We start from the raw sequence: 72089 nt of genomic DNA on the forward strand, positions 1-72089 counted from the left end.
TGTCCCTTCCTTAATTAAGACTTTATCAGACTGATTTGTCATTGGTAAGTATTTTGTTTTCCAGGCAGGAGTGCTGATATAAAGATCAGGACAGCATTTGGTGGGATACCCAGGGATAATTTTTCATTTCCCCTAGTAATGGATTAAGACGCTCTAGTCCCCCTGGGGGGAGTAGGAGAGGTGAATGGAGGGGTGAGGAAAGGTTGAATGAATGAATCAAAAAAGAGTTTAGAGTTGAAAAGTGATGCGCTTACTAAAACAACGGTATCTCTTGATTGTTAATAGATATTTCTATTCTGATATCAGATTTAAATAGAGAAGTAGACAAAGATTTCATAATACAATTTTTTACTGAAATTGCAGTTGATGCGGTTACTTAAACAACTAATGTTTGATTGGAAGTATATAATTTTGTTTCAATTTCCGATTTAAAAAGCAGAGAGGTAGAGGAAGATTTCATACACTAACTTTTTGTCAAACTTTTTGGGAAAGTGGTCAAAGTAGCTGATTTGGGTCTGTCAAAAGTTTACAGTGCATAAAATGTTTGAAGTCATGATTTCACTGGAGTTTTTAAACAAAAACAACAGTTTTTAAACAATGGGAGGTGTAAAATAAGGAAAACGTCCTGTTAAAGTGGCTGAAGTTTAATGAAAGTTTAATAGTTTAAAAATAATAAACGCTATAAAAAAATATTTATGCAAGCAACTTAAAAAACTCGTTAGGGATAGGCGGGACGCAACTGTCTCAACTGGCAATTGCCAGGGAAAATGCAGAGCGCCAGATTCAAATAAAATACTATAAAATTAAAACTTTCATTAAATCACAAGTAAAATACTCAATTAAAGCTACACTCGTTGTGAATCCAGCCAACATGTCAGATTTTTAAAATGCTTTTCGGCGAAAGCATAAAAGCTATTATCTGATAGCCTGCACCATCTGCACCAGCAGTAAACAAAGGAGTTAGCAAATTTCAACCCTGCAGGCGCTACACAAAACACTGAAATAAAATATAAAACATGCATTACCTTTGACGAGCTTCTTTTGTTGGCACTCCAATATGTCCCATAAACATCACAATTGGTCCTTTTGTTCGATTAATTCCGTCCATATATACAGTGGGGCAAAAAGGTATTTGATCAGCCACCAAAAAAATCCAGAAAATCACATTGTAGGATTTTTTAATGAATTTATTTGCAAATGATGGTGGAAAATAAATATTTGGTCACCTACAAACAAGCAAGATTTCTGGCTCTCACAGACCTGTAACTTTTTCTTTAAGAGGCTCCTCTGTCCTCCACTCGTTACCTGTATTAATGGCACCTGTTTGAACTTGTTATCAGTATAAAAGACACCTGTCCACAACCTCAAACAGTCACACTCCAAACTCCACTATGGCCAAGACCTAAGAGCTGTCAAAGGACACCAGAAACGAAATTGTAGACCTGCACCAGGCTGGGAAGACTGAATCTGCAATAGGTAAGCAGCTTGGTTTGAAGAAATCAACTGTGGGAGCAATTATTAGGAAATGGAAGACATACAAGACCACTGATAATCTCCCTCAATCTGGGGCTCCACACAAGATCCGTGGGGTCAAAATGATCACAAGAACGGTGAGCAAAAATCCCAGAACCACACGGGGGGACCTAGTGAATGACCTGCAGAGAGCAGGGACCAAAGTAACAAAGCCTACCATCAGTAACACACTATGCCGCCAGGGACTCAAATCCTGCAGTGCCAGACTTGTCCCCCTGCTTAAGCCAGTACATGTCCAGGCCCGTCTGAAGTTTGCTAGAGAGCATTTTGATGATCCAGAAGAAGATTGGAAGAATGTCATATGGTCAAATGAAACCAAAATAGAACTTTTTGGTAAAAACTAAATTTGTCGTGTTTGGAGGACAAAGAATGCTGAGTTGCATCCAAAGAACACCATACCTACTGTGAAGCATGGGGGTGGAAACGTCATGCTTTGGGGCTGTTTTTCTGCAAAGGGACCAGGACGACTGATCTGTATAAAGGAAAGAATGAATGGGGCCATGTATCGTGAGATTTTGAGTGAAAACCTCCTTCCATCAGCAAGGGCATTGAAGATGAAATGTGGCTGGGTCTTTCAGCATGACAATGATCCCAAACACACCGCCCGAGCAACGAAGGAGTGGCTTTGTAAGAAGCATTTCAAGGTCCTGGAGTGGCCTATCCAGTCTCCAGATCTCAACCCCATAGAAAATCTTTGGAGGGAGTTGAAAGTCCGTGTTGCCCAGCAACAGCCCCAAAACATCACTGCTCTAGAGGAGATCTGCATGGAGGAATGGGCCAAAATACCAGCAACAGTGTGTGAAAACCATGTGAAGACTTACAGAAAACGTTTGACCTCTGTCATTGCCAACAAAGGGTATATAAGAAAGTATTGAGAAACTTTAGTTATTGACCAAATACTTATTTCCACCATAATTTGCAAATAAATTAATTAAAAATCCTACAATGTGATTTTCAGGATTTGTTTTCTCATTTTGTCTGTCATGGTTGAAGTGTACCTATGATGAAAATTACAGGCCTTTCTCATCTTTTTAAGTGGGAGAACTTGCACAATTGGTGGCTGACTAAAAACTTTTTTGCTCCACTGTATACAAAATGTTCATTTATAAAGCGCGTTTGATCCAGAAAAAAAACAGCTTACAAAAAACTCAAAGTCACTACAAAATATTTCAAAAGTTGCCTATAAACTTTGCCAAAATATTTCAAACTACTTTTGTAATACAACTTTAGGTATTTTTAAACGTTAATAATCGATCAAATTATAGACGGTGCAATCTGTGTTCAATACAGGAATGAAAACAAACCAGCTCCACTTTTCACGTCTTGCGCAACTCACAAAAGTGTACCCAGTTCCTAGTTGGCCTACTTCTTCATTGCACAAAGGAATAACCTCAACCAAATTCCAATGACTGGTGGAAACGGTAGGAACTGAAAACAGGTTCCTAAGAAATATCCCTTGGCAATAACAAGTCAGGGAACAGAGAGAGGCAAAAGAAAAAAAAATCGTAACAGTTAGTCCTCTGGGTTTTGCCTGCTACATAAATTCTGTTATACTCACAGACATGATTCAAACAGTTTTAGAAACTTCAGAGTGTTTTCTATCAAAATCTATGAATAATATGCATATCTTATATTCTTGGCATGAGTAGCAGGAAGTTGAAATTGGGCACGCTATTTATCCAAAAGTTAAAATTCTGCACCCTATCCCCAAGAGGGTTTAATCCAAATCAGTCTACACATTTTCGGATGCAATGCTGTTCTCTGTTAGCAGCTCTCTATTTAGCATATGATAGCACCCCCCAATCCTGGACCCAGGGACCCAGAGTTGGTCAATCAAGGGCTTGATAATGAGTTGGTAAGTTGAGTCGAGTGCGCCAGCATCAGGGCAAGAATAAAGATACGTACCCGCCCAGGACCAGACCGGGAGAAGCTGGTCCACACAGTGCCTGGAGAAAACACCAAGGCAACAGTGACAGCATTGCATTGATTAACAAAATAGAAAAATACTTTATAATTTTTTTTATTGTTGATAGGTATTATATAGGTATATTGGTATAATGGTAGATACACAAAAGAGAAAAATAATAACAAAAATAAAACAGGTATGACAATAACAATGGGTGCATCATTGTCTCAATTGCGATCCAGGTAATTTGGTCCTGCTATTAGATGAAGCACAGTAATAACGCAGTAATTTGTTGTATAAATAAACATAATTCGACATTGTATTCACAAACTTTGCTGTGCTTTTCAGTGGTTGAATGCACAGTGATAGATATTTGTCTCAGGGCACAGGGCGAGACCCAGATGCAGACGGTTTGAGTCTCTGATATTTATTATAATCCAAGATGCAGGTAAGAGAATGCTCGTGGACAGGCAAAAGACCATAACAAGGTCAGAGTCCAGGAGGTATAGAATGGCAGGCAGGCTCGAGGTCAGGGTAGGCAGTAAGGTCAGGCAGGCGGGTTCAGAGTCAAGGCAGGCAAAAACAGAGAAAAGGAAAAAACATGAGCACGGTGGTTGACTTGGCAAAACAAGACGAACTGGCAACAGACAAGCAGGGAACACAGGAATAATTACCCAGGGACCAATGAGAAAAACAGTTGACACCTGGGGGTGGGTGAAGACAATCACAAAGACAGGTAAAACAGATCAGAGTGTGACAATTTGGGTGAAAACTAAACCAAAAATCTTGTTTTACCATTGGAATTTGGTGCTTTTAGATGGTTGAAAGCATAGTGAAAACACACTGGAAATGCAACTAACTTTTGGCTGTCTTTTGAGTGGGTGAAAATAGGTTGTAATTTCTTTGATCGGCGCCTCAACCAAATATTACCCAATTACCCACTTTGATGACATGGGGGAAGAGTGAGCGCTCATGTCTGGCATACACACACATTCTCCAGTTTACCCATGATTTGACACCTGCCATCTTCACATGTGTGTTCACGTCGCAGTTTCTCTTCATGCTTGAGTGTGCATGTGTGGGTGTCACCACTCACGGCCGCCTATAGCCTTTTGGGGGCCTTAAGAGAGATTTTGATGGGGGGCCCCCCACCTTGCGGCAAAACATTTTAGTTGTCCCCCTGTTAATGTTGGAGACATTTTTTGTTTGTTTTAAAGTACATTTCATGCAATTCTACACATTTTTCCATTGGGTGTAGCGAAATGTTGCAGGTTTTAAAAGCACGTTTTCTACAATTCTATACATTTTTATTGATTTATGCCATGTTATTATGATATCTGAGTAAGAATGACTAACAAAATCAATGGGAGCCTCCTGGATGTCAGGGCCCCTGGGCATGTGCCCGGTCAGTATTCAGCCATGATTCCTACAAGTTTAGAAAGCTGGCTAGACTAACTACCAAAAAAAATCCCCACAAAAATTGTATTCATGAATATAGACAATTTTGACTTTGCAGTTGGCCCATCTAGCGGAAAACTCTCAGTTCTGCCTTACGGGAATACATTACCTTACCTTCTTGGGTGATGACGAGTCCTGTAAGAGAATATATTAGAGTCAGCCAGCCAGTTAAAAATGTAAACCAAACTACTGTACTTTAAAAAAAATTAGTGATGGTAAGAGCAATTTAAAAGAAAATGTGGTTACATCTGTATCATTGTTTTAAGTCCAGTGCTCTCAGGCTGTTGGTTGTTGTATTTAAGCAATAAGGCCCAAGGGGGTGTGGTATATTTATTTGACCTTTATTTAACTAGGCAAGTCAGTTAAGAACAAATTCTTATTTTCAATGACAGCCTAGGAACAGTGGGTTAACTGCCTGTTCAGGGGCAGAATGACAGATTTGTACCTTGTCAGCTCAGGGATTTGAACTTACAACCTTCTGGTTAATAGACCAACGCTCTAACCACTAGGCTACCCTGCCACCCCAATATGGCCAATATACCATGGCTAAAGGCTGTCCTTAAGCACAACACATCACGGAGTGGCTGGATACAGCCCTTAGCCGTGGTACATTGACCATCAACCACAAACCCCCGAGGTGCATTTTTGCTAATATAAACTGGTCACCAACGCAATTAGAACAGTAAAAATAAATGTTTTGTCATACTCATGGTATATGGTCTGATGTACCACGGCTGTAAGCCAATCAGCATTCGGGGCTCGAACCACCAATTTTATAATATCATAATATAATATCATTATTGAGGGGCAAGCATTACGAGCAAAGTAATGTATACGTCTGAAAGGCTTTGTATCCTTGGTTGAAGCATGCCTTTGTTTTGTTGGTTGTACCTTTACGTACCTTACGTAATAAGCTAATGTCCTGATAACCTCGACCTGAGTGTCCACAGTCATACAAAGGAATATTCGGAGAATTTCAACCATCCGTAAAAAAAATTATCTGGATGTGTGTACTCAATACAATTATTTCAATCCCTTTTATTCAATCCCTTTGTTACGGCAAGACTAAATATCTCCAGGAGTAAAAATGTGCTTAATAAGTTGCATGGACTCACTCTGTGTGAAATAATTCTGTTTAACATGATTTTGTAATGACTACTTCATCACTGTACCCCACACATACAATTATCTTTAAGGTCCCTAAGTCGAGCAGTGAATTTCAAACACAGATTCAATCACAAAGACTAGGGAGGTTTTCCAATGCCTACATGGGTAAACATTTTTAAAAAGCAGACAGTGAATATCCATTTGAGCACAGTGAAGTTCTTAATTACACTTTGGATGGTGTATCGATGCACCCAGTCACTACAATTATACAGGCGTCCTTCCTAACTCAGTTGCCGGAGAGGAAGAAAACAACTCAGGGATTTCGCCATGAGGCCAATGATGACTTTAAAGGTCTAAGCCGTTGGAGGAGTAAGGGGTTCTACTAAGCCAACATACTGAATTGTTTTAAGATGGTCATACCATGGATAATTTAGCTATTTGACTTTGAATTTTAGGAGCCTTTATGTATTTATTTGATATATTTACAAATTATTTGATAAAATATTGAATTTGGCCTTTGCTAATATAGCCCATTGAAATGTGCTGAATAATACATTCATAAATGGCATAACAGACAGGCAAAAAATAAGGAATAAGGTTTTGAAGTTTCTGTCCTGCATCTTGGAGATATAAGAAAGCTCAGGCAAGATATATTTTTTTATCCCTTATTTCTGTTGGAACAAAAAAATACCTCCATACTTCTATTATTTTGTATGTGTTACCGTCAGACAAGTCCCGTGAGAAGAACGATTTTTGGGATGTCTCATGGTCTAACAAACACAGCTGTAGCTCGGCCACCTTGGAGATGCGGAAGGGCAACATAGGCAGATGCAGTGGTTCTCGCTCAGACTGGTCTGACTCCTCTCACGGAGGCTGGGGTGGGGCAAGTGCCTCAAGAGACACGTGCTCACCACCGCTGCAGACAAGGGCTACTACAAGTTCTGTGAGCTCCTCATCAACAGGTTATTACTGCTACAGTCTACTTACAGTATGAGAGTGAGAATGTCATTGCAGTCAGAATATCATTCCTCTCCAGTCTCATTGCCCAGACCTGCGACTACTCACTGAGTGAGTTATTGAAATGTTAAAACTAGCAGTGTGTAGTTAAGACAGTTGCTTCTAGCTAAAGTCCAAAATATTCACTTCGCTCTCTTTTAGTCCCGTCGATCTCAGAGCTGTGGCCAACACTCATCTCCCAGGCCTAGTACTGCGACTCCTCTCTGAGTGAATATGTGTGCTGTTGTGGATGGGACTCTGCTCCCTACTCCTTACCCTGTGATTTGTTATATGAATTGCTTTGATCTGAGACCGTAGTTGATATTTGTTTTATTGTGTGTGTATTTTTTACAAGGGGACACTGCTGTTTGTGTGGCACAGGCCTCTGCTCCCTACTCTCTACCTTGTATTTTGTTGTATGAATTGTAATAATATCTTTTCTGTTTTCTCAAAAAATAAAATATGATTCTGAGCAATTAGTAAATGTCTACTTATTAATTGTTTAAAGTTGTTATTTACAGCTGTTTGTAGTTTGATATAGTATAATGCAACTGAATTGAAAACTATCAGGGGGATGGCTAGGTAATATTAATTTGCATCGGGCCACATCTGGGGGGATTCTGGGAAGACACCGGCAGTGTCGGCTTACTTCTGGCAGAAGTGATGGGCCGATTCTGGGCAGTCATTCAATATGACATTGAATCGAGCCTGGCACCTGGATTCTGGTCGATTAAATCAGTTCCGGGCTGAGATTGGGCTGAGTCCTCATTGCTAGCTGGGGTGTAATTTACTGTAGATGAAACAGTCACATTAGCCTCTAGGGAACAAATAAATATTGGATGCAGATATGGTGGTACAAGTTAACTCATGTCTGACTACAACATTGTACGAACTAGCAGCAACAAACCCAAGCCAACCCAAGGCTATAGCAAAACATGTCACAGTTGGTTAGATTGTGTAACGACTTCACCGGCCTGAACTCAATCTGGAACAAGTCAATCTACATCTGTAAAGCATAGAATTACCTTGCAAATTAGATTACGTTATTTCTCAAGCTATGTACACTACCAGAAAGAGGAGGAAGGGAAGCACTACTAAGGTACACAACAGTAAATGTTGGTAGACAGAAGGTGCTCAATGGTATAAAAGGGGTGAATTGGTCATCAAAAATAAAGGAGGACCAAGGCACTCTTCATATAATTAATTATAATGCCTTTATTTGTATGGCATGTTCAATAGAAAAAAGGTTTTAAAAATCCGACGAGTTTCGGCTGCATGGCCTTCGTCAGGCAGTACAAAGAAATAATACAATGTCCTCTTTCAAACAGCTTTTCCAATTAGCCCTAATTTGAAGAGCGAGTGGTTACAAAATTGATTGGACACACCTAGTAAGCAATAATATACACATTAAAAAGTGAAATACTGTAGCTATGTTATCATAAAAATACAACTCCAAGCTAGAAGTATCAGAAGTAGTAGTTCTAGAAGTAGTTCTAACCTTAAATATGAAAGGGAGAAGTGTCAAGGATAAGAAAGCAATATATTCCATAGTACACTAGAACACAGCAAAACATGAACAACAACAGTCTAAACATAGCTGAGGGCAATTGAGCAAAATGTCCACTAGATGACAGCAAATGGACCTATCACAACCCTACAGGAAGTGTGAGAAATCCATATCTTCATTTCAACCAGGGTATTTAGTGGCCTGTAGTTTGTAAATCCCAAAACTTTCCCTTTGGTTTAACTGTTTAAGACGGTCCCCTTTTCTAATAGAGGCCGGAATATGATCAAAACCCATAGCTTGTAGGGAGGCAGGGTTGCCATGGTGTAAGGACTTGTATAGTGCCTTGCCATGGGGTAGTCTTCATTGCCTACCCATATGGCGTACTTGTGTTCCGCTAAGCGGTCTTGAAGGCGTCTCTTTGTCCGTCCAATGTAGAACACCTTGCACTGTGGACATTCCAATCTATAGATGACATGAGTGGTTTTGCAGTTAATGAAATGCTTGACATAATACTCCATTTTGGAAGCTGTGTCAACAAAATACTTTTTCTGTGCAATATTTCTGCATTGGTTACATTTAAAAGAGCCCTTGGGTTTGTGGTCAAGCCAAGTTTCTTGAGAGTCACCCGGAAGATAACTGTGGACTAATTTGTCATTTAGGGTAGGACATCTCTTTAAGCTTATGACTGATGGCTCAGGAAATACTTGGCGTAGTAGTGTATCACTTTGGATGATTATTTTAATGTTCTCTGCTTCAGTGCTATATTTTGTAACAAAATACACGCTCTCTGATCTATCACGAGGCACTCCCCTACGCAACAAGTTATCTCTGTCAAGTAATCCAGCCCTTATACCTGCATCTTTCAGGACCTGAATGCTGTAGCCTCGATTCAAGAAGCGATTCTCCAATTCAGCAGATTTGACACTGTAGTCTGTTTCCTGATTGCAAATTCTGCGGACTCTTTGGAATTGGCCATGTGGAATATTCTCTTTTAGCCTTTTGGGGTGAAAGCTCTCTGCCCTCATAATGGTATTCCCATCTGTAGGCTTCCTAAAGATTGATGTGTGCAAACAACCATTGTCATTTTTACTAATGTCGAGGTCCAAAAAAAGCTATGTTATCCTTACTCCATAGTGTTAGTTTGATGTTAGGGTTAATGCTGTTAAGGTATTGGTAGAAGGAAATAAGTTAATCTTCTGAGCCGGACCAAAACAGGCAAACATCATCAATATAGCGTCCCCACCATATAATCCGATCAAAGAAATGGTTATTAGAAGGATCCAAAATGAAGTCATTTTCCCATTTACCCAAGTACAAAACAGCATAGGAAGGGCTGTAGCTCCCATGGCACACCCTTTGACCTGATTAAAAATACAGTCCTGAAAGATAAAGATGTTATGATTAAGAGTCCATTCAGTCAGTGAGACAGTGAATTCTGTAGGAGGCATCTCAGTTTCAGGTCGGGTACTCAAGAAATGGTGCATAGCTGCCAAACCTTGTTCATGTTCAATGGTGGTGTATAGAGACTCCACATCCATGGTGACTAAAAAGGAAGCTGTACCTGTATTATTCAATTCCTTAATGTTGTTCAACACATCTGTGGTATCTTGAAGATAAGCTGGGAGTGACGTCAGAAAAGGCTTAATAAAGTAATCAATCTACTTTCATTGCCACTAATGACTGGCCTGCCTGGGGGATTTTCAAGATTTTTGTGGACTTTTGGAAGAAGCCATATGCGGACTGCCATTGAAAATAAATTTGAACTCTGTGAGGACTGTGAGGATTCCTTTCAATTCAGTTTTTAGGTCCTCTGTAGGGTTGAAGGTAAGAGATTGGTAGAATTCATCATTGTCTAATTGACGGTAGGCTTCTGTCACATATTTGTCTTTACTCCACATTACTGTAGCGCCACCTTTGTCTAAACCGTTAATTTTAGGACAATGATTCAACTGCATCCCGCTCTGTCTTAGAAAGGTTACGTCGTGTTTGGTTGGAGTCAATTTTACCCTTAAACAGATTCTCCACATCAAAATTCACCTTCTTGGCAAATGTATTTAGTGTGGCATTCTGGACGATGAAACAAAAGGTGGACTTGGGCTTAAAAGGTGTTTGAGGGAACAGAAACTGTCTGACCTGAGACACTGGCATCTGTAGTTGGAGAGATGTTTTGCTTGTACCAGGCCTTCAGATGTAGATTCCTGGAGAAACGAAATAGGTCAATCTTTTTATTAAATTCATTAGTTGAGTATATGGGGGCAAAGGACAGTCCTTTAGACAATACCCTTACGCAATCATCTAAAAAGGGTTCTCAAGAAATGTTGATCACAGCCTTGTTCTGGTCCTGCTCCGTGTGGATGGATAGTCTTGATTTCTTCCTCCCCGTCCGTGTTGGCCTCTTCCGCGTCCTCTCCCCCTCTTGTTGTGGTACCTGCGTGACTCCTCTTCCTGATCTAAAAAATCTTGGGAGGAGCTGGCCTCTGAGTGTCTAGGGTGATCCCGTTCAAACGTTTGGGGTCAATTAGAAATGTCCTTGTTTTTGAAAGAAAAGCAAAAATAATGTGTCCATTAAAATAACATCAAATTGATCAGAAATACAGTGTAGACATTGTTAATGTTGTAAGTTACTATTGTAACTGGAAACAGCAGACGTTTTATGGAATATCTGCTTAGGCGTACAAAGGGCCATTATCAGCAACCATCACTCCTGTGTTCCAATGGCATTTTAGCTAATCCAAGATTTTAATTTATAAAGGCTAACTGATCATTAGAAAACCATTTTGCAATTCTGTTAGCACAGCTGAAAACTGTTGTGGTGATTAAAGAAGAAATAATACTGGCTTTCTTTAGACTAGTTGAGTATCACATTTGTGGGTTCGATTACAGGCTCAAAATGGCCAGAAACAAATAACTTTCTTCTGAAACTCGTTCTTGTTCTGAGAAATGAAGGCTATTCCATGCGAGAAATTGCTAAGAAACTGAAAATCTCGTACAACGCTGTGAACTATTCCCCTCACAGAACAGTGCAAACTGGCTCTAAACAGAATAAAAAGAGGAGTGAGAGGCCCCGGTGCAACTGAGCAGGAGGACAAGTACATTAGAGTGTCTAGTTTGAGAAACAGATGCCTCAAGTTCTCAATCGGCAGCTTCATTAAATAGTACCCGCAAAACACCAGTCTCAATTTCAACAGTGAAAGAGAAGACTCCTGCGACTTCATGATGACAGAAGTGAGTGCTACAGGGTGATAGTCATTTAGTTCAGTTACCTTTGCCATCTTGGGTACAGGAACAATGGTGGCCATCTTGAAGCATGTGGGGACAGCAGACTGGGATAGGGAGGGATTGAATAGGTCCGTAAACACACCAGCCAGCTGGTCTGCGCATGCTCTGAGGACGCGGCTAGGGATGCCGCCTGGGCCGGCAATCTTGCAAGGGTTAACATGTTTAAATGTCTTACTCACGTCGGCCACGGAGAAGGAGAGGGAGGGCCTACAGTCTTTGGTAGCGGGCCGCGTCGGGGGCACTGTACTATCTTCAAAGTGGGCAAAGAAGGTGTTTAGTTTGTCTGGAATCAAGAAGTCGGTGTCCATGACGTGGCTGGTTTTCTTTTTGTAGTCCGTGATTGCTTGTAGACCCTGACACACATGTCTCATATCTGAGCCGTTGAATTGCGACTCCACATTGTCCCTATACCGACATTTTGCTTGTTTGATTGTCTTGAGGAGGGAATAACTGCACTGTTTGTATTCGGCCATATTTCCAGTCATCTTTCCATGGTTTAATGTGGTGGTTCACGCTTTCAGTTTAGAGAGAATGCCGCCACCTAATGCCGCCACCTTCTGGTTAGGGTAGGTTTTAGTAGTCACAGTGGGTACAACATCTCCAATGCACTTCCTTGTAAACTCACTCAACGAATCAGCGTATAAATTAATATTATTCTCTGAGGCTTTCCGGAACATTTCCCAGTCTGCGTGATCAAAACAATCTTGAAGTGTGGATTCCGATTGGTCAGACCAGCGTTAATTTATGTATGCTTCATCAACAAAGACAGGTAATGTGTGTTACTGTATGTGAAACGTTGTATAAAAAAATACCCAGCTTGATATACTAGTAGGCTAATTCCCCATCCAAGCAGATACAACTAGTAAAGTACTTTTGGTTGTGAAGTGCATTAGCAAAAAGATTTGTAATTTCTTTAGATTAAAATGCAAAATTTAAAAAAGTAATACCACATTTACATAAGTATTCAGACCCTTTACTCAGTAATTTGTTGAAGCACCTTTTGCAGTGATTACAGCCTCGAGTATTCTTGGGTATAATGCTACAAGATTGACACACCTGTATTTGGGGAGTTTCTTCCATTCTTCTCTGCAGATCCTCTCAAGCTCTGTCAGGTTGGATGGGGACCGTTGCTGCACAGCTATTTTCAGTTCTCTCCAGAGATGTTTGATCGGGTTCAAGTCCGGGCTCTGGCTGGGCCACTCAAGGACATTCAGAGACTTGTCCCGAAGCTATTCCTGCTTTGTCTTCGCTGTGTGCTTAGGGTCATTGTCCTGTCCTGTTGGAAGATGAACCTTTGCCCCAGTCTGAGGTCCTGAATGCTCTGGAGCAGGTTTTCATCAAGGATCAATCTGTACTTTGCTCTGTTCATCTTTCCCTCGATGTTGACGAGTCACCCAATCCATGCTGCTGAAAAACATCCCCACAGCATGTGCCTTTTACTGAGGAGTGGATTCCGTCTGGCATCTCTACCATAAGGGCCTGATCAGTGGAGTGCTGCAGAGATGGTTGTCCTTCTGAAGGTTCTCCCATCTCCACAGAGGATCTCTGGCGCTCTGTCAGAATGACCATTGGGTTCTTGGTCACCTCCCTGACCAAGGCCCTTCTCCCCCAATTGCTCAGTTTGGGCTGGCGACCAGCTCTAGGAAGAGCCTTGGTGGTTCCATACTTCTTCCATTTAAGAATGATGGAGGCCACTGTGTTCTTGGGGACTTTCAATGCTGCACACATTTTTTTGGTACCCTTCCCCAGATTTGTACAATCCTGTACAATCTTGTCTCGGAGCTCTACGGACAATTCCTTCGATCTCATGGCTTGGTTTTTGCTCTGATATGTACTTTCAACTGTGGGACCTTATAAGACAGGTGTGTGCCTTTTCAAATCATGTCCAATCAGTTGCATTTACCACAGGTGGACTCCAATCAAGTTGTAGAAACAGCTCAAGCATGATCAATGGAATGAGGATGCACCTGAGATACCATAGCAAAGGGTCTGAATACTTCCATAAATAAGTTATTTCTGTTTTTTACTTTTAATACATTTGCTAACATTTCTAGATCTGTTTTCACTTTGTCATTATGGGGTATTGTGTGTAGATTGAGGATTTGTTTTTATTTAATTAATTTTAGAATTAGGCTGTAACTTAACAAAATGTGGAAAAATGCACTGTACATTTACATTTTAGTCATTTAGCAGACGTTATCTAGAGCGAATTACAGGAGCAATTAGGGGCAAGTGTCATGATCATGGGCACATCGACAGATTTTTCACCTTGTCGGCTTGGGTTACTGGCCCAACGCGACCAGTAAGGGTGCCCTTATCTACATCATGCAGACATGCCCTCGCTGTGAGCAGTCCTATGAATGGAACAGTCAGCCACATGTTGGCAAGTATCTGGCCAGCAACCTTCACCTGTCAGCGGCAACGGCTTTCGCAGGCACATCATTTCTACAAATACAGAAGGAAACCCACTTCATTACTTTGATACATAGATAACTGAAGTGAAATAGAACAGTGAACATAGTGATCAAGTTGGTTCCACCAGTCTAATCATAACCACCATTGATAATGTAATCAGTGGTGTGTGTGAGTGAGTGAGTGAGTGAGTGAGTGAGTGAGTGAGTGAGTGAGTGAGTGAGTGAGTGAGTGAGTGAGTGAGTGAGTGAGCGAGTGAGTGAGAGAGAGAGAGACATCGACCAGTATCTTTGATGAGGACCCAAGAGCTGATCAATTTTTTATTTTTTATTTTACCTTTATTTAACTAAGCAAGTCAGTTAAGAACAAATTCTTATTTTCAATGACGTCCTAGGAACAGTGGGTTAACTGCCTGTTCAGGGGCAGAATGACAGATATGTACCTTGTCAGCTTGGGGATTCGATCTATACTGCTATGGGGCTCTGGCAAAGACCTCACCTCCAGCCTCACCTCTTGCCAGCTCACCAATGGTTTGTCGATGGGGAGAACAGAATTAGGTTGGTGACTTCTTCAAACTTCAACATAGTATCTATCACCTATTCAGACTGCCATTGGTAATAGAACAGTGGCTATGTGTACACAGTGCCTTCAGAAAGTATTCATACTCCTCGATTTACTCCACATTTTGTTATGTTACAAGCTGCATTTTTGTTATGAAATAGATTTGTATTAAAAATTAAATACAGACAAATAAATCTCATTTACATAAGTATTCACACCCCAGAGTCAATACTTTATGGAAGCAACTTTGGCAGTGATTACAGCTGTGAGTCTTTCTGGGTAAGCCTCTAAGAGCTTTCCACACCTGGATTATGCAACCTTTGCCCATGATTCTTTTCAAAATTCTTTCAACTCTGTCAAATTGGTTGTTGATCATTGCTAAACAACCATTTTCAGGTCTTGCCGTAGATTTAAGTCAAAATCGTGCATTCAGGAACATTCACTGACTTCTTGGTAAGCAACTCCAGTGTAGATTTGGCCATGTGTTTTAGGTTATTGTCCTTGTACAAAACCACTCCCACTTCTAACCTACCTGGAGGGGAGCCATCCCCTCATTGGTCGCCACACACCTCCATCAAAGCTAGTTAGGAACAATCATGTCCATCTGAAATAATCATCCCCATCAGTCTTGGTCCGGCCATGCCAGCCTCTGGCCCAGCCATACCAGGTTCCAGCTCAGGCCCTAGCTCAGCAACCAGCTCATCCCCATCAGCCTCGTCCCGGCCATGCCATGCCATGCCCTGGCCCAGTCCTACCAGGCCCCAGCTCAGCAACCACCTCATCCCCATTAGACTTGGCCATGTCATGCCAGGCTCCAGCTCAGCTCTACCAGCCCCTGGCCCAGCCATAACAGGCCTCAGCTCAGCCCTACCAGCCCCTGTTACAGCCATAACAGGCCCCAGGTCAGCCCTGCCAGTCGCCGACCCTACAACACCCCAGCTCAGCTTCTACTCCAGCCCTACCAGGTCCCACCTCTGCTACCAGCTCAGCCCTACCATGCCCCGGCTCAGCTACCAGCCCAACTTTACCTAGAGAAAAGCCCAGTGGCTCCAGCTCAGCAATGAGTTCAGCCTTACCAGGCCCAAGTCCAGCAACCAGCTCAGCCTTACCAGGCTCCCTATGCCTACCCTGAGCAGCCAGGCAGCTACCCCCATCTCCAGTCAAGTTGGGATGGATACCAGACACCTAGTCACAAATCCAAAGTGCCACCCTTCCAGAGTGTTTCCCCTCCAGTGGCCAGTGCCAAGACCCCTCCCTCCCTCCAATGGACCAAACCCCCAGAACGCTTCCCCTTCAGTGGTCAGTGCGCCACCACCCCAGAGCACTCCCCCTAAAATAGGGGTGTCAAACTCATTCCAATATGTTTTACCTTCCATTTAATACCTAGACAACCAAGTGAGGGCAGTTCCTTACTAATTAATGACCTTAATTCACCAATCAAGTACAAGGGTGGGGAAAACAGGCAGACACTCGGCGCTCCGTGGAATGAGTTCGACACATCTGCCCTACAATGACCAGTATGTCATGCTCCCCGAACGGGTGGCATTCCATGGGGTGGCCAAATTGAGCCATGCCACCACCTACACCCCACTATCAGGCGGCCATTGCCTCCTCTATCCGCTAAGACACACCACCATCTGCAGCCCACATTCACCACAGAATATTAAAATGTGCATGCACATTTTTGAAAGGCGGCTGTACAAAACCCCTCCTTACTCCCTTCCTACCTGGAAGGGAGCCCTCCCCTCATTGGTTGCCACACACCTCCATCAACGCTCATTAAGAACAATCATGTCCACCTGAAAGAGGCGGGGCTACCCCTTTAAACCAAACCAGCACGGACAACTGACGTGTTATTGACTGTGTATTGGATGAGGATAGGGTGTGGCGACCAAGGTATTTTTCCTTTGTTCAGCTTTATTAATTTATTTAATTCTTCAAAGCGCCACACTGGTGAATGTCACAAGACACTGTGGGTCATTTTGAATTCCAACAATTTTTAATGTGACCCTTTTCCACTGCTCCTCCTCAGGGGTGAGCTCCCTCACTCGTTGAATAAAGGCCTGTGAAAAGTGCAAACACAAGAGATAGAGTGAGCGGGAGAAAGATACAGACTAAGAACTGGGCATAACAGTGGGTTAAAGAATCTGGGATACTACAGTGGTTGAGGTGGATGGTGCTCAGTGGTGACCTGTCATTCAGGGCAGAGTCCCACAATTTTTTGCCACAAAATATATAAAAAAATGTATTAAATGTTTTAAATTAAAAATACATATGTGGCACCTATCAGTTTGCAAATTATGTAAAAAAAATATATATTTTAATTAATAAAGCCGTATACAAACATGGTCTCTTTTTTGTTTTCTTGAGTAAGGCATCTCCAAAATGTAGGTTGTGGGGCAAGCCAGCAGAAAATAGGAGCATTGTGCCTGATTTGCTCAGTGTTCTGTCACTCATGAGGACAGGTCAAGTCTAAGTCCTTAGTAAGAGTAGACATCAAAAATGTCAGCCCTTTGGGTCCTGCCATAGAGTTATATAATACGTGCCCTTCCAAGAAGGCTCAAGACCATTGGCCACAGATAAAATGATGTCAAATCACGTTATATGTACAGTAGCTTTGATTGATTGGACTGATCATGTCAACATCTTACTTTTAAAATCTTAGCTAGCAGTCATCATCATGAATCAAGTCGACAATCTACTGGTAAATCCTTTTTAATCCTTGTCATATGAAGATAAATAATGAAGAGAATGTATAGATGAACATCGCGGTGCTCATTGGCAATTGGACATACCCATTACAAAACAAGTTGGAAATTGCTAATTCAACAATGAGTGGTTTGGAAGTAATCAGTGGCTAACTGCAAGCATTGCAAAGCAACCACTAGCCACTAGCCTCCAATTCAGTGGAGTGGCTGTGTGTTTTTTTCCTGAGTTTCCACCATAAATCCAGAGAATGCCAGACTTTGATGACAAAATTTGCCCACAAAGGACCGCCACACCACCTTCCTGTTTAAGTGAGCAAGTGAGTCCAAAAATGTATTGCATGCTGCTGCATAAATGATGTATTATGCCAGGGAGATATGTATACTGTAGCTAAGAAAGTAATACTAAGTGTATGTTGTGTAGTAAGCCGGTAGTTGCCCATGAGCCTCACCCTAATCATTTGGTATATTTTCACCTCTTAATTTCGCCTACTGTTCTAACTTGGTGGTGTGAATGTAGCCTATAACTTGTTTAAGAGAAATGTAATCATCAAATATTGTAAGAGCTTTCATTGTCTGCTTATATGCCCTCTTTATTTATCCTACGGTTCTGACTTGGTGTGCAGGGAGTACGCTGTAAGAATGGCCCATGTTCTAAATTCTGTTGCTGTCCATTTCAAAAATGCTGAACAAATAGTTATATTGACTATGTCCGTTGTCGCTCGCTCATTAATTTCTTAATCTAAATTATGGATTGCCTCTTATCGGCTTGTCGTCCTCTTATGCCATAGTTTGTATATCTCAATTGTCAGTAGAAAACATATTTGTGTAAGCAAGTCAGCCATATCAGCTATGTTTTTTAAAGGCAGTAAATGATGCTGAATGAACTGTTTAGCTGCCATACAAGGCTCCGCTGATAGCAAGGTGTAGCAGTGGTAGTAAGGTGTTGGGACTCTAACAGTTTGTGGTCACCGTTTGTCACCGTTATAGTGCAATTCATGTAATGTATTGTTTAGTGTTGTGTTATGTAGTGACTTAGCTGGCAAGCATCCCACATTAGTATTTTTTACCCCACCAAGATTTATATGCTAAAATCGCCACTGATAGTGCTCATTTGGCAAGTGTCCATTGCAAAATACCAGTATTGGGTGTAGTTTCCCCAAAGATCCATAGGAGGGCAGAAGAGAAAAGGATAATAATTACATAACAGCACACCTCATGGTATTTGGTTTGAGGAGGGAATGCTGTCCTTACTGCAAATCTAATCTCTGGACATAATGTTATTTCTCTAGTATGTGTGTGTGTATGTATGTGTGTGCATGTATGCGTAGCTAAGGAGATATGGACTGGGAAGTATAGATCATAAAAGTTGCGAGAGAAATAACATAGTGACTGCTCTCTGTATTTTTAAGTTACAACAAGAGTTTGTTTAAAATATCATAATTCCTTAAAGTCGAACGCAAGCCATGATTAAATGTATCAGTCTGTGATTGGTACATGCATTTTTGGAATGATTGATCTGTTCTAAATCCGCCTTATTTTAAAGATAATTTCCGATTTTAGCTGACAAATGCAGTATTTACCATGAATGCAGTGTCCATGAACAAAGCTTCAAAACAGGGTTAAAACGATCATTTTGATCTCATGGATGGTCAACCGTTGCATCCACATCTCCTAGAAACCTAGTCAGTTTCACAACTGAATCTATTCAATGTTTTGAACCCAACCGCTAGCCTACAATGGTACATTTTTCTCAATATAAAATAATTTCTAGGTCACAATTAAGTACCTTAATCAATCAATCAAATGTATTTATAAAGCCTTTTTACATCAGCCGATGTCACAAAGTGCTGTACAGAAACCCAGCCTAAAACCCCAAAATGCAAGCAATGCAGTTGTAGAAGCACTGTGGCTAGGAAACTCCTTAGAAAGGCCAGAACCTAAGAAGAAACCTAGAGAGAAACCAGGCTCTGAGGGGTGGCCAGGTCTCTTCTGGCTGTGGCAAGTATAAAAGAACATGGCCAAGATGTTCAAACGTTCATAGATGACCAGCAGGGTCAGATAATAATAATCACAGTGTTTGTAGAGGGTGCTACAGGTCAGCACCTCAGGAGTAAATGTCAATTGGCTTTTCATAGCCAATCATTCAGAGTTAGAGACAGCAGGTGTGGTAGAGAGATAGTCCAAAACAGCAGGTCCAGGACAAGGTAGCACATCCAGTGAACAGGTCAGGGTTCCATAGCCGCAGGCAGAACAGTTGAAACTGTATTTTTCGTAGCTGTCACATACCACCACAGACCGATGCTGGCACTAAAACTGCACTCAAAGAGCTGTACACCGCCATAAGCAAACAGGAAAACGCTCATCCAGAGGCAGCACTACTAGTCGACGGGGACTGTAATGCAAGGAAACTTAAATCAGTTTTACCTAATTTCTATCAGCATGTTAAATGTGCAACCAGAGGGAAAAAAATTCAAGACCACCTTTCCTCCACACACAGAGATGCGTACAAAGCTCTCCCTTGCCCTCCATTTGGCAAATCTGACCATAATTCTATCCTCCTGATTCCTGCTTACAAGCAAAAATTAAAGCAGGAAGCACCAGTGACTCTGTCAATAAAAATGTTGTCAGATGAAGCAGATGCTAAACTACAGGACTGTTTTGCTAGCACAGACTGGAATATGTTTTGGGATTGTTCCGATGGCATTGAGGAGTACACCACATCAGTCACTGGCTTTATAAATAAGTGCATCGAGGACGTCATCCCCACAGTGACTGTACGTACATACCCCAACCAGAAGCCATGGATTACAGGCAACATTTGCACTAAGCTAAAGGATAGAGCTGTGGCTTTCAAGGAGAGGGACTCTAACTCGGAAGCTTCTAAGAAATCATGCTATGTCCTCCGATGAACCATCAAACAGGCAAAGCTTCAATACAGGACTAAGATCTAATTGTACTACACCGGCTCCGACGCTCGTCGGATGTGGCAGGGCCTGCAAACTATTACAGACTTCAAAGGGAAGCACAGCCGAGAGCTGCACAGTGACACGAGCCTACCAGATGAGCTAAATCACTTCTATGGTCGCTTCGAGGCAAGTAACACTGAAACATGCAAGAGAGCATCAGCTGTTCCGTACGACTGTGTGATCACACACTCCGACCTTTAAACAGGTCAACATTCACTAGGTCACAGGGCCAGACGGAATACCAGGACGTGTACTCCGAGCATTTGCTGACCAACTGGCAAGTGTCTTCACTGACATGTTAAACCTCTCCCTGTCTGAGTCTGTAATACCAACATGTCTCAACCAGACCACCATAGTCCCTGTGCCAAAGAACACTAAGGTATCTGCCTAAATGACAACCGAACCGTAGCACTCACAACTGTAGCCATGAAATGCTTTGAAAGGCTGGTCATGGCTCACATCAACACCATTATCCCAGAAACCCTAGAGCCAGTCTAATTTTCATACCGCACCAACAGATCAACAGATGATGCAATCTCTATAGCACTGCACACTGTCCTTTCACACCTGGACAAAAGAAACCTATGTGAGAATGCTATTCATTGACTACAGTTCAGCGTTCAACACCCTAGTGCCCTCAAAGATCATCACTAAGCTAAGGACCCTGGGTCTAAACACCTCCCTCTGCAACTGGATCCTGGACTTCCTGATGGGCCGCCCCTAGGTGGTAAGGGTAGGTAACAACACATCCGCCACGCTGATCCTCAACACAGGGGCCCCTCAGGTGTGCGTGCTTAGTCTCCTCATGTACTCCCTGTTCACTCATGACTGCACGGCCAAGCACGACTCCAACACCATTATTAAGTTTGCTGATGACACAACAGTAGTAGGCCTGATCACCGACAACGATGAGACAGCCTATAGGGAGGAGGTCAGAGACCTGACTGTGTGGTGCAAGGACAACAACCTCTCCCTCATCTGGATCAAGTCAAAGGAGATGATTGTGGACTACAGGAAAAGGAGGACCGAGCATGCCCCCTTTCTCATCGGCAGGGCTGTAGTGGAGCAGGTTGAGAGCCAACAAATTAACATGGTCCAAGCACACCAAGACAGTCGTGAAGAGGGCAAGACAAAACCCTTTCCCTCTCAGAAGTCTGAAAAGATTTGGCATGGGTCCTCAGATCCTCAAAACCTTTCACAGCTGCACCATCAAGAGCATCCTGACGGGTTGCATCACTGCCTGGTATGGCAACTGCCCGGCCTCTGACCTTTAGGCATGACAGAGGGTAGTCCGTATGACCCAGTACAACAGCGGGGCCAAGCTGCCTGCCATCCAGACCTCTATACCGGGTGGTGTCAGAAGAAGGCCCTAAAAATTGTCAATGACTCCAGCCAGCCTAGTCATAGAATGTTCTCTCTGCTACCGCACGTCAAGCGGTACCAGAGCACCAAGTTAAGGTCCAAGAGGCTCCTAAATAGCTTCTACCCCCAAGCCATAAGGCTCCTGAACAACTATTCAAATGCATTGTCGTCCCCCCCCCCCTACCGTGCTGTGAACCTAAGCACACGAAACATAGTTGAAGTCGGACATCTACTTTGTGCATGACTCAAGTAATTTTTCCAACAATTGTTTACAGACTGATTATTTCACTTATAATTCATTGTGTCACAATTACAGTGGGTCAGAAGTTTACATACACTAAGTTGACTGTGCCTTTAAACAGCTTGGAAAATTCCAGAAAATGATGTCATGGCTTTAGAAGCTTCTGATAGGCCAATTGACATAATTCGAGTCAATTGGAGTTGTACCTGTGGATGTCTTACAAGGCCTACCTTCAAACTCAGTGCCTCTTTGCTTGATGGGAAAATCAAAAGAAATCAGCCAAGACCTCAGAATTTTTTTGTTGTAGACGTCTACAAGTCTGGTTCATCCTAGGGAGAAATTTCCAAACGCCTGAAGGTACCACGTTCATCTGTAAAAACAATAGTACGCAAGTATAAACACCATGGGACCACACAGCATTCACTCCGCTCAGGAAGGAGACGCGTTCTGTCTCCTAGAGATGAACGTACTTTGGTGCAAAAAGTGCAAATCAATCCCTGAACAACAGCAAAGGACCTTGTGAAGATGCTGGAGGAAACTGGAACAAAAGTATCTGTATCCACAGTAAAACGAGTCCTATATCGACATAACCTGAAAGGCCGCTCAGCAAAGAAGAAGCCACTGCTCCAAAACACCCATAAAAAAGCCAGACTTCCATTTGCAACTGCACATGGAGACAAAATATCATACTTTTTGGAGAAAAATCCTCTGGTCTGATGAAACAAAAATAGAACTGTTTGGCCATAATGACCATCGTTATTTTTGGAGGAAAAAAGGGGAGGCTTGCAACCTGAAGAACACCATCTCAACTGTGAAGCATGGGGGTGGCAGCATCATGTTGTGAGGGTACTTTGCTGCAGGAGGGACTGGTGCACTTCACAAAATAGATGGCATCACGAGGAAGAAAATGTGGATATATTGAAGCAACACTTCAAGATATTAGTCAGGAAGTTAAAGCTTTGTTGCAAATGGGTCTTCCAAATGGACAATGACCTGACCTCAATCCTGTAAAACATTTGTGGGCAGAACTGAAAAAGTGTGTGCGAGCAAGGATGCCTTCAAACCTGAATCAGTTACAGCAGCTCTGTCAGTAGGAATGGGCCAAAATTCACCCAACTTATTGTGGGAAGCTTGTGGACGACTACCCAAAATGTTTGACCCAAATGAAACAAATTAAAGGCAATGCTAACAAGTACTAATTCCACACCCATGTAAACTTGTTAACTTCTGACCCATTGGGAATGTGATGAAAGAAATAAAGGCTGAAATAAATAATTATTTATATTATTCTGACATTTCACATTCTTAAAATAAAGTGGTGATCCTAACTGACCTGAGACAGGTAATGTTTACTCGGATTTAATGTCAGGAATTGTGAAAAACTGAGTTTAAATGTATTTGGCTAAGGTTTATGTAAACTTCAGACTTCAACTGTAAGTCGTCTGTAGCCGCCATAGTGGAGCAGTGATACTGAACTCTTAAAAGAGCTTATGGGTGTGGAAAATACGTGCTCATTGAAGGACTAAGTCGAGACCAGGATGCCGGGTTTGTCCTGAGACTTCTCGCTTCTCTGGTTCTTCAGACCAGTCCTGCTGCTGACGATAATGGGAGGCTGATTGAGGGGAAGCATTCTCTTATATAGGGACACCTGTACCCCTATTGGCTGCAGGTGTGTGCATAATTTTCTCTCAGGCTATTTGCTGCCTAGGCAGCTGGGTAAACCACTAGGAGGAGAGCTCAGATATGGGGCGGAGCTCCACGATATAGAAACCTTAGCTCACTATACTTCACTGATTAGTTGTAATTCGTGTGAAGAAAAGGTGGAGAGAAGACGCTTGTGGCGCCATCACAATAGGTGCCCTCCTCTCTCAACCTGTCTTATCACAAGCTCCCAGACACCGCAGCCTTTTAAAGTCTTGAAACTAAAGCACTTAAATCTAATTCTGCGGAACAGCAAATCGTTTTGGAATATCACCCAGATAGAGCAGGACTGAAGTATTTGACGGAGGCAAAACTCTTCCTATGGCAAATGACACAGAGAATGACCCATGCCACAGCAATCTGCACATTGACAAGGGGAACCCGCGCATCAGCGCGATCATGTTCTCCGCCGGAGTGATAGGGAACTTGGCCGCTTTGATCCTTTTGGAGATCCGCCGCAGGAAGTACCAGAGCCGGCAGCGACTGTCGCTCTTTCACGTTCTGGTCACCACGCTGGTCGTCACGGACCTGATGGGCACCTGTCTGGTCAGCCCTTTCGTCCTGGCTGCCTATTCCTTAAACACCACCATTATTGCTATGATTAACACTGAACCTCCTGCAATGTGTGAGTATTTTGGATTCTGTATGACTTTTTTCAGCTTGGCCACTTTATTTCTCCTCTTCGCCATGGCGCTCGAGCGATGCCTCTCAATTGGCTACCCCTACTTCTACGGGCGGCACATCACTAAACGTTGTGGATACATCACCATTCCTTTCATCTATTTAGTTTGCGCGGTGTTTTGCATCATGCCCTTTTTGGGTTTCGGGGACTACGTGCAGTATTGCCCGGGGACGTGGTGCTTCATTGACATGAATCCGTTAATGCCCGAAGACCGTGTTTACCCAGTCCTGTACGCAACTGTTATGCTCATTTTAGTCCTTTCTGTAGCGGCTTGTAACGCCTTTGTCGTTTATCACCTGGTTTTGATGTACCGGAGGCGCAAACTAAACGGGGGATCCGTGACAACTCGGAGTAAGAAGGACCGGAGAGTCCTCTCCATGTCCAAAGAGGTCGAGCATCTCATCGTACTGGTGTTCATGACGGTGATATTCATGATTTGCTCCCTTCCTCTGGTGGTAAGTTTTTTTTAAAACTATTCTAAATGTTGTACTGTTCGCCTCCCAAGTGTCCCTTTGATAGTCTGACACATATTTTGCGCAATCGAGTCAAGCTATATTTCTCACTTGATAGGTAATAACAATGTACTTGTCTGCAGACAGCTCTAATGCTATATTACTTGTTATAACAGTGGTAGGCTACATGTGATGTTTATATGGTAGGCTATGTCTCTCTATGAAATCTTTAACGTACTCAAAATTACTGTTATTTAATCATGATCATTATTATGATAATAGTTAGACAAGCTAATAGCCCGTCTCGCCATGCATTATACCTTGGCATATTGTCTACTGAAAGTAAAAGGCAAAGCCAACATCCAAACAGTTTGACCTCCAGAAATATTAGGATGCCTGTCTAATACAGTCAGCATAAAAATGTGCATGTATAAACAAAGAGTGTTTCTCAGAAAAAGAAAGACAAAAATGAGTAACACATGTTCTTATTCAGTACCGTTAGGCAATAAAGGGGGCCTTGAATTCCAATAAAGACATCCACATATGTCTTATATATCTCAAAGCATTTTGCAACCGAAGATGAAGCATTAAAGGTTAACCACAACTAGCATGTCAAATCGTGCCCATATGTTGGAGCTATATTTCTCCTGCTCCTAAAAATCCGCCTGTCATTGACTGAGGTATTGCCTCAATGCCCTGTTCATGGCATATTCTGAGGATCAATGTACATTAACCTAAGATTTTAGATGGGATTTTGTGAATCCACGTGCAATGGTATGTCAGGGGTGGAGACTTGTCTCAGTCAGCTGTGATTTGTTGTGATTAGCAGATTGAGTCCTGTAAAGACACAGCAATCCCAGTGTCCCATATATCACCATTCATGGAGTTACATGGTCATTAGTCCTAATTGCCTCTGGTTCAATAAAGTGGTGATTGAATCCTCCTGGCTCTTGATATATGTCAGATTAGACTAGCGTTCCCTGGGGATAGTGTGCCAGTTATGCTATGATATAAACACATTATGTACTTCAACACTTACTACATGGAGTTTGTGTTATTATTACTATATTTTATGAAAGACACTCAGAAGCGAAAGGAAGTAGACAACAATAGGAAACAGAGTGGTACCTATTTATAGATCACTGTATGTGTCATGTAGGCAGGAAACCAAATGCCAACCAACCAGTGACATTTCACACAGCAAAATACCCCCACAAAACCAAAACTGGTCATTACAAAAGTAAACTTTGGTCATTTAACTCTGACAGGTATAATCATTTAGAGTGCATTGACATTTATGATGTCTCGTTATAAGGCTATAAGGGGGTCATACATTACGAAAAGTCAATGCATTATAACTGTATCATAATGCATTATCTGTCAGGTCAGCTTTCTCACAATTGGAGCTTCATAAGGGTCGCACAGTGGCGGTCCAGGTCCCCAACAGTGGGACCAATTCAGTTTCCCTCTCAACCACCCCCGCTCCGTATGATGGATGAGATCCATTGATAGATTTAAGGTCACCAATAGGTAGATGGCATGAAACATGTGCTTGTTACAGAAGAATCGTCTCCTGCTAAATTGACAAGGTGTCTGCCCCGATGGAGAAAAGCAACAACGGTCCTACGCACAAACGCATGGATGTCCCATGACGCCGTCTGTAAATCAATCGTGAAAGCGGAACATCGGCCTTGCTTATCGTGCCAAACACAGGACCCCACATACTGTAAGAGTCTGGTTGTTAACCACATAACTTGTATGGGTTATAAATAACATAATTTGTTCGATTTCAAACATTCCATTGTGTTCGAAAACTCTGACTCTTAAAAGGTGATAAATGAGGATCCTATAGTTTTAAGCGTATTTCCCACGTCTTGGTTAATCGTTCTTATCTCTCAGAGGTAGTCTTATAGGCAGTATAGTGCACTAGACTCTATCTAAGGCAATGCAGACACAGTCAGACCCCCCTGTGGGATTCAAGCCTATACTCTAGGTCGGTCTGCTGTTAATGAAACCGCATCCTGCCTCTATGCCCTCAGTCACAGATGATATGATGAATAATTAAACATAGTTTCACAGTTGCGATTGGACACCTACTGAGAATACAGCTATCTGCTTGTCTCATCAACATCCACCCAGAGTGCTCTCTAACTAAACAGCAAGCAACCGCGTGAAACAATCCCCCCAGCGTTTTCTCAAGTTCCAGGGTACGTAGGGTTCAGACAGAGCATAATTAGTGGAGAATTTGAAGGAGCTCTCTGAAGTATTTGTGTTTAGTAGATTAAGCTCTGGGGATAAGGTGCTGTACCCTGACCCCTTGACTCTTGGGAAACAAAATTGCACCTTGGTTGGAGGGAATACCAAAATTACATGTAGGCTATTTCTTCAGTCGTCTTTTGCTCGATTCCTCAAGTCCTATCTCATCACTTCCTTCTCAAAAACGCATTGGAGGAGAAAGTCAGAAAGGAGGAACCATGTCTTCTCCAATACGTTCTGAGGAGCCATAGAGAAAGGACACAAGGAAAGAATAGTAGAGAATCAACATCTGGAGGTACTTATAAAGCCATTACTCTATTTGCCTAATGCTTACTGGAATACGAATGTATTGAGAGCACTAATCAACCCTCTCACACTTAGTAGTGTCAATAATTCATATGGATGAGCTTGGCCCCATTGCACTTTGTGAGTACCTAAGGTCCTGTGCACCGTGCAGACACAGAAGTAAGGCCTGGCTGCGGTGTGTTTTTCACTCTCCTCGAGGTCGTTCTCACTGCTAGTTCCACCCACAGGATATTGGAGTAATTATGGTTGTTTCAGGAAATTGGCCCACTTTTACTGGGGTCAGCACTTGTGTGTCACACTGGGAAAGCCAAATAGTGCACATAGCGTAGCCACATAGAGCAGGGGCTGTGTGTGTTTGTGTGTGTGTGTGTGCCCGGTCGAGGAATGTGTCTCACTAATACTGAGAGTAATAACCTGTGAGATGGTCACATTTTCCAATCATTATTGTGGAATTACTTGATAGGGATATTGATGGCATTTGTACTTTATTTGACTTTATTTCAGAAAATAGCATCTGTTCTAAAGGTATCTAGCGACAGACAGACTGTTGGAAATTTGTTCCAGACCAAATCTTGTTTCGCTCCTGCGAATACATCTTCGGCTCTGTGCCATTTAGCATGTGGAATAGATATTTAGATAGTGTCATTGTTGCTCTGGCCTCAGCCTACCCTCTCTCTTGTTTGATTAGCTTATCAATAAACTCTGTATGTTTTAAAGTTGCACTATGCAGAAATTGCTCCACCATTGCCTGGTTGCTAAAACTCTAATAGTTTGCCTAATTTCAGTTTATGTGGCAAAATAAGCAAGTATAGTGTTGAGAATCTTTGTACCATCTAGTGTATTTTCCATAACCAAAAATATTATTTTTTCAGCTGTGTCAGAGTCTAGGTGATGTGGGTAAGGCGGAGTCAGGCGCAGGACACAGCGATGAGTAATAATAGTAACTTTACTCAAAAATAATCTTCCAACAAGGAGAACGAAAATCCAGAATCACATAAACGAGACAACTGACAACAATAAACACGGACAAAACCATGATGGCTCCAGAGGGTTAAATAGGGAAATAATTCAAACGTAATGGGAACCAGGAGTGTACAATCAAGACAAAACAAATGGAAAAATAAATGTTGATCGGTGGAGGCTAGAAAGCCGGTGACGTCACCCGCCGAATGCCGCCCGATCAAGGAGAGGCACCAACTTTGGCGGAAGTCGTGACAAGCTGTTTGAAGCTGGTGTACAAAACCGACAGTAAAAGACACAAAAACAAAATTTAGAAATAGAAAAAGTGCACATAAAACATATCTACCGCTTGTTATACTTTACATTTTTAGTCGTTATTATTATTTTGTAGATTGTGGCTTCCATCAATGTAATTGTTTGCATCATTTCCAATCCCCCATATATTTATTTTGTATATTTCCTTTATTATTTTCCCCTAACCCTACCACACCTCTGCTATTTGGAGTAAAATAATGGACAACAACACTTAGGCTTCTACTTCCAGCTTATATATACATTTTCCAGACACAGAATATTTTACAATAGTTACCTTTTTGTTTGTTTTTAGTCCCATCCTTCAGCTATCCTCAAATCAAATAAAAATCAAATTAAATGTATTTATTTAGCCCTTCGTACATCAGCTGATATCTCAAAGTGCTGTACAGAAACCCAGCCTAAAACCCCAAACAGCACGCAATGCAGGTGTAGAAGCACCCCTTTCATATATCTCTGAACACCATCCAGTTTTGATTTATATTTGCCATATATTTGTCAACTGTGCTGTGATGCTTCACAAAAGTATTGAACCTTTCTATTCTCATAGATTCTACATATTGTAAATTAAAGAATAATTTTGCTAAGAATATTATCATCGTATTGATTGATTGACTATGACTTTTTAAATCAGCCAGCAGTGCTATTTAGCTCCAGGTAAATGTTGCAATTCTTCAGCCATTCCTGAACCTACGACCAAAAACAAGCTACATATGGACAGTACCAAAACAAATGATCTAATGATTCTGTCACTTCGCAGCAAAATCTGCAGAGCTGGGATGGTTGTATCCCCCATATATATAATATTCTATTGGTTGCAAGAATTTTGTATAATAATTTAAATTGAAAAACTCTTCAGTTTTGAATCCAGCATTGTTTTGTGTATCGGTTGATAAACCGTGTGCCATGGAATTAGTACATCAAATCTCTGTGGTGTAGCTGTTCATTTTTTTGTCCATAAATTAAACTGGTATACTTTTTTTTTTTAATTATCACAATTTTCTTTCACTAATTTTGGTCTTAAAGCAAGGGCAACAGACAAGTTCCTTATTTTCTCCCCCCTTCCACTTGGCTCTTCCATTTTTGCGGCAATGCTGCAATTAGTTGGTTGTAATTTTGAGTAGAGCAGACATTTCCATACATTTTTGTGAGCTGCATGTGTGACTACTCCACCAGTCCTTTTTATGATAACATTTACAAAGATTATATATATATTTTTAAATTATGACATTGTTTTTTTAAATCAATTAGTATATTTGAGTTTAACCATAACATTTCTTGTAATATTTGTTCTGTCTTTTCTGGTGGATTAAACTGAAATTGCAACCAACTTTTTATGGCATGTTTTAACCTCTTGAGCTTATGGCTCAATACTGCCCCCGTTGGAGGAAGTGCGTGCCCATAGTAAACTGAAAATATTTTTTTCCAAAATTGCTAATATATGCATATAATAATAATTATTGAATAGAAAACACTCTAAAGTTTCTAAAACCGTTTAAATTATGTCTGTATGTAAAGCAGAACTCTCAGGGCAGCCTTTCTCCCAAACTCTCTCTTGTCAAGAGAAAAGTTGGGTCAACTTTGACGTCATCGCCCCCACCCTTCCCAGGCAGCTACCGATCTGGGAACAGTATGTATTTGTTCAGCGCGATGTCTGCTTTCAATTGGCACGTTCATTGTTTGAATTGCGCGCTCCCTCATCCTTTGGCGGGCGAAAATGCCCGGTTCACTCTCATTTCTTTTGGGGAACGTTCTTTTCCAATAGACACCAGTTGAAGCCGGTTTTTGTTCGTGATGATCATTGTTTTACATGATAAAAACATCATTTTGCTCGATTCTGCACTTAGTTTGACCAGTTTAGTCAACATATAATATGTAATTTTGAAGTTTGATTGCGCAAGAGTGCGGGACCAGAAGGAGCAGAAGTTATTTTGGGTGCATTTCAGCTGAAGCTGTTAGCATATGCTAATACAAAGACGCACAACTTGAAACCAAACGATGTATTGGGTAAGTATGACTCCTTCTACGTCTTCTGATCGAAGAACATCAAAGGTAAGGGAATATTTATGTGGTTATTTTGGGTTTCTGTGGACTCCAAACGTAGAGGAGACACTGCTAATATCTGAGCGCCGACTCATTAGACTAGTGAACGAATTCTGTAACGTTAAAAATAAATGTAACACAGCGGTTGTATTAAGAAGAAGTGTATCTTTGTAACTATATGTAGAACATGTATATTTAGTCATGTTTATTGCTTGTTATCTGACGTTATCTGTCCGAGCTATCATAATTTCTCCGGACATTTTGAGTAGCATTTTTGAAATGTCGTCATTGTAAACAGAGATTTATGGATATTAATGGCATATTATTGAAAAAAAAAAATGTACTGTGTAACATGTAATATTACTGTCATCTGATGAAGATTTTCAAAAGGTTAGTGAATTATTTATTTTTTAATCCTACTTTTAAATTTTATATTTTCTGGGACAAAATGGCCGCCGCTTGCATTTTGTTTCGGTGGTGGTCTAATATAAATGTGTGCTATGTTTTCGCCGTAAAACATTTTAGAAATCTGACTTGCTGGGTAGATGAACAAGGTGTTTATCTTTCATTTGAGCTATTGGACTTGTGTAGGTGTGGAGGTTAAATATGTCTAAGAATATTTTTTCACATTTTGCGTTATGCTAATGAGCTTGAGCTGTAGTCACGATCCCGGATCCGGGATGGGTAGCATCAAGAGGTTAATAGCGATATTTTGGATTTTAATTTTCAAATAACCGAAAGTGAGAGATTGTAATCTGATTAAAGGGAAAAGGGCCCTTCTTGAATATGGGGTGAGACATTTTTACTCATCTGCTAGATAACCAGTTTGGGTTTAAGTATAACTTTTGTATGACTGAAGACTTTTGTGAGAGGTCTACTGCTTTAATATTTAATAATTTCTGCCCTCTGAATTCATATTTGTTATATAAATAGGCCCGTTTAATTTTTCTTTTTTAGTCTGGTCAGTAAATAAATATCAATTTGGTCCCTTTCTGATTTGCTTCTAACAGTACCAAAAATTAGAAGAGGTCATGGTAGAAAAAGTTTTAGTTACTTAGCACCTTGGTCCTGGAATTATCTCCTGAACATTTTAAAATGTTCAGATCTAGTTTCGTTGGTGGAGTTTAAACACTTGATCTATGTATATATCATAGAGTGTAATTGTTTTGAGGCCAGCTGTTTTTAGTCAAGATGTTTGTGTTTTTAATGTAAAATATTTGTGGTACTGTATGTGTGTTTATAGTTTTGTTTAATGTTGTATTAGTGTATGTAAGTTGTTTCGTCTGAAACGCTGTTCCCTCTGCTGCTATTGGACCAGGTCTCTCTTGGAAAAGAGATATTATCTCAATGAGAAAAAAACGGTATAAATAAAGGTAAAATAAAAAAAATAGAAAATAAATGTACAGTCATGGCCAAAAGTTTTGAGAATGACACAAATATTAATTTTCACAAAGTCTGCTGCCTCAGTTTGTATGATGGCAATTTGCATATACTCCAGAATGTTATGAAGAGTGATCAGATGAATTGCAATTAATTGCAAAGTCCCTCTTTGCCATGCAAATTAACTGAATCCCCCCTAAATATTTCCACTGCATTTCAGCCCTGCCACAAAAGGACCAGCTGACATCATGTCAGTGATTCTCTCGTTAACACAGGTGTGAGTGTTGACGAGGACAAGGCTGGAGATCACTCTGTCATGCTGATTGAGTTTGAATAACAGACTGGAAGCTTCAAAAGGAGGGTGGTGCTTGGAATCATTGTTATTTCTCTGTCAACCATGGTTACCTGCAAGGAAACACATGCCATCATCATTGCTTTGCACAAAAAGGGCTTCACAGACAAGGATATTGCTGTCAGTACGATTGCACCCAAATCAACCATTTATCGGATCATCAAGAATTTAAAGGAGAGCGGTTCAATTGTTGTGAAGAAGGCTTCAGGGCGCCCAAGAAAGTCCAGCAAGCGCCAGGACCGTCTCCTAATGTTGATTCAGCTGTGGGATTGGGGCACCACCAGTACAGAGCTTGTTCAGGAATGGCAGCAGGCAGGTGTGAGTGCATCTGCACGCACAGTGAGGCAAAGACTTTTGGAGTATGGCCTGGTGTCAAGAAGGGCAGCAAAGAAGCCACTTCTCTCCAGGAGAAACATCAGGAACAGACTGATATTCTGCAAAAGGTACAGGGTTTGGACTGCTGAGGACTGGGGTAAAGTCATTTTCTCTGATGAATCCCCTTTCTGATTGTTTGGGGCGTCCGGAAAAAAGCTTGTCCGAAGAAGACAAGGTGAGCGCTACCATCAGTCCTGTAAAGCAAAAAGCCTCCTGAGACCATTCATGTGTGGGGTTGCTTCTCGGCCAATGAAGTGGGCTCACTCACAATGTTGCCTAAGAACACAGCCATGAATAAAAAATGATACCAACACATTCTCCAAGAGCAACTTCTCCCAACCATCCAGAAACAGTTTGGTGATGAACAGTATGATGGAGCACCTTGCCATAAGTCAAAAGTAATAACTAAGTGGCTTGGGGAACAAAACATTGATATTTTGGGTCCATGGCCAGGAAACTCCCCAGACCTTAATCCCATTGAGAATTTGTGGTCAATCCTCAAGAGGCGGGTGGACAAACAAAACCCCACAAATTCTGACAAACTCCAAGCATTGATTATGCAAGAATGGGCTGCCATCAGTCCGGATGTGGCCCAGAAGTTAATTGACAGCATGCCAGGGTGGATTGCAGAGGTCTTGAAAAAGAAGGTTCAACACTGCAAATATTGTCTCTTTGCATCAACTTCATGTAATTGTCAATAAAAGCCTTTGACACTTATGAAATGCTTGTAATTATACTTCAGTATTCCATAGTAACATCTGACAAAAATATCTAAAGACCCTGAAGCAGCAAACTTTGTGAAAATGTATATTTGTGTCATTCTCAAAACTTTTGGCCACAACTGTAGATATGGTTAAAGTGACTATGCATATATGATGAACAGAGAGTAGCAGTAGCATAAAAGAGGGTGGTGGGTGGCGGGGAACAATTCAGATGGCCCGGTTACCCAATGAGCGGGAGCACTGGTTGGTCCGGGCAATTGAGGTAGTATGTACATGAATGTATAGTGACAATGCATATATGATCAACTGAGAGTAGCAGCAGCGTAAAAGAAGGGTTGGGGGGACACACAGTGCAAATAGTCTGGGTAGCCATTTGATTACCTGCTCAGGAGTCTGATGGCTTGGGGGTAAAAGCTGTCGACCCATCAATTTAGACAAGTGTGTCTGGGTAAGTGTCATCTAATATTTATAAAATATTTTTTATCTGGACACTTCCTGTTTACATGGAATTTTTCCTTATTGTAGGCTACTACTTTTACCACATTTGGTCTTAATCTTTACTACACCACTCACTGTTTAGCACCTCATGCGAATCCTTAAAAAGATGGGTGGGGCTGGCTTAAGAGGGCGTGAACAATGCTGAATTGGGTGTAGACAAAGGAGAGTTCTCCAGTAGGTACCAAACAAGACTATTCTCTCAAAAGTTGGTATTTACAAGTCTGTCAACTTTCAAAGCAGAATTACTTTCCCATTGTTCCTCAAATGCAGTGTATGATGTACCATTTTGTAGCTCTGAGTCTCTACTTTTATCCAATGTAAAAAAAAAAAACTCAATTTCAAATTTTCCTACATAAGACCGAGCCGGTCCCTCACATTTATGGTTCTGCATCCAGATATCTAACTGTTTACTTTCCCCATGTTAGGGATGCACACAACCACAGCAGCAGATCAAAGAAATGTTATTGGTCACATACACATGTTTAGCAGATGTTATTGCGTGTTTAGCAGAATGCTTGTCTTTGTAGCTCCAACAGCACAGTAATATATAACAATTCACAACAATACACACAAACTTAAAAGTAAAATAATGGAATTAAGGAATATATAAATATTAGGATGAGCAATGTCGGAGTGGCATAGACTAAAATACAGTAGAATAGAATACAGTATGAGATGAGTCAAGCAAAAATATGTAAACATTATTAAAGTGACTAGTGTCCCATTATTAAAGTGGCCAGTGATTTCAAGTTTATGTATATAGGGCAGCAGCTGCTCAGGTGCAGGGTTACGTAACCGGGTGGAAGCCACCTAGTGATGGCTATTCAACAGTCGGATGGCCTTGAAATAGAAGCTGTTTTTCAGTCTCTCTGTCCCAGCTTTGATGTACCTGTTCTGACTTTGCCTTCTGGATGATAGTGGGGTGAACAGGCAGTGGCTCGGGTGGTTGTTGTCCTTGATGATCTTTTTGGCCTTCATGTGACATCGGGTGCAGTAGGTGTACTGGATGGCAGGTAATTTGCCCCCGGTGATGCGTTGTGTAGTCCGCACCACCCCCTGGAGAGCCCTGCGGTTGCGGGCGGTGCAGTTGCCATACCAGGCGGTGATACAGCCTGACAGGATGCTCTCAATTGTGCATCTGTAAAAGTTTGTGAAAGTTTTAGGTGCCAAGCCAAATTTCTTCAGCCTCCTGAGGTTGAAGAGGCGCTGTTGCGCCTCCTTCACCACGCTGTCTGTGTTGGTGGACCAATTCAGTTTGACAGTGATGTGTACGCCAAGGAACTTAAAACTTACTACCCTCTCCACTACTGTCCCGTCGATGTGGATAGGGGGGTACTCCCTCTGCTGTTTCCTGAAGTCCACAATCATCTCCTTTGTTTTGTTGACGTTGAGTGTGAGGTTATTTTCCTGACACCACACTCCGAAGGCCCTCACCTCCTCCCTGTAGGCCGTCTCGTCGTTGTTGGTAATCAAGCCTATCACTGTATTGTCGTCTGCAAACTTGATGATTGAGTTGGAGGCGTGCATGGCCACGCAGTCGTGGGTGAACAGGGAGTACAGGAGAGGGCTCAGAACGCACCATTGTGGGGCCCCAGTGTTGAGGATCAGCGGAGTGGAGATGTTGTTACCTACCCTCACCACCTGGGGGCGGCCCGTCAGGAAGTCCTGTACCCAGTTGCACAGGGCGGGGTCGAAACCCAGGGTCTCGAGCTTGATGACGAGTTTGGAGGGTGCTATGGTGTTAAATGCTGAGCTGTAGTCGATGAACAGCATTCTCACATAGGTATTCCTCTTGTCAAGATGGGTTAGGGCACTGAGCAGTGTGGTTGCGAATGCGTCATCTGTGGACCTATTGGGGCAGTAAGCAAATTGGAGTGGGTCTAGGGTGTCAGGTAGGGTGGAGGTGATATGGTCCTTGACTAGTCTCTCAAAGCACTTCATGATGACGGAAGTGAGTTACCTTAGCTTTCTTGGGAACAGGAACAATGGTGGCCCTCTTGAAGCATGTGGGAACAGCAGACTGGGATAAGGATTGATTGAATATGTCACCACCAGCCAGCTGGTCTGTGCATGCTCTGAGGACGCGGCTGGGGATGCCGCCTGGGCCTGCAGCCTTGCGAGGGTTAACACGTTTAAATGTTTTACTCACGTCGGCTGCAGTGAAGGAGAGTCTGCAGGTTTTGGTATCTGGCCGTGTCAGTGGCACTGTATTGTCCTCAAAGCGAGCAAAGAAATTGTTTAGTCTGTCTGGGAGCAAGATATCCTGGTCCGCGACGGGGCTGGTTTTCTTTTTGTAATCCATGATTGACTGTAGACCCTGCCACATACCTCTTGTGTCTGAGCCGTTGAATTGCGACTCTACTTTGTCTCTATACTGACGCTTAGCTTGTTTGATTGCCATGGAGGGAATAGCTACACTGTTTGTATTCGGTCATGTTTCCGGTCACCTTGCCCTGGTTAAAAGCAGTGGTTCGCACTTTCAGTTTTGCTCGAATGCTGCCATCAATCCACGGTTTCTGGTTGGGGAATGTTTTAATAGTTGCTGTGGGTACGACATCGCCAATGCACTTGCTAATAAACTCGCTCACCGAATCAGCGTATTTGCCAATGTTGTTGTTTGATGCAATGCGGAACATATCCCAATCCACGTGATCGAAGCAATCTTGAAGCGTGGAATCAGATTGGTCGGACCAGCGTTGAGCAGACCTGAGAGTGGGAGAAAGGAGGACGGGGGAGGGCCTTATATACGTCGCGGAAGTTAGAATAACAATGATCCAGGGTTTTACCAGCCCTGGTAGCACAATCTATGTGCTGATAGAATTTAGGGAGTCTTGTTTTCAGATTAGCCTTGTCAAAATCGCCAGCTACAATGAATGCAGCCTCAGGATACGTGGTTTCCAGTTTACATAGAGTCAAATAAAGTTCGTTCAGGCCCATCGATGTGTCTGCTTGGGGGGGAATATATGCGGCTGTGATTATAATCGAAGAGAATTCTCTTGGTAGATAATGCGGTCGACATTTGATTGTGAGGAATTTAAGTCAGGTGAACAGAAGGTCTTGAGTTCCTGTGTGTTGTTATGATCACACCACGTCTCGTTAATCATAAGGCATACCCCCCGCCCCTCTTCTTACCAGAAAGATGCTTGTTTCTGTCTGCGCGATGCATGAAGAAACCAGCTGGCTGTACCGACTCCATAGCGTGTCTCGAGTGAGCCATGTTTCCGTGAAGCAAAGAACGTTAGTCTCTTATGTCTCTCTGGAAAGATACCCGTGCTCGGATTTCATCAACCTTGTTGTCAAGAGACTGGACATTGGCGAGTAGTATGCTTGGGAGTGGTGCACGATGTGACTGCTTCGTCTGCCCCTTTTACGGCGTTGTTGTATTGGTTCGCCAGCTGGGATCCAATCCATTGTCACGGGTGGTGGGCAAAACACAGGATCCGCTTCGGGAAAGTCTTATTCCAAGTCGTAATGATGGTGAGATGACGTTGCTCTTATATCCAGTAGTTCCTCCCGACTGTATGTAATAAAACCTACGATTACCTGGGTACCAATGTAATAAATAACACATTGGTAAAAAAGGCGAGGCACCGGAAGTGTAAAAATATACCTTTGACCATATACCTTTGACTATTGGATGTTCTTATAGGGACTTTAGTATTGCCAGTGTAACCATATAGCTTCTGTCTCTCTCCTTGCCCCTACCTGGGCTCGAACCAGGAACACATTGACAACAACCACCCTCGATGCATCGTTATCCAGAGCAAGGGGAACAACTACTCCAAGTCTCAGAGCGAGTGATGTTTGATATGCTATTAGCACGCACCCCGCTAACTAGCTAGCCATTTCACATCGGTTACACCAGCCTAATCTCGGGAGTTGATAGGCTTGAAGTCATAAACAGCGCAATACTTGAAGCATTGCAAAGAGCTGCTGGCAAACTCATTAAAGTGCTGTTTGAATGAATGCTTACGAGCCTGCTTCTGCTCAATCAGACTGCTCTATCAAATATCAAATCATAGACTTAATTATAACATAATAACACACAGAAATACGAGCCTTAGGTTATTAATATGATCAAATCCGGAAACAATCATTTCGAAAATAAAACGTTTATTCTTTCAGTGAAATACGGAACTGTTCCGTATTTTGTCTAACGTATAGCATCCCTAAGTCTAAATATTGCTGTTACATTGTACAACCTTCAATGTTATGTCATAATTATGTTCAATTCTGGTAAATTAATTATGGCCTTTGTTAGGAATAAATGGACTTCACACAGTTCGCAATGAGTCAGGCGGCCCAAACTGCAGCATATACCATGACTGCTTGTGGAACGGTTGTTAAGACACTAACAGCTGACAGACAGGCAATTCATGTCACTGTTATGAAATCTTAGGAGGCCTTTCTACTGACTCTGAAAAACACCAAAAGAAAGATGCCCAAGGTCCCTGCTCCTCTGCGTGAACATGCCTTAGGCATGCTGCAAGGAGGCATGAGTACTGCAGATGTGGACAGGGAAATAAATTGCAATGTCTATGCTGTGAGATGCCTAAGACAGCACTGCTGGGAGACAGGACGGGCAGCTGATCGTCCTCACAATGGCAGACCAAGTGTAACAACACCTGCACAGGATGGGTACATCCGAACATCACACCTGCGGGACAGGTACAGGATGGCAACTGCCCAAGTTACACCAGGAACGCACAATCCCTCCATCAGTGTTCAGACTGTCCACAATAGGCTGAGAGAGGCTGGACTGAGGGCTTGTAGGCCTGTTGTAAGGCAGGTCCTCACCAGACATCACCGGCAACAACGTGGCCTATGGGCACAAACCCACCGTCGCTGGACCAGACAGGACTGGCAAAAAGTGCTCTTCACTGACGAGTTACGGTTTTGTCTCACCATGGGGTGATAGTCGGATTCACATTTATCGTCAAAGGAATAAGCATTACACCCGAGGCCTGTACTCTGGAGCGGGATCGATTTGGTGGTGGAGGGTCCGTCATCTGACGCTGTGTGTCACAGCATCATCGGACTGAGTTTGTTGTCATTGCAGGCAATCTCAACGCTGTGCGTTACAGGGAAAACATCCTCCTCCCTCATGTGGTACCCTTCCTTCAGGCTCATCCTGACATGACCCTCCAGCATGACAATGCCACCAGCCATACTGCTCGTTCTATGCGTGATTTCCTGCAAGACAGGAATGTCAGTGTTCTGCCATGGCCAGTGAACAGCCCGGATCTCAATCCCATTGAGCACGTCTGGGACCTGTTGGATCGGGTGGTGAGAGCTAGGGCCATTCCCCCCAGAAATGTCCGAGAACTTGCAGGTGCCTTGTTGGAAGAGTGACATCTCACAGCAAGAACTGGAAAATCCGGTGCAGTCCATGAGAAGGAGATGCACTGCAATTTTGGATCACTACTTTATTTTGAGAATGTGAAATGTCAGAATAATAGTGGAGAGAATTATTTATTTCAGCTTTTATTTCTTTCATCACATTCTCAATGGGTCAGACCTTGTGGGACCTTGTGAAGATGCTGGAGGACACAGGTACAAAAGTATCTTTATCCACAGTAAAACGAGTCCTATATGACATAACCTGAGCGGCAGCAAGGAAGAAGCCACTACATAAAAATGCCAGACAATGTTTTGCAACTGCTCATGGGGACAAAGATCGTACTTTTTGGAGAAATGTCCTCTGGTCTGATGAAACAAAAATAGAACTGTTTTGCCATAATGACCATCGTTATGTTTGGAGGAAAAAGGGAGATTCTTGTAAGCCGAAGAACACCATCACAACCGTGAAGCACGGCGGTGGCAGCATCATGTTGTGGGGGTGCTTTGCTGCAGGAGGGACTGGTGCACTTCACAAATTAGATGGCAATATGAGGAAGGAAAATTATGTGGTTATATTGAAGCAACATCTCAAGAAGACATCAGTCAGGAAGTTAAAGCTTGGGTCACAAATGGTTCTTCCAAATAGTTAGTGACCCCAAACATGCTTCCAAAGGTGTGGCAAAATGGCTTAAGGACAACAAAGTCAAGGTATTGGAGTGGCCATCGCAAAGCATTGACCTCAATCCCACAGAACATTTGTGGGCAGAACTGAAAATGCGTGTGCGAGCAAGGAGGCCTACAAACCTGACTCAGTTACACCAGCTCTGTAAGGAGGAATGTCCAATACTCACCCAACTTATTGTGGGAAGCTTGTGGAAGACTACCCGAAACGTTTGACCCAAGTTAAACAATTTATAGGCAATGCTACCAAATACTAATTGAGTGTATGTAAACTTCTGAACCACTGGAAATGTGATGAAAGAAATAAAAGCTGAAATAAATCATTCTCTCTACTATTATTCTGACATTTCACGTTCTTAAAATAAAGTGATGATCCTAACTGACCTAAAACAGGGATATTTTTCAAGGATTAAATATCAGAAGTTTTGAAAAACTGAGTTTAAATGTATTTGGCTAAGGTGTATGTAAACTTCCAACTTCAACTGTCTATCTCACTAGGTCATGATATTTAAGCCTCCATATATCCACGATATTCGTGATTTCCTTTCCTTTCCTTTACGGTCTATTGATGTATTTAAAACCGTATTATAATCTCCCACCATAATAATAGAGTCTTGTGTTGCTTTTAGGCTTGATAAATTATTATATACTGAACAAAAATGTAAACGCAACATGTAAAGTTTTGGTCCCATGTTTCATGAGCTGAAATAAAAGATTCCAGAAATTTTCCATATGCACTAAAAGCGTATTTCTCAAACATTTTGTGCAGAAATGTGTTTAAATCCCTGTTAGTGAGCGTTTCTTCTTTGCCAAGATAATCCATCCACCTGACAGGTGTGGCAAATAAAGAAGCTGATTATCATAAACAGAATTATCATTACACAGGTGTACCTTGCATTGGGGACAATAAAAGGCCACTCTAAAATGTGTAGGTTTGTCACACAACACAACACAATGCCACAGATGTCCCAAGTTTTGAGGGAGGGTGCAATTGGTATGCTGACTGTAGGAATGTCCGCCAGAGCTGCTGCCAGAGAATTTAATGTGCATTTCTCTAACGTAAGCCGCCTGTTTTAGAGAATTGGTAGTTTGTCCAACCAGCCTTACAACCGCAGACCACATGTAACCATGCCAGACCAGGACCTCCACATCTAGCTTCTTCACCTACGGGTTCATCTGAGACCAGCCACCCAGACAGCTGATGAATCTTAGGAGTATTTCTGTCTGTAATAAAGCCCTTTTGTGGGGAAAAATAAATTCTGATTGGCTGGGCCTTGCTCCCCAGTGGGTGGACCTGGCTTCCAAATGGATGGGCCTGTGCCCTCCCAGGCCCTCCCAGGCCCACCTATGACTGCACCCCTGCCCAATCATATGAAATCCATAGATTAGGGCCTAATGATTTTACTTAAATTCACTGGTTTCCTTATATGAACTGTAACTTAGTAAAATCACAGAAATGTTTGCATGTTGCATTTATATTGTTATTCAGTATTTACAGTATGTTTTCAAAGAAGCATGGGTCATCATTATTCTTATACTCTGCTTTCAAGTAGAATGACGAATCTATAACTTACATTACTATATGAATTTGGTCGAGTCGCCCAAAAAGTTACATATTGGCATTTTAATCAGGGCACAGTTACAGTAAACATCCATATTATTATATTATTTGAATGTTCTCCATAGGTAGGATTGCATATTTCCATCTTCTTTGGTCCAATTAATATATAAAAATGTGAGGCTATTTTAGGAAAATAAACAATTTCTCAAGTTTAAGGCCATCTTAAATCATCTAAATATAGTACTCTTGAGTATAGGGTTACATACCGCCTGTGCGTGGTCGTGTTGGTACGTTTTCTCACTCACAGTCAATCATTGTTGTGACCCTTGCAACGCCATGGGCCCAGTAGTGTGTTGTAGTGGATCACTTTTTATGAGCAAGTGAAGGGTGGTGTTCGAGGGGACACAACCAAGGTTCCCATGCTGCTATCCTCTGAGGTCCTGCCAAAATGTGTTTATATATTTATTTATTTATTACTTTACAGCCTTCCTTTTTTGTTTATTTTAGAGCGTTACTCCATAATTAGCTTCCTCTTCTGAAGCTTTTGTTTCACTAAAGACGATCTGCTTCAATCTGACATTGAAGCTGATCTCCTAAAATGAAGTTGGCCCTTGCCAACTTCACCCATTGCCGATCCTGTGTTGGAGGGTTTCAAAACAAACATAGAGGATACAAAGAATGTGGTTTGGCTGGTTAGGTACCAGCAAGGAGTACATTCTGGTCTGCTTTACTTTTGGGAGAATGAGATAAACAGGATGTTTGCGAGAGCTTAAAAAATATGCTCTTTTAAGCCTTGCCAGTTATTGTTTAGTTTGGTTTTGTTTCTCAAATGATTGCCTCGCCTGGTTCACCAACTACTTCTCTGATAGAGTTCAGTGTGTCAAATCGGAGGGTCTGCTGTCCGGACCTCTGGCAGTCTCTATGGGGGTGCCACAGGGTTCAATTCTTGGACCGACTCTCTTCTCTGTATACATCAATGATGTCGCTCTTGCTGCTGGTGAGTCTCTGATCCACCTCTACGCAGACAACACCATTCTGTATACTGCTGGCCCTTCTTTGGACACTGTGTTAACAACCCTCCAGGCAAGCATCAATGCCATACAACTCTCCTTCCATGGCCTCTAACTGCTCTTAAATACAAGTAAAACTAAATGCATGCTCTTCAACTGATCGCTGCCTGCACCTGCCCGCCTTTCCAACATCACTACTCTGGACGGCTCTGACTTAGAATACGTGGACAACTACAAATACCTAGGTGTCTGGTTAGACTGTAAACTCTCCTTCCAGACCCACATCAAACATCTCCAATCCAAAGTTAAATCTAGAATTGGCTTCCTATTTCGCAACAAAGCATCCTTCACCCATGCTGCCAAACATACACTTGTAAAACTGACCATCCTACCAATCCTCGACTTCAGCGATGTCATTTACAAAATAGCTTCCAATACCCTACTCAACAAATGGTTGCGGTCTATCACAGTGCCATCCGTTTTGTCACCAAAGCCCCATATACTTTCCACCATTGCGACCTGTACACGCTCGTTGGCTGGCCCTCGCTTCATACTCGTCGCCAAACCCACTGGCTCCATGTCATCTACAAGACACTGCTAGGTAAATTCCCCCCTTATCTCAGCTCGCTGGTCACCATAGCATCACCCACGTGTAGCACGCGCTCCAGCAGGTATATCTCTCTGGTCACCCCCAAAAACCAATTCTTTCTTTGGCCGTCTCTCCTTACAGTTCTCTGCTGCCAATGACTGGAACGAACTACAAAAATCTCTGAAACTGGAAACACTTATCTCCCTCACTAGCTTTAAGCACCAGCTGTCAGAGCAGCTCACAGATTACTGCACCTGTACATAGCCCACCTATAATTTAGCCCAAACAACTACCTCTTTCCCTACAGTATTTATTTTATTTATTTATTTGTTTTGCTCCTTTGCACCCCATTATTTTTATTTCTACTTTGCACATTCTTCCACTGCAAATCTACCATTCCAGTGTTTTACTTGCTATATTGTATTTACTTTGCCACCATGGCCTTTTTTTCCTTTACCTCCCTTATCTCACCTCACTTGCTCACATCGTATATAGACTTGTTTCTACTGTATTATTGACTGTATGTTTGTTTTACTCCATGTGTAACTCTGTGTCGTTGTATGTGTCGAACTGCTTTGCTTTATCTTGGCCAGGTCGCAATTGTAAATGAGAACTTGTTCTCAACTTGCCTACCTGGTTAAATAAAGGTGAAATAAAATTTAAAAATTGATGGTGACAGCGGTGACACTTTTTTTTATGTTGGGGGTATTTTCATTTTATTCAGAGAGGGATAGGATGAAATGAGTGGGGAACAACAGAGAGGGGGAATGAAGAATAGTAGTGGGGCTGGGATTTGTACCCACGCTGGGGAGGGGTGGAGGAATACTGTATGTGCTGCAGGTGTTGGCGTTACCCATTAAACAAGCCTGAGGCACGGATACCGCACTTAGACATCCCGCAGTAAGACATTAGGACTTGCTATTCAGTGTCTTTTCTTCCTCTCTTGTCTCTTAGATCCGTGTGTACATAAACTCCGTGGGCCAGCGGAAAGAGAGCCACAAGACGGACCTCATCGCCCTCCTCTTTCTCTCCACCAACTCCATCGTGGACCCCTGGGTGTTCATCTTCCTCAGCCCGTCAGTGCTGCGCTTCTTCTGGGGAGCGTTGTGCAAGGTGCCCCTCCTGCGCTCCAGGTAGTCCTTCTTCAAGTCTTCCCTGGGGAAGGACACGCCCACCCAGCTGGAGCTGTGCCATCCCAGTGCTTCCTCTGAGTTCACCCACCCCCCCATGTCCACGCAGATGGTTTGACCCGCTGATGTATTGGACCTGATTGGGGCCTTGTAATTGCCTCCGAAGGGAGTAGCCACTCAGAATAGAGCTGCTGCCCACATGTCCCGGCCTGCCCAGTGGTCTGGTTCTATGGCGGTGGGAGAGGTGTTGAGCTACTTAGGGGCAACAGCTGGACAAGCGGAGCAGCAACCTACACATTCCTGCAAACGTAGGCTGCAGTGTTCTTGTTTTAGAACAAGCTCTGAGAGGCTCAAATTGGAAGACTCCGGAGGCCAGCAGCAGACGGACAGTTGGACTCGAACTCTAAGGAGAGTGGGGTTACATTACGGGTCATGTTCTTAAAAGCACTACACGTTATACGTTCTTACAGCATGGACTCGCAAACCAGAGGCCACTACAAGGACAGCAACATAGGATTCACAACACTGAAGGGACTAAATCAGATAAGGACTGTATTTTATATGAGTTGATCATGTTCCAGAGGCTTGCGTTGTTGGCGCCATGCCCTTTTAGCATGCCCCGGGACTCCCAGGGACGTTTCTTTGTATTGAGATGTTCCTTCCACTATCATATGACATCCTTGTGGTTTGGGGAATTGCGTATCATGAATCGAACATTCAGAGACTTCATCCATGTGATGCAAGCTGGATTCACACACACACTATCCCTGCTCCCTGCAGCTATGATCTGTTCACCTTTCCTCCCACTGGGTGCTCACCTCGAAAAGCCAAAGGGCAAGAGCTCGAGAATGACATTTATTTTTGACACACTGATTTTTTATCCTTCTTTTGTCACATGGTTGAGTGGCACTATGAACTTGGAACCAGATGTTGGTTATTTGAAGTTGGGTAGCATGCAAAATGTTTGTGGTGATGGAATCGTAAGAAGATAAAGGAGGTGTCCTCTGTATTCTTGAGGTTTCTTTGTGATGAAATGACAGCCTGAGTATTTATTATGATGTGTGTTCAGATCTCATTGATGTATTAATGCACCCGAAGCTGACAAGGAGCTTATGATGTTCAGTGTGCAGTACTAAATCTGTCGTTCCCGTGTGCACGTGTGTGTGTCAGTGTCAAAGAGATGGCACCGAAAATACATGATGTTTACAGGGAATCCTACCATGTACCTATTATACCTATTGTTCATGTATTCGCCTTAATCAGTACTGCGGAAGATCCTGATTGAGACTGACAGACGTGTATTAATGTGCCAGCGCGTGTGTGTGCGCCAGTGGGTGTGTGTATGTTTGTGCATTTGTGTGTATGCGTGTGTTAACACTTCTGTAAATATGCTCCTGACTCATCCATCCGTCAGCCTTTATCCGCCCAACCCTTTCTGGAACCCCACCTCCTGTCATAGGCCCACGTCAGGGATGGCATCCAGATGTGTGTTTTAACAAAGTTAGACTCTTAACCACCCCTTTAAAAAGTTATTACTCTTCCATAATCAAAACAAACTGAGGGATCTGACGAGCTCCACCAATAGAACTTGCACAAGCAAATCAGATGCTCATGTGGCCTTTGGGAGACAACATTAGATTAACAACATGCAGAGCCTTGAATTGGATCACTAGTCACGAATACTAACGAAATAAACAGAATAATGACATCATAATTATATGGAGTTAATTACATTGCAGCTGGCTCCCCGGGAACAGGCATACGATTTTGATTACAAATGTGATTAATTTGGTTTATTCTCTGGATTGATTAATAAAGCCGATTAGTCATGTCATTTGCATGTCCTGGGTCGTGTTCATTAGGCACAGAACAAAATATAAATGGACCGAAACGGAGGAACTAGCTGAACTTTTCCAATAAGAAAAGCTCAATTTCTGTTTTAGCTGGCATAGCTAAGGTCTGTTATGGTAAGGCGGCTTAAGGTCCCCTGCCTCGTGGTGGGAGAATGTTGAATGGATTTATATTCTCAAGCTCCTGCAAAGGGGAATGGGAGACCAGAGGCACAAACCTCCTCTTCATGAGTGCCTTCAGAAAGTACTCACACCCCTTAACTTTTTCTACATTTTGTTGTGTTACAAAGTGAGAATTATTTGTTTTCAATTGTCGTTTTTGGTCAACGATCTACACAAAATACTTTGCACACCTGGATTGTACAATATTTGCCCATTATTATTTTTTAATTCAAGCTGTGTCAAATAGTTCGTTGATCATTGCTAGAAAGCCATTTTCAAGTCTTGCCATAGATTTTCAAGCTGATTTATGTCAAAACTGTAACTAGGCCACTCAGGAACATTCAATGTTGTCTTAGTCTTGTGTTTTAGGTTATTGTCCTGCTGAAAGGTGAATTAGTCTCCCAGTGTCTGTTGAAAAGAAGACTGAATCAGGTTTTCCTCTAGAATTTAGCCTGTGCTTAGCTGTATTCCGTTTATTTGTATCCTAAAAAACTCCCTAGTCCTTTCTCCGTTGACAAGCATACCCATAACATGGTACTCAGTGATGTGTTGGATTTGCCCCAAACATAATGCCTTGTATTCAGGATAAAAAAGTACATTTCTTTGCCACATTTTTTTTATTACCTAAGTGCCTTGTTGCAAACATGACACATGATTTGGAATATTTGTATTCTGTACAGACTTAATTCTTTCCACTGTGTCATTTAGGTTAGTATTGTGCAGTAACTACAATGTTGTTGATCCATCCACATTTTTCTCATATCACAACGATTAAACTCTGTAATTGTTTTTAAAATACTCATCGGCCTCATGGTGAAATCCCTGAGCAGTTTATTTCCTCTCCGGCAACTGAGTTAGGAAGGACGCTTTGTAGGGACTGGGTGTATTGGTACACCATTCAAAGCCTAATTAATAACTTCACCATGCTCAAAGGGATATTCAGCTTTTTTTTATACACATTGACCAACTGGTGCCCTTCTTTGCAAGGCACTAAAAAACCTCCCTGGTCTTTGTGGTTGAATCTGTGCTTGAAATGCAGTACTCGATTCAGGGACCTTACAGATAATTGATTGCGTGGGGTGCAGAGATGGGTTAGACATTCAAAAATCATGTTAAACACTATTGAACACATGTAATTTTAGTGATTTATTATGCCCATTTTTACTCCTGAGCTTAGGCTTGCCATACCAGAGGAGTTGAATACTTATTGACTCAAGACATTACAGCTTTACATTTTTTAAAAATTAATCTACAAAATGTTCTACAAACAATATTTCACTTAACTTTGGGGTATTGTGTGTAGATCAGTGACACAAAATCTCAATTTAATCACAAAAAAAGGGAGTGTGAATACTTTCTGAAGGCACTGTATGTAATCAATGGCTGAAGCCATGGCAACCCACCACTAGCCCTGCAGCAGATACACAATTCAGAAGTGCTTAACAAATGTGTGTCTTTGTGCTTCCTTTATCAGATAAGATGATTCACCTTGTCCGTTTTAAGAAAATGTGTTATTGATACAGTTGCTGTTCAAAGTCATTTCACATTTCAAAAGGAACCCGTAATATTTTAGAGAGAGCAGCATGCATCAATCTGCTGAACATATCTCTCTTTGGGTGCATCCCAAATAGCACCCTATTCTCTACATACTGCACTTTTATATATATACGGTAGGGTGCCATTTGGGACATAACACACTGGGCACAAACTTGTTTCAATGTAATTTGTGAATGTATTGTGATGTGGAATCTACATAGACAGAAAATCATCAAACTGTTGTTTTGAGGGTGAAATTTCAACCACAGGATTATGTTATCATAGTAAACAAATTTGAAAATAGACAAACATCTGTATCTTTTTAAAACAATTCAGTCACTCATCGGAGAGGGAAGGAAATGTGTTTATCACCAACTGCAATGTGGTGTCTGTCAATGTGGCACGCGTCGCCAAGAGCTGCCATCCTCCCAGACGTGATCATTTGATTCCCCTCGTTCAACCTGTCTGGTGTCATTTGGGTTCGGCTGACTCGTACGTTCTGCACATTTAGAATGTACATGTGGTTGCCTTGACGGAAACCCAACGTGACATATTCCAGGCCTTGTACCTACATATCATTGCAGGCTATGATAATTTCAAGAAAGGCAGCTCGAAAACAAAGTCAAAGTATGTCCTTTTTTGCCTTGTTGCTTGCAGCTAGTACGGTTTGTGTCTCAACGGACGATTTTTGTTTTTGAAATGTGTCAATAAAATGATTGATGTTTTGGTTTTGTAACATGACATAATAAAGCTGGTACCACTACAGATGATTTCTGTGCCATGTTCTTTTTCCCCGGCTTTTGTCAGCTACTCTACCATTTCCTGTGAGACAGTTATCACCTAATCCGAGGGCCTAATCACGAGATCCAAAATGTCAGCACTGTTTCGTCCTTCATCAAAAATTCATTTCAATCTCATATTGTTAAAGATGTCCTTGTTAATATAATTATCTCTTGGCAACCCTGGGTTTAATGGGCGCAGAGGGGGGAAGCATTCGCAAAGTTGATATGTGTTTACTGCGTTCCTCGGGACAGGCAAAGGCAGGGCACTGGTAGATCTACAGAAGAGAGTCAGAAAGGGGCAGACAGGAAACAGCTGCTATGTGGCATGTTGATCGATAGGAGTGCGGCTGGTTAGAGGCACGCACACACACACACACACACACACACACACACACACACACACACACACACACACACACACACACACACACACACACACACACAGAGTTCAAGTGAGATAGGGGAGACCTCATGGGTGGAGAGTGCTAAATGCCAATCGTAAAGGCCAAACATCTCAAAAATGACTCAAGCACTTGAAGAAAGATTAACAATGCATACTCAGAGATAGATGGTACATGAATAAATATACATACCCTTCCGTTCAAAAGTTTGGGGTCACTTAGAAATGTTGTTTTTGAAAGAAAAGCACATTTTTTGTCCATTAAAATAACATAAAATTGATGGGAAATACAGTGTAGACATTGTTAATATTGTAAAGGACTATTGTAGCTGGAAATGGCAGATTTTTTATGGAATATCTACATAGGCGTATAGAGGCCCATTATCAGCAACCATCACGCCTGTGTTCCAATGGCAAGTTGTGTTAGCTAACCCAAGTTTATCCCTTTAAAATGATAATTGATCATTAGAAAACCCTTTTGCAATTGTTAGCACAGCTGACACCTGTTCTGATTAAAGAAGCAATAAAACTGTCCTTCTTTAGACTAGTTGAGTATCTGGAGCATCAGCATTTGTTGGTTCGCTTACAGGCTCAAAACGGCTAGAAACAAAGAACATTCTTCTGAAACTCGTCAGTCTATTCTTGTTCTGGAAAATGAAGGCTATTCCATACGGGAAATTGACAAGAAACTGAAGATCTCGTGCAACGCTGTATACTACTCCCTTCAAAGAACAGCGCAAACTGGCGCTAACCAGAATAGAAAGAGGAGTGGGAGGCCACGGTGCACAACTGAGCAAGAGGACAAGTACATTAATGTGTCTAATTTGAGAGACCGACGCCTCACAAGTACTTAACTGGCAGCTTCATTAAATAGTACCCGCAATACACCAGTCTCAACATCAACCGTGAAGAGGCGACACCGGGATGCTGCCCTTCAAGACAGAGTTGCAAAGAAAAAGCCATATCTCAGACTAGCCAATAAAAAATTAAGATGGGCAAAAGAAAACAGACACTGGACAGAGGAAGACTGGACGAATCTAAGTTTAAGGTGTTTGGATCACAAAAAATAAAATTTGTGAGATGCAGAAAAAAATTTAAAAGATGCTGAAGGAGTGCTTGACGCCATCTGCCAAACATGGTGGAAGCAATGTGATGGTCTGGGGGTGCTTTGGTGGTGGTAAAGTGGGAGATTTGTACAGGGTAAAAGGGGTCTTGAAGAAGGAAGGCTATCACTCCATTTTGCCATGCGATACCCTGTGGACGGCGCTTAATTGGAACCAATTTCCTCCTACAACAGGACAATGACCTAAAGCACAGCTCCAAACTATGCAAGAACAATTTAGGGAAGAAGCAGTCAGCTGGTATTCTGTCTATAATGGTGTGGCCAGCAGTCAACGGATCTCAACCCTTTGAGCTGTTGTGGGAGCAGCTTGACCGTATGGTACGTAAGAAGTGCCCATCAAGCCAATCCAACTTGTGGGAGGTGCTTCAGGAAGAATGGGGTGAAATCTCTTCCGATTACCTCAACAAACTGACAACTAGAATGCCAAAGGTCTGCAAGGCTACAAATGGAGGATTCTTTGATGAAAGCAAAGTTTGAAGGACACAATTATTATTTCTAACCTCGTCAACGTCTTGACTATATTTGTCACGACTTCCGCCAAAGTCGGTTCCTCTCCTTGTTCGGGCGTCGTTCGGCGGTCGACGTCACCAGTCTTGTAGCCATCGCCGATCCACCTTTAATTTTCCATTTGTTTTGTCTTGTTTTCCCACACACCTGGTTTACATTCCCTCATTGCTTGTCATGTATTTAACCCTCTGTTCCACCCATGTCTGTGTGTGAAATTGTTTGTTGTAAAGGGTTTGTGCACTCTGACTGGTTTGCGACGGGTTATTTTGTACCCATATGTTGTTGTTCTGGGTGCCGTTGGTTTTGCATATTAAACTTCTCCGGTTATTACCCAGTTCTACTCTCCTGCGACTGACTTCCCTGCAGCCAGTCACGCACCTTACAATATTTCCTATTCATTTTGCAACTAATTTCATGTATGTTTTCATGGAAAACAAGGACATTTCTAAGTGACCCCAAACACACTGAAATATGGGTATTGGGTAAATAAAGTTATTCCATTGATTTTAATATTCACCACTGGTACATATGTCTACACACAAACACACAGATAAGCCACTGATCTAGCTTTTGATGGTGTTTGTGTGTAGGCGTATGCACCTCTGGTGTTCATGCACACACACCAATAAGCAACTGATCTGTCCATCTTTTGCTACTGTGTGTGCGGCAGTCATGGATGCTTTAGTGATAAACCTCTTGCTGAGCAGAGGACTTGAGTGTTCCCTGGCGCCAGCTCCCTGCCTCGGGTTACAAAATGGATATTTGGCAGTTTGGCACTGTTCAAGCAGTGTGTGTGTGCATGCATGTGTGCAAGATGTGTGTGTCAGCATCATGACTTCCCTGGAAATTGCAACCCCTTAAACACATCTCACAATCTCCGAGAGTCAAGGTACTGTATGCACCATGAATTACTGGAAAGTCTGTACCACAATGCGTCACTATCTTACAGTATATTACTTATCTAAGAGTAGTTTGATTGAACCCACCCTCGCAACTTCGCAATTTAGGACTTCTAACCCCTTTTAAACATTGTGTGTTTGAGCTACATACTTCTGGGTTGTACAATTAGATTTGTCTATTTATTCTGTATCCGTTACCAACCGTTAGTCTCTGTGATTAACGGGGGCTGAGCTATAACCGTGTTTGTGGATCCAGAAGGGGCCAGGGTCTTTTTTTACAAAAATGTTTTTAGAGTCAGAATGCTTTGGTCTACAAACTATTAAACGTTATCTATGAAAAGCTGAGACAAGTTTTGCTCTGATGCTCACAAACTACACCAGTCATTAGAAGGTAAGGGGTTCTTCCACGTAGACGATCATAGGAAATAATGTATATAATGTAATAAGCTCACATAGTAGCTGTCAGAAATTCCAAACAGTTGTCACTCATATTTAAAATATCCAGTAATGCATATTGTTCTCTTTTTCCCAGTTTCAATTTTTTTAAGTTTCACACCAAATTCAATTTTAATATCATAAAAGTACAAACATATAGACCAGTATGTTCACAATATAAAAGAAAACACAAAAATACATAAAATCTGTCAATTAATATTCCTTTCACATACAATACATAGAAACTAGTAATTACCTTTCAGGCTGTTCTGTTACATATAACCGTATAAAGTTATTGTCAAAAGATCTACACAGATAAACTGTTTCATTACAAATAAATCAAACAATGAAAACCCAACGCCTGTTCTCTGACCAAAAGGTAATGCTAACTCTGAACAGTGCTATGCCATAGCAATGAAATGTACACTTTCTCTACAAATATTAACTTTTAAATCCCAAACACAGAGTAACCTTTAGGAAGTCAGTGCAACATATATACAGTGCCGTCAGCAAGTTATATCACAACCATTGACATTTTCCACATTTTTCTCTGTTACAGCCTGAATTTAAAATGTATTTAATTGAGATTTTGTGTCATTGGCATACACACAAAGTGGAATTTTGACATTTTTACAAATTAAATAAAAATGAAAAGCTGAAATGTTTGAGTCAATGACTATTCAATCCCTTTGTTATGGCTAGCCTAAAAAAGTTCAGGAGTAAACATTTTCTAAACAATTAACAATACTGTAAGTTGCATGGACTCACTCTGTGTGCAATAATAGTGTTTAACATGATGAATTACCTCATTTCTGTACGCTCCACATACAATTATCTGTAAGGTCCCTCAGTCGAGCAGTGAATTTCAGACCCAGATTCTACCACAGAGACCAGGGAGGTTTTCCAATGCCTCGTAAAGAAGGGCACCTATTGGAAGATGAGTAAAAAAAGCAGACATTGAATATCCTTTTGAGCATGTTGAAGTTCTTAATTACACTTTGGATGGTGTATCAATACACCCAGCCACTACAAAGATACAGGCGTCCTTCCTAACTCAGTTGCCGGAGAGGAAGGAAACCACTCAGTGATTTCACCATGAGGCGAATCCTGACTTTAAAACAGTTTAATGGCTGTGATAGGAGAAAACTGAGGATGGATCAAAAACATTGTAGTTACTCCACAATACTAACCTATATGACAGAATGGAAAGAAGGAAGCCTGTACTGAGTAAAAATATTCCAAAACATGCATCCTGTTTGCAATAAAGCACTAAAGTAAAACTGCAAAAAAATGTGGCTTAAGAAATTCAATTCATGTCCTGAATACAAGTGTTATGTTTGGGCCAAATCCAACACAACACATCACTGAGTACAACTCTTCATATTTTCAAGCATGGTGTTGGCTGCATCATGTTATGGTTATGCTTTTCATCGGCAAGGACTAAGGAGTTTTTTTTAGGATAAAAAGAAACGAAATACAGCTAAGCACAGGCAAAATCCTTGAGGAAAACCTGGTTCAGTCTGCTTTCCAACAGACCCTGGGAGACAAATTCACCTTCCAGCAGGACAATAACCTTAAACACAAGGCCAAATATACACTGGAGTTGCTTACCAAGACGACATTGAATGTTCCTGAGTGGCCTAGTTACAGGTTTGACTTACATCGGCTTGAAAATCTATGGCAAGACTTGAAAATGGCTGTCAAGCAATGATAAACAAACAATTTGACAGAGCTTGAAGAATATTTTTAAGAATATTGTTCAAATATTGTACAATCCAGGTGTGCAAAGCTCTTAGAGACTCACAGCTGGAATCACTGCCAAAGGTGATTCTAACACTCAGGGGTGTGAATATTTATGTAAATGAGATAATTCTGTATTTAATTTTCAAAACATTTAAAATAAAATCTAAAAACATGTTTTGACTTTGTCCTTACGGGGTATTGTGTGTAGATACTGTAACAACAAAATGTGGAATAGTTCAAGGGATATGAATACTTTCTGAAGACACTGTAGATCGAAAATATAACTTAATAGGATGTTATTAGTATGTTATTTAAATCAAAAGGTAAATTTACCGTAGCATATTTGACCATTAACATTCACCAGACATACAGTAGCTTAGCATAACAGACCATTAGCTTCCAATGGAGGAAATGCTAACATAGCTTAACTCGGTCAAAAATATATTTATACTCAAATTAGACACCATAGTAAAGTTAGATGAACTTGATATCTCAATAATTGAAGTCATATTTCGTACTTGTGTACATTACTAACCATTTTACACAGGGCGAAAGAAGACACAGGAGATAAGTTTGTTTTTCATTCTGGCAGTTTTATCCTCTTTTTGGCTATAGAAGAACTTTATGTGTTCTATACCCTCACGCTCCTGCAGCGCCCCCTAGTGGTACACACTGGATAACATTGCTCCCATTGGAGGTTCATGAAAAACTGAAGAAGAAAAAAAACAACACAAAAAGATAATAGCTTAGAAAAAAAGTTTCTCAAAACAGTAAATTGTGACCAACATATATTGTGTGTGTCACATGCTCCTTGACAAAAACAAGATAGCTCCTGACATTCCTACATATTTACAACTCGTTAACTTTCTTCCACACTTTAGGTCCTTTAGTACACATGGATGGGGAATTGGTAAGGAGGTGGGAAGTGGCAAGTTGTTCCCCATACTAGCAAATAAGGTGCATTATAAGCCCCTATTGAGGTGACTGTAAGATGTGTAGTGAAGGCTGACCTAGTGTATGGTATGTCAACATCTGTCCCTACTGGATCGTCTGACTTGTTCAGTGTGCGAGGCATTTACTGGGGAATTTATTCAGTAACTGGTTCTTCACACTGTTCGTGTGAAAAGTGCGTGTTTACTGTGAACACTGAAGCTGTACCCGCTTTAAGTTACAGTTTCAGACAGTGGTAGAGTAGGCTATTTCGGCTATTTGATCGTAATGTAGGCCTATCAGATTGGCATACTATCAAAAAATGCATCCCATAACATTTTAACATGGAAATAGCTGTTATATCATACAGCCTTCAGTAGCAGCCAATGTGTGGTGTTCAGTGTAGGCCTACACTCCATGAGACTATTTTTTTTAAACATGCTGGGCTTGAAATTAACCTGTTTATACACTTGTCTTTCAGACAATGAGGTGACTGAAAATGTTGTTGTGTTTTTTTGTTGCAAGAAACCACTTTTCAAAATAAAATGCATTATTATTCCCATAGCATTATTACAGTGAATCAGACAAATTATGCTACCCTCTGCCTATTGGCGATATAGCTTCCGCAAGCCTGTTTTAAAATACAACACTGCCCCCTTTAAGACAAAGAAAAAGCTCTTTACACGAAATGTACATGTTTTCTGCTCTTGTAGGACGCAATCAGTCCCCCATTGTAGACTATAAATTATCAATAACTGAGCCAATAACTCACAACTAGCAAAGAATATGAACAAATGTGCACACGTGGCTACATGCAGCTCTCGCTTTGATCTCGAAACAATCTATTCACGACCGATCATGCTATAAACACATTCCATTTCAAAGTGAATGGCACAGATCCATATACAGTTGAAGTCGGAAGTTTACAAACACTTAGGCTGGATCCAACTCATTTTTCAACCACTCCACAATTTTCTTGTTAACAAACTATAGTTTTGGCAAGTCGGTTAGAACATCTACTTTGTGCATGACACAAGTCATTTTTCCAACAATTGTTTACAGACAGATTATTTCACTTATAATTCACTGTATCACAATTCCAGTGGGTCAGAAGTTTACATACACTAAGTTGACTGTGCCTTTAAACAGCTTTGGAAATTCTAGAAATTATGTCATGGCTTTAGAAGCTTCTGATAGGCTAATTGACATCATTGGAGTCAATTGGAGGTGTACCTGTGGATGTATTTCAAGGCCTACCTTCAAACTCAGGGCCTCTTTGCTTGACATCATGGGAAAATCAAAAGAAATCAGCCAAGACCTCAGAAAAAACAGGTACAAAAGTATCTATATCCACAGTAAAACAAGTCCTATATTGACATAACCTGAAAGGCCTCTCCGCAAGGAAGAAGCCACTGCTCCAAAACCGCCATAAAAAAGCCAGACTACGGTTTGCAATTGCACATGGGGACAAAGATCATACTTTTTGGAGAACAGCTAGCTAACGTTGGCTGGCTGGCTCCCTAGCTGATGTTATTATTAGTTTCCCAGAGCCGCTTGCTGTTCTAGTTAGAGCCTAATGTTAGCTTGATAATATTGAACATGGTTGGTTAGCTCCCAGCACTGTGACATTGTTGGCATTGTTCAATGTAGTTTAATTAGCTAACATTACGTGACGTGTGTACAACACCCGTTGAATATGGTTGGTGTCAGTAAACGTCAGGCTGTTAGGCTGTTTTCATGTTATCCAGAGGTAAACAAATCATCGATCAGAGCGCCAGGTGTGCGCTCCGAGAGCGAAACGAGATGGGTGGGGCTAAATCTTAAGAGGGTGTGAACGATGCTGAATGGGTGTAGACAAAGAAAAGCACTTCAGTAGATAGGTGATTTTCTCAAAAGCTAATTTACAAGTTGATTAACTTTCAAAGCAGAATTAGTGACATACCATTTCGTAGCTCTGAATCTCCGCTTTTATCTAATGTAAAAAACACAATTTCAAATTTTGCTACATAAGATCGAATCCAGGTGGAGAGTCACATGTGGCAATGGTCTATTTGCATATAGGCCTACTGCAGCTCTGATTGGTTACGCCACATCAGTCTGTGTAGAGTTGGGCCTAAGTAGTGCCTGCCAATGCAATAGAATCCTACTCCAATGTTTTCTGCCTACAACAAAATCTATATTGAGTTGATTTGATCACCATTCCCACAGTAAAGGGAAATGTTGATAGTGTTAACTAAGGGGGAAAACTCTAGAAAGTTAAGTGATGTTCAATCTCATGCTTCTGTGCATGGGCTGATATTTCTTCTGACAAGCAGTCCCGGGGGAGTTGCACACTGGCACGCAGCTTAGAGGGATCGTTGGGTACAACTGAATTCTCCATGAACTGGCATCAAGGTAGGTCTCTCATGGTAAGTGCTTTCTTCTCACTGCTCCTTTCTTCTCTTAGGTATCATCAACCAATAATGTACACCTGAACCTTCTACTTTTTCAGAATCCGTAGTGTCACTGTTCTGAGTAGTGTTTTTCTGCTCTTTCCCTTAGCAGGTTTTGTCCTCACTGGCTGTGGAGGTGAGTTACAGGTACGTTATTGACTTCAAGTAGCAGGTTCCGATGTAAAGTCTGTGTTCTGCCTTCACCTGTTTCGGGACATACCTTGTACACAGGATTGTCTCCAACTTGTTCCTTCTCAATGTAAGTTGTCTTCTCTGTAGTTTCCCAGGACCTCTTCGCTCACTGACATTCCGCACAAGCACACTGTCTCCTGGGTGAAGGGATACACCTCTCGTCTGTTTATCATAGTACCTCTTCTTTCTCACGCTGGATTGCTTACTGTTCCCCGATGTGGTCTTGTATGCCTCAGACATTCTGTTGGCCTACAGGTCCACTGGCAGGGGTGGATGGCTGCCATATAGTAGGTAAAACTGAGAAAATCCAGTGGCTTCGTGTCTGGTGACACTGAATGCATGTATGATTTGCGTGAGATTGTCTTTCCACTCGCATTTCTCCATCTCTTCGAGTCTCCCACTTCTGAAAGCTGTTTTAGAGTCTTGGAGAGCTTGTTTTTGAACTTGTGGTCCTGATCAAACTTATACACTTGGAACTACGCTCATGGTAATCATAATACTTTGCCCCGAACCGCCACCCGCTGGGGGTAAGAAATAATGTATGTACGTGTTTGGATGTCTTCCTTTGTTGTTTATCTCTGTTGGACCCAGGCCTTCGTGGAAAGGGTTCCGTTGGCCTTCTCCCGAGCTCTTAAGTTGAAGGCTCTGATTGTCCACAAGAGGTCACAATGTCCTTCTTCTTAGTTAACCGTGGCTTCAATGCCTTGTACTGTAGTCTGAAGCAGACTAACGGAGTGGTGTTTACTTTTACTCCAAGAAAGAGGGGTCCTCTGAAGACAGCTCATCAGCCATGTTGATGATCCCCAGTGGGGTGATGAGAGCAGCGTAGTAGACGATGATTTGAAGAGAGTATTCACTTTCTTAGATATAGTACTTACAACAGCTACTCAGCCGTAATATTGATTGTTAGAGCGGCTACTTTGTCATCCTCACCTCGTGTTGATTTTCAGAGTCGTAACCAATGGAGACCTAAGCTGCACCTTGGGTCCTTCTGGTCTGATATATTAATTCTCAACTCATCCTTTGTACGCTCTGGTAAAATGGGGGTGTTTCCATCACGCTGACACACTCTCTGAGCTCCCTCGGGCTTGGCTACTTACTGGGTCAAAGTATCTTCAAAACTACGATCTCGTTAGAAAACTAAAATCACATTCCTATCTAAAGAAAAATATTAACATCATCTTTGTTATTTCCTACACAACGTAAAGGATGAAAACCTGACATACACAGTGTGTATACTGTTCAAGTTACAAATATTTATATCCTCTTGCACTTAGCCATCCCGGATCCGGGATCGTGAATACAGCCTCAAGCTCATTACCATAACGCAACGTTAACTATTCATGAAAATCGCAAATGAAATGAAATAAATATGCTAGCTCTCAAGCTTAGCCTTTTGTTAACAACACTGTCATCTCAGATTTTCAAAATATGCTTCTCAACCATAGGAAAACAATAATTTGTGTAACAGTAGCTAGCTAGCGTAGCATTTAGCGTTAGCATTAGCGTTAGCATTCAGCAGACAACATTTTCACAAAAACCAGAAAAGCATTCAAATAAAATCATTTACCTTTGAAGAACTTCAGATGTTTTCAATGAGGAGACTCTGTTAGATAGCAAATGTTCAGTTTTTCCTGAAAGGTTATTTGTTTAGGAGAAATCGCTCCGTTTGGTGCGTCACGTTTGGCTACCAAAAAAAAACGAAAATCCAGTCATAAAAACGCCTAACTTTTTTCAAAATTAACTCCATAATATCGACTGAAACATGGCAAACGTTGTTTAGAACCAATCCTCAAGGTGTTTTTCACATATCTCTTCGATGATACATCGTTCGTGGAAGTGTGCTTTCTGTCCTGAATCCCAGGAGAAAATGCCCGCAACTGAAGATTACGCACCAATTTAGACAAAGGACACCGGGCGGACCCCTGGAAAATGTAGTCTCTTATGGCCAATCTTCCAATGATATGCCTACAAATACGTCACAATACTGCAGACATCTTGAAGAAACGACAGAAAGCGCAGGCTCGTTCCTGGTGCATTCACAGCCATATAAGGAGCCATATAAGGAGACATTGGAAAACAGAGCTTCAAAAATTCTACCCATTTCCTGGTTGAAGTTTCATCTGTGTTCTGTGCAACTCACAGATAATATCTTTGCAGTTTTGGAAACCTTAGAGTGTTTTCTTTCCAAAGCTGCCAATTATATGCATAGTCGAGCATCTTTTCATGACAAAATATTGTGCTTAAAACGGGCACGTTTTTTTAATACATAAATTAAAAGAGCGCCCCTATATCCAACAACGTAAAGGATGAAAACCTGACATACACAGTGTGTATACTGTTCAAGTTACAAATATTTATATATATACACAAATATTTATATACAAATATTTATATTTTTATTTTAAAAAATATCACAAAATCGACATTAGTTTTCCATAAACCATCTCTCATCATTACCCACATTCGGGTCAACTAAGGGCAACTGTGGCATGGCATATGGAATGCTTGAAATGCTTTCCCAACAGTCTTGAAGGAGTTCTCACATATGCTGAGCACTTGGGATGGCGTATCACTGCAGAATGCTGTGGTAGTCATGCTGGTTAAGTGTGCCTTGAATTCTAAATAAATCACTGACGGTGTCACTAAAGCAAAAAAGCACCCCCACACCTCCTCCTCCATGGTTCATGGCTACTTTGAAGTATCTCAAATATAAAATATATGTTGATTTGTTTAATACTTTTTTGGTTACTACATGATTCCATATGTGTTATTTCATAGTTTTGATGTCTTCACTATTATTGTACAATGTAGAGAAGAAAAACCTTTGAATGAGTAGGTGTGTCCAAACTTTTGACTGGTACTGTATATACTAGGCAGTGTCAGAGGTAGGCCCAAAAAATTGTCAAAAACTCCAGTCACCTAGGTCATAGACTGTTCTCTCTGCTACCGCAAGTCTAGGTCCAAATGGCTCCTTAACAGTTTCTACCCCCAAGCCATAAGACTGCTGAACAATTAATCAAATGGCCACCCGGACCATTTACATTGATCCCCCCCCCCCTTTGTTTTTACACTGCTGCTACTTACTGTTTATTATCTATGCATAGTTACTCTACCCCTACCTGTACAAATTACCTTGACTAACCTGTACCCCCGCACATTGACTTGGTACCGGTATCCCTTGTAAATAGCCTCGTTATTGTTATTTCATTGTGTTACTTTTCATGAAATGTTTTACTTTAGTTTATTTAGTAAATATTTTCTTAACTATTTTCTTAACTGCATTGTTGGTTAAGGGCTTATAAGTAAGCATTTCACGGTAAGGTCTACTACACCTGTTGTATTCGGAGCATGTGACAAATAACATTTGATTTGATTGTTTTTTTAAGCAGATTTGAGAATATGCGCATTAATATCTGCCGCAAATTGGATGGAAACCTACCTTATGTCTTGGAGTGTGCAGTTATGATTTTAGAATGCTGTACATTTCATTCAAGGTTTACAAAATGCCATCATCTAATTTCCCCATCACTTTCCCTATGCCTATCCACTATTTAAACTTACAGGCCGCAAATCAAGGAAGGACGTTCTGATCTCATTGAAGCTGGGTCGGAATGTCTTCCTGCCTATCTTGTAGACTGGTGTTGGGAGGACCACTGGTAGAAGTGTTAAAGCGATGTCACCTTGTGTTTCTGGAGAGAAGAATGTTTAGTGAATAACTTGATTGTTTCAGGTTAAAATAAATGAGAATCTGAGACACCACCAGCAGGGTCAATTAAAACTATACCTGCACTTCAAAGAGAAGATATTGGGCCTGCTTTTCTCTGGGCTAACGAAGCAAAGTTGTTTGAAAAGTGTCCTTGAAGACCGCGATCCAGTTATCAGTGAGTTTCCCCAAGTAGTTTGGGTTTAAAATGAGAAGTCTTGAGTAATCATTAGTAAAGCAGACAATAACTTTGTAAAAAAAAAACAATGTAAAAAATAATATTTTTAAGAAACAACATGCATTGACAAAAACAATAGGCAACTTAACATTTGCATACGTATCAACAAACATCAATGACATCACACTTGCTCAGATCCACATGTTCCCACCATATCCACATGCAATGCTGTTTCTAATGCCTGTGAGACTCAAAATTGTGTTATGGTGTAACCAGACAAACAATTACTTTTCCATCACTAGTTATGGCTAACACATAATTATTGAAGTCCACCTGATTTATTTGATGTCGTCGGCACAATGAGTCGATAATGAAGGGGCCTGTGCTTTTACTGGTTTACTCTCCTCTGGTTCCTTCTCACTCAAACACCCACAGCCACACACAGCCCCTGAGCGCCACCCCCTTCTATTACAATGGTTGGATTTTCAAATCCAAACAATGAGAGTTCTCAAAAAAACATTTGAGAGAACCATTCAAACCCTGTCGTACAATTTATTAGCATATATTGCAATAACAAACAGCCTCCTTTCCAGCCCAGTGTGGTCACAGCTCTCCCTGCACTGTGAGTCACGTGGGTAGCTTCAGCCAGGCTAGTTAATCACAGCAACCAGAATTAAATTCAAACACATCCTCTCGTTTATAAAAAGGTGGCTTTTACAGAATACTCACTGCATTGAACTTCAGGCTATAGTCGAGTCCTCCAACAGCAAGAGCGTTTCATGTTCCATCTCTTCCACTGCAAAAGAGAGGGTAAAAGGGTACCCAATCAATGCATTAAACTGAAAAATGAATGCATGTCTTCCACATTTAACCCAACCCCTCTGAATCAGAGAAGTGCGGGGGTCTGCCTTAATCAAATCCACGGCTCCTGGGGAGCAGTTGTTGTTTGGGTTTAATTGCCAAAGCTCAAGGGCAGAACGGCAGATTTTTCAACTTGCTGGCCTGGGGATTCGAATCAATTATCTTAACCGCTAGGCTTAACCACTAGGGGGGAGATCTTAAGGGATAGTTTCACTCACATTTCCAAATGAAATAATTTGACGGAAGGGTTGATAAGCTAGGTCAAATGGTTGCACAAAGGGGGTGGCAGTAGCTTTGAGATCAGAAAGGTAGGCTGATATTTGAACATCAGAACTGCCTGCAGGGAAATCTGTGCAGGAAATCTGCAGGGAGTGATCTGTCAGCCAGTTTACCAGCTACAATATCTCTGTATACTTCTGCTGTTGTGCCCTTGAGTAAGGCACTTTACCCGTAAGAGTCCAAATCAAATCAAAATCAAATCAAATCAAATTTTATTTGTCACATACACATGGTTAGCAGATGTTAATGCGAGTGTAGCGAAATGCTTGTGCTTCTAGTTCCGACAATGCAGTAATAACGAACAAGTAATCTAACTAACAATTCAAAAAAAACTACTGTCTTATACACAGTGTAAGGGGATAAGGAATATGTACATAAGGATATATGAATGAGTGATGGTACAGAGCATCATAGGCAAGATACAGTAGATGATATCGAGTACAGTATATACATATGAGATGAGTATGTAAACCAAGTGGCATAGTTAGTGGCTAGTGATACATGTATTACATAAGGATGCAGTCGATGATATAGAGTACAGTATCTACGTATGCATATGAGATGAATAATGTAGGGTAAGTAACATTATATAAGGTAGCATTGTTTAAAGTGGCTAGTGATATATTTACATCATTTCCCATCAATTCCCATGATTAAAGTGGCTGGAGTAGAGTCAGTGTCATTGACAGTGTGTTGGCAGTAGCCACTCAATGTTAGTGGTGTCTGTTTAACAGTCTGATGGCCTTGAGATAGAAGCTGTTTTTCAGTCTCTCGGTCCCAGCTTTGATGCACCTGTACTGACCTCGCCTTCTGGATGACAGCGGGGTGAACAGGCAGTGGCTCGGGTGGTTGATGTCCTTGATGATCTTTATGGCCTTCCTGTAGCATCGGGTGGTGTAGGTGTCCTGGAGGGCAGGTAGTTTGCCCCCGGTGATGCATTGTGCAGACCTCACTACCCTCTGGAGAGCCTTACGGTTGAGGGCGGTGCAGTTGCCATACCAGGCGGTGATACAGCCCGCCAGGATGCTCTCGATTGTGCATCTGTAGAAGTTTGTGAGTGCTTTTGGTGACAAGCTGAATTTCTTCAGCCTCCTGAGGTTGAAGAGGCGCTGCTGCGCCTTCCTCACGATGCTGTCTGTGTGAGTGGACCAATTCAGTTTGTCTGTGATGTGTATGCCGAGGAACTTAAAACTTGCTACCCTCTCCACTACTGTTCCATCGATGTGGATGGGGGTGTTCCCTCTGCTGTTTCCTGAAGTCCACAATCATCTCCTTAGTTTTGTTGACGTTGAGTGTGAGGTTATTTTCCTGACACCACACTCCGAGGGCCCTCACCTCCTCCCTGTAGGCCGTCTCGTCGTTGTTGGTAATCAAGCCTACCACTGTTGTGTCGTCCGCAAACTTGATGATTGAGTTGGAGGCGTGCATGGCCACGCAGTCGTGGGTGAACAGGGAGTACAGGAGAGGGCTCAGAACGCACCCTTGTGGGGCCCCAGTGTTGAGGATCAGCGGGGAGGAGATGTTGTTGCCTACCCTCACCACCTGGGGGCGGCCCGTCAGGAAGTCCAGTACCCAGTTGCACAGGGCGGGGTCGAGACCCAGGGTCTCGAGCTTGATGACGAGCTTGGAGGGTACTATGGTGTTGAATGCCGAGCTGTAGCGTTGAATGCCGAGCTGTAGTCCATGAGCTCCTCCCAGGCTGTGATGTGTGTGTTGTGTGTCAGGTTGGTCACTGTGACAGACATCTGTGCAAATTACCAATAAAACAAGTATGGTAAAATGTAGGCCAGACTATCTATGGTAGCTGTGCATTTAATGTATCTAGTCCCAAAGTGGCTGCATGGTTCTAAGAGTCTACAGTGAAGTTAAGTCTATCCATTAAGGCTGTACTTTTAGTTATCAATGACAATGTGGAAGGATGTTTTACACAGGGTCAATGAAAATCTGTGTTTTTTCACCCCCAAAGCTCTGTCCCAACTCTCAAAATGAAATGTCTACATTTGACTTACCATCAAACTTTGTAATGAAAGAGGCCAGGTTCCACTCATTCAGGGTATCTTTACAAAGCTGTCCATTCACTGGCCTTGACTCTGCATTTAAGAACAGAAATAAAGAAAGTTAGAAACATAGCTAGCTAGCTACACTAACTTGGCCACATTAAATTGAAGTTAAGCTAACGTTAGGTAGGTAACATTAGTTAACAGAAATTGTATCCATCCTCCTCAACTCCACAAGTCCTACTAAAGCCACTGTCAGAAACCATTGAAAAATAGTACAGTAACACTAGCTAACTCAATCACCATGCAAGCATGAGATAAGACTAGGTTGGACAATAGAACAAGTCCAAATTCATCCAAGGCTGAAAAATGGCAAAAGGACATTGGCTAAGCTAGCGCGAGCCCATAGCAAATTAATGGAAACAAACGTTCGCAGAGCCTTTTCTGAGTGATGCTTAGAATTCCATTTCCAGAATTTATATACAGTTGAAGTCAGACGTTTACATACACTTTACCCAAATACATTTAAACCCAGGTTTTCACAATTTTTGACAATTAATCAGAGTAAAAATTCCCTGTCTTAGGTCTGTTAGGATCACCACTTCAGAATAATATTAGAGAGAATGATTTATTTCAGCTTTTATTTCTTTCCTCACATTCCCAGTGGGTCAGAAGTTTATATACACTCAATTAGTATTTTGCAGCATTGCCTTTAAATGGTTTAACTTGGATCAAACGTTTTGGGTAGCCTTCCACAAGCTTCCCACAATAAATTGCACACGTTTTTTCAGTTCTGCCCAAAAAATTTATATGGGATTGAGGTCAGGGCTTTGTGATAGCCACTCCTTGGTCAGGTCAGGGCTTTGTGATGGACATACCTTGTCTTTGTTGTCCTTAAGCCATTTTGCCACAACTTTGGAAGTATGCTTGGGGTCATTGTCCATTTGGAAGACTGATGTTTTGAGATGTTGCTTCAATATATCCACATAATTACCCTACCTGATGATGCCATCTATTTTGTGAAGTGCACCAGTCCCTCCTTCAGCAAAGCACCCCCACAACATGACAATTGGAAAATGAAAAGTGGATTGGCGATGGCGTTCCGAATGCGGCGGTCGACATCACCGGCCTTCTAGCCGGTGACTATCCACTTTTCATTTTCGAGCCACTTTTCATTTTCCATTTGTTTTGTCTTTGTTTTACACACCTGGTTTCAATTCCCCAATTACATGTTCATTATTTAACCCTCTGTTTTCCCCACGGTTTTTGTGCGTGATTGTTTTATGTATGTTCGGTCTGTTATTGTGGGCTCGATATTTCGACATGTTATTGGAATATTTGAGTAACGTTACTTGTGTTACTCATCTGCTGTCCTGCGCCTGACTCCTGTGCACCAGCTACACCTAGACCACTACAGAATCACGCACCCAAAAATTGGAGTCAGCAGGAGCAGACAACCCCTATTTGGCGATCGAGGAGCGCGTCCAGCAGCATGCGACCATGTTGCAACGTCTAGGCACCGCCATGGATCGCGTGCTGCAGACGATGGACCGATGGGAGGCAGGAGGAGTTCTTCCAGCGCCTCCACCGGCACCACTACAACAGACACCACTATTCACCCCTCCTTCACCCGGTCCCAGTGGGATTCGGCTCTCGCTCCAGAGGGAGTATGTTGGGACGGCTGCCGGATGCCAGTGGTTCCTACTCCAGCTGGAACTCTACCTGGCGACCGTCCACCCGGCTCCTTCGGGACGTGAAAGCGTATCCGCCCTCGTCTCCGGTCTCTCAGGGAAAGCCCTGGAGTGGGCCAACGCCGTATTGGAGGAAGGAGAATCTGTGATGGACCATTACGTGGAGTTCACCCGCCGCTTTCGGGCAGTTTTCGACTGTTTTCGACAGTTTGACAGTTTTTTGGAAAGTCCAGACCAGGTCTCCACCGTGCGCATCCCCTCTGAATATGCCGATTTGGCTCAGGCCTTCTGTAAGAAGACAAGCGGCTATGGAAACATATGTCTCCGAATCCCTGGGGCAAGTGTACACCCTCCACTTCACCTGCCTCCTCGAAGTTTTATTTTTGTGAAGAAGAAGGATGGAGGTCTGCGCCCGTGCAGTGACTATCGAGGTATCAACCAAATCATTGTGAGCTACAGCTAACCGCTGTCTCTCATAGCCAGTACGATAGAGTCAATGCACGGGGCGCGCTTCCTCACAAAATTGGATCTTAGGAGCGCTTACAACCTGGTGCTTATCCAGGAGGGGGACGAGTGGAAGACGGAATTTAGTGCCACCTCAGGGCACTATGAGTACCTCGTCATGCCGTACGGGTTGATGAATGCTCCATCAGTCTTCCAGGCCTTTGTAGACAAGATTTTCCGGGACCTGCACGGGCAGGGTGTAGTGGTGTATATCGATGACATTCTGATATACTTCGCTACATGCGCCGAGCATGTGTCGCTTGTGCGCAGGGTGCTTGGTCGACTGTTGGAGCATGACCTGTATGTCAAGGCTGAGAAATGTTTGTTCTTCCAACAGTCCGTCTCCTTCCTGGGGTACCACATTTCCACTTCAGGGGTGGAGATGGAGAGTGACCGCATTTCAGCCATGCGTAATTGGCCGACTCCCACCACGGTAAAGGAAGTGCAGCGGTTTCTAGGCTTTGCCAACTACTACCGGAGGTTTATCCGGGGCATTGGTCAGGTAGCGGCTCCCATTACCTCACTGCTGAAGGGGGGACCGGTGCGACTGCATTGGTCAGCTGAGGCAATGATGCTTTTGGTCACCTGAGGGCTCTGTTTACCTCGGCTCACGTGCTGGCTCACCCAGATCCCTCTTTAGCGTTCATAGTGGAGGTGGACACGTCCGAGGCTGGGATAGGAGCTGTGTTCTCTCAGCGCTCTGGTACACTGAGCGAAACTATGATGTGGGGGACTGGGAGCTGTTGGCTGTTGTCAAGGCTCTGAAGTCGTGGAGACATTGGCTTGAGGGGGCTAAACACCCTTTTCTCATCTGGACTGACCACCGTAATCTGGAGTACATCTGGGCGGCAAGGAGACTGAACCCTCGCCAGGCAAGGTGGGCCATGTTCTTTACCCGTTTTGTTTTCACCCTGTCCTACAGACCAGGTTCCCAGAAGTCCCGGATGTATAACACAGAGGAGAAGTCCATAGATCACACTCCCGTACTTTCGGCCTCTTGCCTGGTGGCCCCGGTCGTGTGGGAGCTGGACGTGGACATCGAGCGGGCGTTACGTACAGAGCCCTCTCCCCTTCAGTGTCCAGCTGGGCGTCTGTACGTTCTGTCTGCTGTCCGCGACCATTTGATCTATTGGGCCCACAAGTCACCCTCCTCTAGTCATCCTGGCATCGGTCGGACAGTGCGCTGTCTTAATGGGAAGTACCCTCGCGGGACCCAGGGACCCTCGCCGCAAGCCACGGACTGGGGACCCTCGCCCCAGGCCCGGACTGGGGACCCTCACCCCAGGCCCGGACTGGGGACCCTCACCCCAGGCCCGGACTGGGGACCCTCGCCGCAGGCCCCGGACTGGGGACCCTCACCCCAGGCCCGGACTGGGGACCCTCGCCGCAGGCCCCGGACTGGGGACCATCGCCGCAGGCCCCGGACTGGGGACCGTCGCCGCAGGCCCCGGACTGGGGACCGTCGCCGCAGGCCCCGGACTGGGGACCGTCGCCGCAGGCCCCGGACTGGGAACCATCGCCGGAGGCTCCGGACTAGTGACTGTCGCCGAAGGCTCCGGACTGACTCGTGGAGCAGGCACAGGATGAACCGGGCTGTGGGGAAGCACTGGAGATCTGGTGCTTCTCCTTGGCACCACTTTTCCCAGGCTGAATGCCCACTTTGCCTGGCATCTCCAGAGCGCAGGCACAGGTCGATCCGGACAGTGGGGGAGCACTGGAGATCTGGTGCTTAACACTTGCACCGCTCCTCGTGGCTGAATGCCCACTTTAGCCCGGCATGTGCGGAGCACAGGCACAGGACACACTGAACTGTCACAGCGCACCGGAGACACAGTGCGGAGAGCCGGCGCAGGATACCAAGAGCGCTGAGCTGGCACAATCTGCCCTGGCTGGATGCCCACTCTAGTGTGGCACTTGCGGAGAGCTGGCTCCGACGCACCGTGCTCTGCACGCGCACTGGATACACCGTGCGCTTTACCGCATAACATGGTGCCTGACCAGTACCACGCTCTTTGCCATGAGCACGGGGAGTTAGCTCCGCCAACTTCCCTGTGTTCCCCCCCCCAAAAAAAGTTTTGAGTGGCTTCTCGGACTTCCATCGATGACTTGCCTCCTCACATATCGTCGCCGCTCCTCCTTCGCTGCCTTAATCTCCTCCTTTGGACGGCGATATTCTCCAGCCTGCCTCCAGGGTCCTTTACAGTCTAGGATCTCCTCCCATGTCCATGAGTCCCTTTCTCCACGCTGCTTGGTCCTTTGGTGGTGGGTAGTTCTGTCACTATCGTCGTATGGAATGGACCAAGGTGCAGCGTTTGTGAGCGTACTTTTTTCTTTATTTGCAAATGTCGCCAACAAAACAATAATACAACAAAAAATAACGTGAAGCTCCGTAATGCTATACATGCACAAACGAAGACAACTACCCACATCTACCAAAAGGAAAAAAGTCTGCCTAAGTATGATTCCCAATCAAAGACAACGATAGACAGCTGTCCCTGATTGAGAACCATACCCGGCCAAAACATAGAAACAAACAACATAGAATGCCCACCCCAAATCACACCCTGCCCTAACCAAAATTGAGAAATAAAACGTCTCTCTAAGGTCAGGGCGTGGTTTTTGTACGTGATTGTTTTATGTATGTTCGGTCCTTTATTGTGGGCTCGGTATTACGACATGTTATTGGAATATTTGAGTAAAGTTACTTGTGTTACTCATCTCTGCTGTCCTGCGCCCGACTCCTCTGCACCAACTACACCCATACCACTACAATCTCCAATGTATCATCCATGTAAAAACCTGTCTGATTAGGATGAATAATATGGAACAAAACCTTTTTAATTCTATGCACTAAGCATTTAGCTAGAATTTTTGCATCACAATACTGAAGTGTAAGAGGCCTCCAATTTTTTAAATGGACTGGATCTTTATATAAATACCACTTGGATCCTGTTTCAGTAATAATGAAATCAGACCTTCTTGTTGAGTGTCCAATAATCGACCATTTAAATAGGAATGGTGAAAACATGCTAATAATGGTACACTGAGTATCTCAAAACAAGTTCGGTATACCTCCATTGGTATGTCATCAAGCCCTGGAGTTTTACCAGACTTAAAGGCTTTAATTGCATCAAGATGTTCCTCCTCTGTAATTTGGCCTTCACAGTCTTTCTGTACACATGTTAATTTTACATTATTAATAGGAAAAAAATCCATACAGCTTCAGTTAGTGGAGATGGAGGAGACTGAAACGAAAACATATGTTTTAAGTACTTTACTTCCTCTTTCAAAATATTGTTCAGTAAATCACGAGTAACTCCATCATTTGTAACAAATTTCAGTAAAACAATTTTGGTAGCATTTCTATGTTGAAGATTGAAAAATAATTTGCATACATGCATTTACTTACCTTAACTTATAAATTGAAGACGATACACTCATTCATCACTCAAAAAAAGTGTTATGTGTAAGTGCATCACAAACATATTTCCAGGGTGTTGATGGATCCTCCTCCCAATACATCCTCTTCCAACACCACTGGTGGAGGAAGGGTATCCATCTGCAAAAGTTACATTTTGCTTTGATGCTAACATGCTAACATGCTACTGAACTGTGATGCTAGCATATTGACAAGCATATTGGTATTATGATACAGCAATGTATACAGCAATGTATTCACCTAAAAATATAAGTGTTAATACAAATCATTAGTTAGCTAGCTATCACATGAATTGTGAAAAAATATGATAGCTAACATATGATAGCTAACATCGCCAGTCAGTCAGTGGCGCTGACAGATTGAAACTAGAATCAACTAAATGTGTTTCACTCTATCCCATAAAACATGACATTGCTAATGAGGCATAATTTAGCTAATACAATTGTAAAGTTTATTAGGAAGTTAACAACTTTGGTAGGTACAGTAGTTATCTAGATAGCTAGGTTTCCATTTTCCAGCAGATGTTTCTAATCTTCTTGATTGGTTACTGGTCTTGGAACTCGTCATTCACCAGAAATGGCAAACTGTTTGCCACTAGTGTTTAATAAATGTTGCTGCCATTTGTTTGCCACAGATTCAAATAGAATCTTGAGAGAATTCTCTGCCAGAAAAAAACCTCTGGCGAACTGTTTGCCACTAGTGGCAATAAATATTATTGTTGCCAAAGGTTTACCGCAGATTCACCAATAGTGGCAAACATTTGCAAACTTCTCGCAACATTTTGTGGCACACTATTTAGGTTGCAGCAAATTTGACACAAACTTGCGTGAAGTCTGCAGCAACAAATTCATTTTTGTAAGGGCCCATTGGAGGTATATGAAAAAATAAAATAAAAACAAATACATAAATATAATAGCTTAGAAAAAATATCTCTCTTTCTCAAAACACCAAATTGTGACCAACATATTTGTGTATGTCACACAAACAATTTCTCTGGTGGACTTTGGTGGACCTTGTTTTTTAAATTTGCCAATAAAATGCATGAAGACAACTGTTTATGTCAAATTGCTTTGTATTCTTCTTGTAGCACTGGTTGTCCTGAAAAGAAAATGGTAAAACACTTCATTGTGAGGCTTAATATAAGGGCTGGACATGCAGAGAAATTCAAGTCAGATAAATGAAAAGCCGCTTTTTGCTGTGGTGTCAGGAATGATAGAGTTAATTAGGTGTGCTTTGCCAGATAAGATAGTGATGTTTTTATACCTGATCTTTCATGTTCTTATGTGAGATTTCTGATAAATAATGTGATATGTTTGCTTTCAAGTGTGATTCAGGTGCCTTTGAAAATTTTTCTTCATCCAGTACCAGTTGTTTTCTCTATCTCAGTGCATAGTTAGGTCAGGTCGCAATTGTAAATGAGAACTTGTTCTCAACTTGCCTACCTGGTTAAATAAAAGGTAAAATAAAATAAAATAAATAAAATAGTTCTACCAAAACGGCTCAAGGTTTGAGAAATGCATGAGCACTCCCCTTGTGATGGCTCATAATATGTTCTACAAAATAAATGAATACACATACGTTTAACTGTGTTACAAGAATTCTTCATGTTGAAAAGATTTAAGCAAATGAGTAATCAAGTAACATGCACTTCTAACGTACTCATAATTTCATTTAGAGAAAGTGTCCCATCTCTCACTTGCTTTGTTGCTTGTGAAGGAATGCAATCAATGTAGGCACAAAAATTCTGAAACAAATGCTGTGTTGGCACAAGCCAAGATACTGTACTTTCACAATCAAAAATCATCCCAACAAACTTTATTTTTGATTATAATTTAGTTTAGCTTTTTTCTTAACCAAGTAACTGGTGAAATATTCTCAAAACATGATTAAAAGGTACTGAGGCCATATCTACTGTATGAGACTAAGCTTAGCTGGGGGGCTATGTCACTTATTTACTACCATGGGAAACAGCAAACCATGAAATCCAAATGATTTGGACGAGGCTCAATATTGTTTTAGCTCACGAGATGACCACAACTTCTGAGAGGTCCTTGCAT

General features: G+C 42.2%; 1 protein-coding gene and 1 long non-coding RNA gene across 3 annotated transcripts; one reads left to right on the forward strand and one right to left on the reverse strand.

The window, feature by feature from the left end:
- The first annotated feature begins 23815 nt into the window (after positions 1–23815).
- LOC112256413 (prostaglandin E2 receptor EP2 subtype) lies at positions 23816–46996 on the forward strand. Of its 2 annotated transcripts, XM_024429667.2 has the most exons (3): positions 23816–24362; positions 24687–24874; positions 44211–46996. In XM_024429667.2, exons 1-3 carry the CDS (start codon positions 24059–24061, stop codon positions 44391–44393), a joined length of 675 nt encoding a protein of 224 aa, XP_024285435.1. In that variant the 5' UTR covers positions 23816–24058; the 3' UTR covers positions 44394–46996. The 2 variants fall into 2 exon arrangements, with proteins under 2 accessions (XP_024285435.1, XP_024285434.1); XM_024429666.2 differs by having other exon boundaries at positions 23816–24874.
- Positions 46997–60947: 13951 nt separating this feature from the next.
- On the reverse strand, positions 60948–64989 carry LOC112257112. The gene is made up of 3 exons (XR_002954512.1): positions 64411–64989; positions 61991–62057; positions 60948–61069 (listed from the first exon to the last, which is right to left on the reverse strand). It is a non-coding gene; the product is annotated as an uncharacterized LOC112257112 (long non-coding RNA).
- Positions 64990–72089: the final 7100 nt, after the last annotated feature.

The sequence above is a fragment of the Oncorhynchus tshawytscha genome, linkage group LG24, assembly GCF_018296145.1.
Source record: "Oncorhynchus tshawytscha isolate Ot180627B linkage group LG24, Otsh_v2.0, whole genome shotgun sequence".
Lineage (NCBI taxonomy): Eukaryota > Metazoa > Chordata > Actinopteri > Salmoniformes > Salmonidae > Oncorhynchus > Oncorhynchus tshawytscha.

Excerpts from the sequence above, each read along its gene's own strand:
- LOC112256413 (XM_024429666.2), top strand. The coding sequence starts at position 24,059 with ATGGCAAATGACACAGAGAATGACCCATGCCACAGCAATCTGCACATT. Across the intron at positions 24,875-44,210 it reads TTTGCTCCCTTCCTCTGGTG|ATCCGTGTGTACATAAACTC; the intron begins GTAAGTTTTTTT and ends CTTGTCTCTTAG.